This window comes from Lampetra fluviatilis, chromosome 82 (genome assembly GCF_964198595.1).
Source record: "Lampetra fluviatilis chromosome 82, kcLamFluv1.1, whole genome shotgun sequence".
Taxonomy (NCBI): Eukaryota; Metazoa; Chordata; class Hyperoartia; order Petromyzontiformes; family Petromyzontidae; genus Lampetra; species Lampetra fluviatilis.
Genome location: NC_136356.1, coordinates 751,336 through 823,424, shown reverse-complemented (window position 1 = coordinate 823,424; position 72,089 = coordinate 751,336). Strand labels below are relative to the sequence as shown.

Below are 72,089 nucleotides of genomic sequence, written 5' to 3'. Positions count from 1 at the left end.
TGACACTCTCACTCACTCTGACACACTCTCACTCACTCCGACAAACTCTCACTCATGCTCACGCACTGACTCACTCTGACTCACTCTCACTCACTCTCACACTGACACACTCTCACTTACTCTCACTCACTCTCACTCACTCACTCTGACACACTCACTCACGCACTCTCACTCACTCTCACGCACTCTGACTCACTCTCACGCACTCTCACGCACTCTCACTCACTCTCACTCACTCTCACACACTCTCACTCACTCTCACTCACTCTGACACACTCTCACTCACTCTCACGCACTCTGAAGCACTCTCACTCACTCTCACTCACTCTGACACTCTCACTCACTCTCACACACTCTGACACACTCTCACTCACTCTGACACTCTCACTCACTCTCACGCACTCTCACTCACTCTCACACACTCTCACTCACTCTCACTCACTCTCACGCACTCTGAAGCACTATCACTCACTCTCACGCACTCTCACGCACTCTCACTCACTCTGACACTCTCACTCACTCTCACACACTCTGACACACTCTCACTCACTCTGACACACTCTCACAGACTCTGACTCACTCTCACTCACTCACTCTGACACACTCACTCACGCACTCTCACTCACTCTCACGCACTCTGACTCACTCTCACGCACTCTCACTCACTCTCACTCACTCTCACTCACTCTCACGCACTCTGACGCACTCTCACTCACTCTCACGCACTCTGACGCACTCTCACACTCTGACACTCTCACTCACTCTGACACACTCTCACTCACTCGGACACACTCTCACTCACTCTGACACACTCTCACTCACTCTGACACTCTCACTCACTCTGACACACTCTCACTCACTCCGACAAACTCTCACTCATGCTCACGCACTGACACACTCTGACTCACTCTCACTCACTCTCACACTCTGACACACTCACTCACTCTCACACTGACACACTCTCACTTACTCTCACTTACTCTCACTCACTCTCACTCACTCACTCTGACACACTCACTCACGCACTCTCACTCACTCTCACGCACTCTGACTCACTCTCACGCACTCTCACTCACTCTCACTCACTCTCACACACTCTCACTCACTCTCACTCACTCTGACACACTCTCACTCACTCTCACGCACTCTGAAGCACTCTCACTCACTCTCACGCACTCTCACTCACTCTGACACTCTCACTCACTCTCACACACTCTCACTCACTCTGACACACTCTCACTCACTCTGACACTCTCACTCACTCTCACTCACTCTCACGCACTCTCACTCACTCTCACACACTCTCACTCACTCTCACTCACTCTCACGCACTCTGAAGCACTCTCACTCATTCTCACGCACTCTCACGCACTCTCACTCACTCTGACACTCTCACTCACTCTCACACACTCTGACACACTCTCACTCACTCTGACACACTCTCACTCACTCTGACACTCTCACTCACTCTGACACACTCACTCACTCTGACACACTCTCACTCACTCTGACACACTCTCACTCACTCTGACACACTCTCACTCACTCTGACACTCTCACTCACTCTGACACACTCTCACTCACTCCGACGAACTCTCACTCACGCTCACGCACTGACTCACTCTGACTCACTCTCACTCACTCTCACACTCTGACACACTCACTCACTCTCACACTCTGACACACTCTCACTTACTCTCACTCACTCTCACTCACTCACTCACTCTGACACACTTACTCACGCACTCTCACTCACTCTCACACACTCTGACTCACTCTCACGCACTCTCACTCACTCTCACATACTCTCACTCACTCTGACACTCTCACTCACTCTCACTCACTCTCACACTCTCTGACACACTCTCACTCACTCTGACACACTCTCACGCACTCTCACTCACTCTCACTCACTCTGACACACTCTCACTCACTCTGACACACTCTCACTCACTCTGACACACTCTCACTCACTCTGACACACTCTCACTCACTCTGACACACTCTCACTCACGCACTCTCACTCACTCTTTCTCACTCTCACTCACTCACTCTCACGCACTCTGACTCACTCTCACTCACTCTGACACACTCTCACTCACTCTCACTCACTCTGACACTCTCACTCACTCTCACTCACTCTGACACACTCTCACTCACTCTGACACACTCTCACTCACTCTGACACACTCTCACTCACTCTGACACACTCTCACTCACTCTGACACACTCTCACTCACTCTTTCTCACTCTCACTCACTCTCACGCACTCTCACTCACTCTGACACACTCTCACTCACTCTCACTCACTCTGACACACTCTCACTCACTCTCACACACTCTGACACACTCTCACTCACTCTGACACACTCTCACTCACTCTGACACACTCTCACTCACTCTGACACACTCTCACTCACTCTGACACACTCTCACTCACTCTGACACACTCTCACTCACGCACTCTCACTCACTCTTTCTCACTCTCACTCACTCACTCTCACGCACTCTGACTCACTCTCACTCACTCTCACTCACTCTCACTCACTCTCACGCACTCTGACGCACTCTCACTCACTCTCACGCACTCTGACGCACTCTCACTCACTCTCACGCACTCTCACACTCTGACACTCTCACTCACTCTGACACTCTCACTCACTCTGACACACTCTCACTCACTCCGACAAACTCTCACTCATGCTCACGCACTGACTCACTCTGACTCACTCTCACTCACTCTCACACTGACACACTCTCACTTACTCTCACTCACTCTCACTCACTCACTCTGACACACTCACTCACGCGCTCTCACTCACTCTCACGCACTCTGACTCACTCTCACGCACTCTCACTCACTCTCACTCACTCTCACACACTCTCACTCACTCTCACTCACTCTGACACACTCTCACTCACTCTCACGCACTCTGAAGCACTCTCACTCACTCTCACTCACTCTGACACTCTCACTCACTCTCACACACTCTGACACACTCTCACTCACTCTGACACACTCTCACTCACTCTGACACTCTCACTCACTCTCACTCACTCTCACGCACTCTCACTCACTCTCACACACTCTCACTCACTCTCACTCACTCACGCACTCTGAAGCACTCTCACTCACTCTCACGCACTCTCACTCACTCTGACACTCTCACTCACTCTCACACACTCTGACACACTCTCACTCACTCTGACACACTCTCACAGACTCTGACTCACTCTGACACACTCTCACGCACTCTCACGCACTCTCATGCACTCTGACACACTCTCACTCACTCACTGACACACTTTGACACACTCTCACGCACTCTCACTCACTCTCACTCACTCTCACTCACTCTGACACACTCTCACTCACTCTGACACACTCTCACTCACTCTGACACACTCTCACTCACTCTGACACACTCTCACTCACTCTGACACACTCTCACTCACTCTGACACACTCTCACTCACTCTGACACACTCTCACTCACTCTTTCTCACTCTCACTCACTCACTCTCACGCACTCTCACTCACTCTGACACACTCTCACTCACTCTCACTCACTCTGACACACTCTCACTCACTCTCACACACTCTGACACACTCTCACTCACTCTGACACACTCTCACTCACTCTGACACACTCTCACTCACTCTGACACACTCTCACTCACTCTGACACTCTCACTCACTCTCACTCACTCTCACACTCTCTGACACACTCTCACTCACTCTGACACACTCTCACGCACTCTCACTCACTCTCACTCACTCTGACACACTCTCACTCACTCTGACACACTCTCACTCACTCTGACACACTCTCACTCACTCTGACACACTCTCACTCACGCACTCTCACTCACTCTTTCTCACTCTCACTCACTCACTCTCACGCACTCTGACTCACTCTCACTCACTCTGACACACTCTCACTCACTCTCACTCACTCTGACACTCTCACTCACTCTCACACACTCTGACACACTCTCACTCACTCTGACACACTCTCACTCACTCTGACACACTCTCACTCACTCTGACACACTCTCACTCACGCACTCTCACTCACTCTTTCTCACTCTCACTCACTCACTCTCACGCACTCTCACTCACTCTGACACACTCTCACTCACTCTCACTCACTCTGACACACTCTCACTCACTCTCACACACTCTGACACACTCTCACTCACTCTGACACACTCTCACTCACTCTGACACACTCTCACTCACTCTGACACACTCTCACTCACGCACTCTCACTCACTCTTTCTCACTCTCACTCACTCTCACTCACTCTCACGCACTCTGACGCACTCTCACTCACTCTCACGCACTCTGACGCACTCTCACTCACTCTCACGCACTCTCACACTCTGACACTCTCACTCACTCTGACACACTCTCACTCACTCGGACACACTCTCACTCACTCTGACACACTCTCACTCACTCTGACACTCTCACTCACTCTGACACACTCTCACTCACTCCGACAAACTCTCACTCATGCTCACGCACTGACTCACTCTGACTCACTCTCACTCACTCTCACACTCTGACACACTCACTCACTCTCACACTGACACACTCTCACTTACTCTCACTCACTCTCACTCACTCACTCTGACACACTCACTCACGCACTCTCACTCACTCTCACGCACTCTGACTCACTCTCACGCACTCTCACTCACTCTCACTCACTCTCACACACTCTCACTCACTCTCACTCACTCTGACACACTCTCACTCACTCTCACGCACTCTGAAGCACTCTCACTCACTCTCACGCACTCTCACTCACTCTGACACTCTCACTCACTCTCACACACTCTGACACACTCTCACTCACTCTGACACACTCTCACTCACTCTGACACTCTCACTCACTCTCACTCACTCTCACGCACTCTCACTCACTCTCACACACTCTCACTCACTCTCACACACTCTCACTCACTCTCACTCACTCTCACGCACTCTGAAGCACTCTCACTCACTCTCACGCACTCTCACGCACTCTCACTCACTCTGACACTCTCACTCACTCTCACACACTCTGACACACTCTCACTCACTCTGACACACTCTCACTCACTCTGACACTCTCACTCACTCTGACACACTCACTCACTCTGACACACTCTCACTCACTCTGACACACTCTCACTCACTCTGACACACTCTCACTCACTCTGACACACTCTCACTCACTCTGACACTCTCACTCACTCTGACACACTCTCACTCACTCCGACGAACTCTCACTCACTCTCACACTCTGACACACTCTCACTTACTCTCACTCACTCTCACTCACTCTGACACACTTACTCACGCACTCTCACTCACTCTCACACACTCTGACTCACTCTCACGCACTCTCACTCACTCTCACATACTCTCACTCACTCTGACACACTCTCACTCACTCTCACTCACTCTGACACACTCTCACTCACTCTCACACACTCTGACACACTCTCACTCACTCTGACACACTCTCACTCACTCTGACACTCTCACTCACTCTCACTCACTCTCACACTCTCTGACACACTCTCACTCACTCTGACACACTCTCACTCACTCTGACACACTCTCACTCACTCTGACACACTCTCACTCACGCACTCTCACTCACTCTTTCTCACTCTCACTCACTCACTCTCACGCACTCTGACTCACTCTCACTCACTCTGACACACTCTCACTCACTCTCACTCACTCTGACACTCTCACTCACTCTCACTCACTCTGACACACTCTCACTCACTCTGACACACTCTCACTCACTCTGACACACTCTCACTCACTCTGACACACTCACTCACGCACTCTCACTCACTCTTTCTCACTCTCACTCACTCTCACGCACTCTCACTCACTCTGACACACTCTCACTCACTCTCACTCACTCTGACACACTCTCACTCACTCTCACACACTCTGACACACTCTCACTCACTCTGACACACTCACTCACTCTCACTCACTCTCACGCACTCTCACTCACTCTCACACACTCTCACTCACTCTCACTCACTCTCACGCACTCTGAAGCACTCTCACTCACTCTCACGCACTCTCACGCACTCTCACTCACTCTGACACTCTCACTCACTCTCACACACTCTGACACACTCTCACTCACTCTGACACACTCTCACTCACTCTGACACTCTCACTCACTCTGACACACTCACTCACTCTGACACACTCTCACTCACTCTGACACACTCTCACTCACTCTGACACACTCTCACTCACTCTGACACACTCTCACTCACTCTGACACTCTCACTCACTCTGACACACTCTCACTCACTCCGACGAACTCTCACTCACTCTCACACTCTGACACACTCTCACTTACTCTCACTCACTCTCACTCACTCTGACACACTTACTCACGCACTCTCACTCACTCTCACACACTCTGACTCACTCTCACGCACTCTCACTCACTCTCACATACTCTCACTCACTCTGACACACTCTCACTCACTCTCACTCACTCTGACACACTCTCACTCACTCTCACACACTCTGACACACTCTCACTCACTCTGACACACTCTCACTCACTCTGACACTCTCACTCACTCTCACTCACTCTCACACTCTCTGACACACTCTCACTCACTCTGACACACTCTCACGCACTCTCACTCACTCTCACTCACTCTGACACACTCTCACTCACTCTGACACACTCTCACTCACTCTGACACACTCTCACTCACGCACTCTCACTCACTCTTTCTCACTCTCACTCACTCACTCTCACGCACTCTGACTCACTCTCACTCACTCTGACACACTCTCACTCACTCTCACTCACTCTGACACTCTCACTCACTCTCACTCACTCTGACACACTCTCACTCACTCTGACACACTCTCACTCACTCTGACACACTCTCACTCACTCTGACACACTCTCACTCACGCACTCTCACTCACTCTTTCTCACTCTCACTCACTCTCACGCACTCTCACTCACTCTGACACACTCTCACTCACTCTCACTCACTCTGACACACTCTCACTCACTCTCACACACTCTGACACACTCTCACTCACTCTGACACACTCTCACTCACTCTGACACACTCTCACTCACTCTGACACACTCTCACTCACTCTGACACACTCTCACTCACGCACTCTCACTCACTCTTTCTCACTCTCACTCACTCACTCTCACGCACTCTGACTCACTCTCACTCACTCTCACTCACTCTCACTCACTCTCACGCACTCTGACGCACTCTCACTCACTCTCACGCACTCTCACACTCTGACACTCTCACTCACTCTGACACACTCTCACTCACTCGGACACACTCTCACTCACTCTGACACACTCTCACTCACTCTGACACTCTCACTCACTCTGACACACTCTCACTCACTCCGACAAACTCTCACTCATGCTCACGCACTGACTCACTCTGACTCACTCTCACTCACTCTCACACTGACACACTCTCACTTACTCTCACTCACTCTCACTCACTCACTCTGACACACTCACTCACGCACTCTCACTCACTCTCACGCACTCTGACTCACTCTCACGCACTCTCACTCACTCTCACTCACTCTCACACACTCTCACTCACTCTGACACACTCTCACTCACTCTCACGCACTCTGAAGCACTCTCACTCACTCTCACTCACTCTGACACTCTCACTCACTCTCACACACTCTGACACACTCTCACTCACTCTGACACTCTCACTCACTCTCACGCACTCTCACTCACTCTCACACACTCTCACTCACTCTCACTCACTCTCACGCACTCTGAAGCACTATCACTCACTCTCACGCACTCTCACGCACTCTCACTCACTCTGACACTCTCACTCACTCTCACACACTCTGACACACTCTCACTCACTCTGACACACTCTCACAGACTCTGACTCACTCTCACTCACTCACTCTGACACACTCACTCACGCACTCTCACTCACTCTCACGCACTCTGACTCACTCTCACGCACTCTCACTCACTCTCACTCACTCTCACTCACTCTCACGCACTCTGACGCACTCTCACTCACTCTCACGCACTCTGACGCACTCTCACTCACTCTCACGCACTCTCACACTCTGACACTCTCACTCACTCTGACACACTCTCACTCACTCGGACACACTCTCACTCACTCTGACACACTCTCACTCACTCTGACACTCTCACTCACTCTGACACACTCTCACTCACTCCGACAAACTCTCACTCATGCTCACGCACTGACTCACTCTGACTCACTCTCACTCACTCTCACACTCTGACACACTCACTCACTCTCACACTGACACACTCTCACTTACTCTCACTCACTCTCACTCACTCACTCTGACACACTCACTCACGCACTCTCACTCACTCTCACGCACTCTGACTCACTCTCACGCACTCTCACTCACTCTCACTCACTCTCACACACTCTCACTCACTCTCACTCACTCTGACACACTCTCACTCACTCTCACGCACTCTGAAGCACTCTCACTCACTCTCACGCACTCTCACTCACTCTGACACTCTCACTCACTCTCACACACTCTGACACACTCTCACTCACTCTGACACACTCTCACTCACTCTGACACTCTCACTCACTCTCACTCACTCTCACGCACTCTCACTCACTCTCACACACTCTCACTCACTCTCACTCACTCTCACGCACTCTGAAGCACTCTCACTCATTCTCACGCACTCTCACGCACTCTCACTCACTCTGACACTCTCACTCACTCTCACACACTCTGACACACTCTCACTCACTCTGACACACTCTCACTCACTCTGACACTCTCACTCACTCTGACACACTCACTCACTCTGACACACTCTCACTCACTCTGACACACTCTCACTCACTCTGACACACTCTCACTCACTCTGACACACTCTCACTCACTCTGACACTCTCACTCACTCTGACACACTCTCACTCACTCCGACGAACTCTCACTCACGCTCACGCACTGACTCACTCTGACTCACTCTCACTCACTCTCACACTCTGACACACTCACTCACTCTCACACTCTGACACACTCTCACTTACTCTCACTCACTCTCACTCACTCACTCACTCTGACACACTTACTCACGCACTCTCACTCACTCTCACACACTCTGACTCACTCTCACGCACTCTCACTCACTCTCACATACTCTCACTCACTCTGACACACTCTCACTCACTCTGACACACTCTCACTCACTCTCACTCACTCTCACACTCTCTGACACACTCTCACTCACTCTGACACACTCTCACGCACTCTCACTCACTCTCACTCACTCTGACACACTCTCACTCACTCTGACACACTCTCACTCACTCTGACACACTCTCACTCACTCTGACACACTCTCACTCACTCTGACACACTCTCACTCACGCACTCTCACTCACTCTTTCTCACTCTCACTCACTCACTCTCACGCACTCTGACTCACTCTCACTCACTCTGACACACTCTCACTCACTCTCACTCACTCTGACACTCTCACTCACTCACTCTGACACACTCTCACTCACTCTGACACACTCTCACTCACTCTGACACACTCTCACTCACTCTGACACACTCTCACTCACGCACTCTCACTCACTCTTTCTCACTCTCACTCACTCTCACGCACTCTCACTCACTCTGACACACTCTCACTCACTCTCACTCACTCTGACACACTCTCACTCACTCTCACACACTCTGACACACTCTCACTCACTCTGACACACTCTCACTCACTCTGACACACTCTCACTCACTCTGACACACTCTCACTCACTCTGACACACTCTCACTCACTCTGACACACTCTCACTCACGCACTCTCACTCACTCTTTCTCACTCTCACTCACTCACTCTCACGCACTCTGACTCACTCTCACTCACTCTCACTCACTCTCACTCACTCTCCCGCACTCTGACGCACTCTCACTCACTCTCACGCACTCTGACGCACTCTCACTCACTCTCACGCACTCTCACACTCTGACACTCTCACTCACTCTGACACTCTCACTCACTCTGACACACTCTCACTCACTCCGACAAACTCTCACTCATGCTCACGCACTGACTCACTCTGACTCACTCTCACTCACTCTCACACTGACACACTCTCACTTACTCTCACTCACTCTCACTCACTCACTCTGACACACTCACTCACGCACTCTCACTCACTCTCACGCACTCTGACTCACTCTCACGCACTCTCACTCACTCTCACTCACTCTCACACACTCTCACTCACTCTCACTCACTCTGACACACTCTCACTCACTCTCACGCACTCTGAAGCACTCTCACTCACTCTCACTCACTCTGACACTCTCACTCACTCTCACACACTCTGACACACTCTCACTCACTCTGACACACTCTCACTCACTCTGACACTCTCACTCACTCTCACTCACTCTCACTCACTCTCACACACTCTCACTCACTCTCACTCACTCTCACGCACTCTGAAGCACTCTCACTCACTCTCACGCACTCTCACTCACTCTGACACTCTCACTCACTCTCACACACTCTGACACACTCTCACTCACTCTGACACACTCTCACAGACTCTGACTCACTCTGACACACTCTCACGCACTCTCACGCACTCTCATGCACTCTGACACACTCTCACTCACTCACTGACACACTCTGACACACTCTCACGCACTCTCACTCACTCTCACTCACTCTCACTCACTCTCACTCACTCTGACACACTCTCACTCACTCTGACACACTCTCACTCACTCTGACACACTCTCACTCACTCTGACACACTCTCACTCACTCTGACACACTCTCACTCACTCTGACACACTCTCACTCACTCTGACACACTCTCACTCACTCTGACACACTCTCACTCACTCTGACACACTCTCACTCACTCTGACACACTCTCACTCACTCTGACACACTCTCACTCACTCTTTCTCACTCTCACTCACTCACTCTCACGCACTCTCACTCACTCTGACACACTCTCACTCACTCTGACACACTCTCACTCACTCACTGACACACTCTGACACACTCTCACGCACTCTCACTCACTCTGACACACTCTCACTCACTCTGACACACTCTCACTCACTCTGACACACTCTCACTCACTCTGACACTCTCACTCACTCTGACACACTCTCACTCACTCCGACGAACTCTCACTCACGCTCACGCACTGACTCACTCTGACTCACTCTCACTCACTCTCACACTCTGACACACTCTCACTTACTCTCACTCACTCTCACTCACTCACTCACTCACTCTGACACACTTACTCACGCACTCTCACTCACTCTCACGCACTCTGACTCACTCTCACATACTCTCACTCACTCTGACACACTCTCACTCACTCTCACTCACTCTGACACACTCTCACTCACTCTCACACACTCTGACACACTCTCACTCACTCTGACACACTCTCACTCACTCTCACTCACTCTCACACTCTCTGACACATTCTCACTCACTCTCACTCACTCTGACACACTCTCACGCACTCTCACGCACTCTCACTCACTCTCACTCACTCTGACACACTCTCACTCACTCTGACACACTCTCACTCACTCTGACACACTGTCACTCACTCTGACACACTCTCACTCACGCACTCTCACTCACTCTTTCTCACTCTCACTCACTCACTCTCACGCACTCTGACTCACTCTCACTCACTCTGACACTCTCACTCACTCTCACACACTCTGACACACTCTCACTCACTCTGACACTCTCACTCACTCTCACACACTCTCACTCACTCTGACACACTCTCACTCACTCTGACACACTCTCACTCACTCTGACACACTCTCACTCACTCTGACACACTCTCACTCACTCTGACACACTCTCACTCACGCACTCTCACTCACTCTTTCTCACTCTCACTCACTCTCACGCACTCTCACTCACTCTGACACACTCTCACTCACTCTCACTCACTCTGACACACTCTCACTCACTCTCACACACTCTGACACACTCTCACTCACTCTGACACACTCTCACTCACGCACTCTCACTCACTCTTTCTCACTCTCACTCACTCACTCTCACGCACTCTCACTCACTCTGACACACTCTCACTCACTCTGACACACTCTCACTCACTCTCACGCACTCTCACGCACTCTGACGCACTCTCACTCACTCTCACGCACTCTCACACTCTGACACTCTCACTCACTCTGACACTCTCACTCACTCTCACGCACTCTCACGCACTCTGACTCACTCTCACGCACTCTCACGCACTCTCACTCACTCTGACACATTCTCACTCACTCTCACTCACTCTGACACACTCTCACTCACTCTCACGCACTCTCACGCACTCTCACTCACTCTGACACTCTCACTCACTCTCACACACTCTCACTCACTCTGACACACTCTCACTCACTCTGACACACTCTCACTCACTCTGACACACTCTCACTCACTCTGACACACTCTCACTCACTCTGACACTCTCACTCACTCTGACACACTCTCACGCACTCTCACTCACTCTGACACACTCTCACTCACTCACTGACACACTCTGACACACTCTCACGCACTCTCACTCACTCTGACACACTCTCACTCCCTCTCACTCACTCTCACACACTCTCACACACTCTGACACACTCTGACACACTCTCACTCACTCTGACACACTCTCACTCACTCTGACACACTCTCACTCACTCTGACACACTCTCACTCACTCTGACACACTCTCACTCACTCTGACACTCTCACTCACTCTGACACACTCTCACTCACTCCGACAAACTCTCACTCATGCTCACGCACTGACTCACTCTGACTCACTCTCACTCACTCTCACACTCTGACACACTCACTCACTCTCACACTGACACACTCTCACTTACTCTCACTCACTCTCACTCACTCACTCTGACACACTCACTCACGCACTCTCACTCACTCTCACGCACTCTCACTCACTCTCACACACTCTCACTCACTCTCACGCACTCTAACTCACTCTCACACACTCTCACTCACTCTCACGCACTCTCACTCACTCTGACACTCTCACACACTCTCACTCACTCTGACACACTCTCACTCACTCTCATGCACTCTCATGCACTCTGACACACTCTCACTCACATTCACTCTCACTCACTCTGAACACTCACTCACTCTCACTCACTCTGACTCACTCTCACACTCTCACGCACTCTCACTCACTCTCACTCACTCTGACACACGCTCACTCACTCTCACACTCTCTTACTCTGACACACTCTCACTCACTCTCACACACTGACACACTCTCACTCACTCTCACTCACTCACTCTGACACACTGTGACTCACTCTGACTCACTCTGACTCACTCTGACACACTCACACTCACTCTCACTCACTCTGACACACTCTGACACTCTCACGCACTCTCACTCACTCTGACACTCTCACTCACTCTCACTCACTCTCACTCACTCTCACGCACTCTCACTCACTCTAATTCACTCTCACTCACTCTCACTCACTCTCACTCACTCTCACTCACTCTCACTCACTCTCACTCACTCTCACTCACTCTCACTCACTCTCACTCACTCTCACTCACTCTCACTCACTCTCACTCACTCTCACTCACTCTCACTCACTCTGACGCACTCTGACGCACTCTCACGCACTCTCACGCACTCTCACTCAATCTCTCACACTCACTCACTCTGACACTCTGACACACTCTCACTCACTCTCATGCACTCTGACACACTCTCACTCACTCTCATGCACTCTGACACACTCTCACTCACACACTTTGACACACTGTCACTCACTCTGAAACTCTCACTCACTCTCACGCACTCTGACTCACTCTCACTCACTCTGACACTCTCACTCACACACTCTCACTCACTCTGACACACTTTGACACACTCTGACACACTCTCACTCACTCACTCACTCTGACACACTCTCACTCACTCTCACGCACTCTCACTCACTCTCTCACTCACTCACTCACTCTCACTCACTCTGACACACTCTCACACTCTGACACACTCTGACACACTCTCACTCACTCACACTCACACTGACACTCTCACTCTCATGCACTGACACACTCTCACTAATCCTTAACTTAGAGTGTGTTCACATTCAGTTCAGGTTATCGCTGTGAATATTTCATCATCGTCTCCAGTGGCGAGGGAGGCTGCTCTGGACACGCGGCACGGCTTGGGGCGATTCTCCTGCCGCTTTGGGATCTCTGCGAGGTTGTCTTCGTTTGGCTTTATGCAGTGAATCCGTAAATAATCCTGAACCAGGTTCGGTGTGGCTTAGGCAACTTACCTTGACTCACGGTTATGAAACACACTGGTTGTGGTGGAGCGGTGAGAAGTTGTGGTGGAGTGGTGGTGAGGAGTGGTGGCGAATTGTAGACGTTGGTTGTGGAACTGGGACATCTGCCATTTGCCACTAAGTGGCGGTGACGTCACCACAACACTTGTGCCAAGCTAGGTGCACGTCGAGGCCACGTGAAGTGTTGTCGAACGCCCGCCAGCAGGTCACGGGACAGACACAGCAGGTGTCATGGGTTGACTGACTTGAGATGACCGGTAGATGTGTAATGTAGTAACTCGGCGGGAGACGACTTCACGGGTAACACACTCTTTATTTTATCAAACTTGGTTACAGGTGACTAACACCTACTTTGTATCTCGGGTGACAAACACCCACTTAGCTACTTGGCGACTAACGCCCACTGAGCTACTCGGATGACCAACATCCACTTAGTACTCGGGGGACAAACACCCACTTAGCTACTTGGCGACTAACGCCCACTGAGCTACTCGGATGACCAACATCCACTTAGCTACTCGGCGACTAACGCCACTGGGCTACTCGGATGACCAACATCCACTTAGTACTCGGGTGACAACCACCCACTTAGCTACTTGGCGACTAACGCCCACTGAGCTACTCGGATGACCAACATCCACTTAGCTACTCGGCGACTAACGCCACTGAGCTACTCGGATGACCAACATCCACTTAGCTACTCGGCGACTAACGCCACTGAGCTACTCGGATGACCAACATCCACTTAGCTACTCGGCGACTAACGCCACTGAGCTACTCGGATGACCAACATCCACTTAGCTACTCGGCGACTAAGTCTTCAGCTCCGTCTTCGGGTCTTCAACTGGGTAACTCTCCCCGAGTGCTCTCGCGCGTCCCCCTTTATACCCCACCTGCGGACGTCGCTGCGAGCACCCACTTATTCGACCAATCGCCGGGCGCTGGCTACGATCCTCTTTTCCCACATCTCATCGTGCCTCACCACTCACGCCGCGCCGCCCCGTCATCTGTCACTCCCGGCGCGCGCGTCCACACCACGCCCACAACGCGTGCCCAACCCCGCACCCCGCGCCGCCCCGTGATCCATCACTGTCACAGTCGGCGCACGTCAATACCACCACTACATCACCCCCTACCACATAGCTCGCAGCCGCCCCGGCTGCTATAAAAATATACAAACCCCCCGTGTGCCCCGTAACACAACACAACAACAAGAACAACAACTAAGCTAACAACACAACACGACGCGAACACTACCATCCGCAACCCTCAACCAATGCCACCGCGACAATAGAACAATATATACAAACCGGCGAGTGACAATAGCAATGTGTATGCAAAAAAAATAAATGGAATTTTTTTTTTTTTTTTTTTTTTTTCTTTCGACTCGTGCAGTGTCCCCTTTTCTTCCGAGCGTCCCTACAACGGGACATTACCCCGGCAGAGGGGAACACCGGGCGAGCTCGGTGTAGAGCAAAAAAACCATCTTCATGAAAATTGTTGAGACCTAGCCCGAGTCCGCCTTGCCGGTCCGTCGTACGGCACCAGACGCGGTTGAACGTCCGGTGGTGCCGGCGGTTCAGGAAGACATCGGCCAGGCATCGAGGACTCGTGCGTGCCCCGGGGTTCAGGCTCTCGACGGTCAGCAGCCGTCAAGCCCGAGGCACCTGGGGGTGGGTCAGGTGGAGACACGTGAGGATCAGCCTGCGACACCTCCCTCCCCGAGTCGACGGTCACATCACACGCCCGGTCGTCACGGCACAGAACGGGGTCACACGGTGCCGCATAGGGCTTCAGTCGGGAGGGGTGCACATACCAACGGCGTTTCCCCCATTTAATCTGTATACTCTGGGGTCGTGCAACCCGCACAATTTCCACCGGTCCCCTCCAAGGTCTCAACAACTTGGGGGACGTAGCCAACGGTGCATGTGGACAATGCAGCCAGGCCTTATCGCCTGGTTTCCAATCATGCGTATGCACCCTCCGCTCATGCAATTTCTCGTTTGCAATTTGCCGCGACCGCGAATTCAACCTTGCCGCCTCCCGCGCTTCAGTCAATTTGGCGATATTAAATTTGATGTGGTCTGCCAATTTAGATTTTGCACGTGGCTGGGAAATCCCCAGTTGGACGTCCATGGCCGGATCGGCCTCCCGCCCATACATAAGAAAAAATGGGGAAAACCCCGTCGCCGCATGAGGGGCCATTCGATAGGCCGCGAGTACCCCCGGCACCTGTAAGTCCCAATCAACCTGATCGTCGCAGACCTGTTGGCACAACATAGACGTAATCGTCCTGTTCAGACGCTCAACCATCCCGTCAGTCTGCGGGTGGTAGGGGGAAGTACGCACTTTCTTTGTACCCAACAGGTCGCACACCTCGCGCAACAAAACGCTCGAAAAATTCTTCCCTTGATCCGTCAGCAAGCGTTCGGGGGCGCCCTTGTCCAACACATAACCCTGGACAAAGGCGTCCGCCACCGCCGCAGCCGACTGGTTGGCGAGCGGCCATGCCATAGGCCATCGGGTGAAGTATTCCACGCCAACCAGCAGGAACCTATTTCCCCTTGGTGTAACCGGAAAGGGCCCCAAGATGTCCAACGCTACCAATTCGTTTATACGCGAAACCTGAATGGATTGCAGCGGTGGATTAGCTGCCAATGGTGGCGGTTTCCTTTTTGCGCACCCTACGCATCCCTTAAGAATATTCGCCACGTCGTTACCCATCCCCGGCCAATAATAGTCTCGCTGGATTAGGGCGAGCGTTTTGTGAAAACCCAGATGCATGAGCCGTTCATGAGCTGCCAGAACAACCCTACCCCGCATAGCAACAGGCACAACGAGCACGTGACGCCGGGACATGTTGTCCCAACTCATCAAAAGGCCCTGTCTGCACACCCAGGAACCGACCCGCGCCTCCCCTTCTTCGGGAGCGCCAACTTTCCGACGCAGCGTAAGTAGGGAGCTGTCGGACATCTGGAGGCGGCCCCACTCAATGAGGGGCAACGACAACAGCGAATCCCTCCCCGTGGGGGCGTCCTCTCCCGGGGTGTCAGTGGCGGCGAGCGCAACTCCCGGGGTGCCGGCGACCGGGGGTTTGCACCGCGCTGATCCCAACAAACATGTGCAGTCCGTGCACGGCGGCAACCGCGACAAGGCGTCCGCGTTTGAGTGCCGCAACCCCTTGCGGTAAATCGTCGTGAATTGGTAGTCTTGAAGGACCTCCAACCATCGGGACAATTGGCCCGATGGCTGTGCCACGCGCATAGCGTATTGTAGAGCCGCATGGTCCGTCCGGACCGTAAAATGACGGCCGTAAAGATACGGCCTGAATTGCTGTGTAAAAACCACAATGGCTAACAATTCACGACGAGTTACGCAATAGCGTTGTTCTGCGGGGGAAAGAACCCTACTACCGTAGGCGACCACCCGTTCAACCCCCCCTACCACCTGTGAGAGCACCCCCCCGATACCCGTATTGCTGGCGTCCGTGTCAAGCAAAAACGGTTGTGTGAAATCGGGGTAACACAAGGGGGGAGCCTGCACCAAAGCGTCACGGAGGGAGCAGAACGCAGCCTCCTCTTCCGCCCCCCAGTGAAACCTCACACCCTTAGCCGTCAAAGCGTGCAGGGGCTTGGCTATGGTGGCAAATTGCTTGACAAAACGACGGTAATAGGAGGCAAAACCAATGAAACTACGAACCTCCGTGACCGAGGTTGGCGTTGGCCATGAGCTGACGCAATGCGTCTTAGCAGGGTCCGTCGAGATCCCTGAACGACTCACGATATGGCCCAAATACCTGACCGATTCCCGAAGCAGAAAACATTTAGCCGGTTTAAATTTAAGCTTAGCGGAACGCATCCTGAGGAACACCGCTCTCAGTCGCTGGAGGTGCTCCTCGAAAGTCCGACTAAAGACGATAATATCGTCAAGATAAATCAAACAGGTATCCCATTGGAGCCCCGACAAAACCAATTCCATGAGTCTCTGGAACGTGGCGGGAGCGGAATGTAAGCCCATGGGCAAACGGTTGAATTCAAATAGGCCCCCAGGTGTTCGGAAAGCAGTTTTAGGTTTAGACTCGTTATCGAGTGGCAATTGCCAAAATCCAGAAAGCAGATCGAGTGTGGAAAAAAACTGCGCTCCCGCCAAGGCATCCAGCGACTCATCCATCCTGGGGAGCGGATACGCATCCGCCATCGAGATTTTGTTTAAGCGGCGGAAATCGACACAAAACCGCAAGGACCCGTCCTGTTTCTTTACTAGGACAATAGGAGCACCCCACGGACTAGAAGAGGGCGAAATGATATCTGCCGCCAACATATCATTAACCGCCGATTGCACATGTTCCTTCTCGGCCGGGCTGAGCCGGAAGGGATTCTGACGAATAGGGGCCGCGTCCCCTGTAGCTATGTGGTGGCGCAACAGGTCAGTGCAGCCGATATCGTACTTATGTTTGCTGAACACGTCAGCAAACTCGATGAGCAAACCCCTCAATGCTCCCAATTGCACCCCGGACAAGTTATCTGAACCCGCACACAGCGAGTCCAACCACTCAGTCCCCTCATCACTTTGAGGATGCGACTTGACAGTGAAATCTGCTTGAGCCACGAGCCGTTCCTCAACGGGTAGCGGCGCGGCGTGAGCCAGCACCGTTCCCTGCGCAATTACGGCCGGCCGCGACCCCGTATTCAGGACCATTACGAACGGCTCACTGTCCCCTCTCACCATGGTTTGAGCAACCGCTAAGTCGAGGCCCTTACTGGCTCTGTTTGACGGCCCCAACAGCACCCCCTGTGCCTCCGCACCCACCTCGAGTGGCTTCCTGAACCGAAGGGGTACTAACATTTGCGATCCCGGGGGCACCCGTACAGTGTGAGTCGCCAGCGCCTGCACCGTCGCACAAACCGTGCGCACTTTGGTAGGGCTCGACAAGAAGGCAACCCGCCGACCTGACGGAAGCTCTATGCAGGCCTGATCTATAAGAATTTTGATGGGCATTTTTGACAAAAAGTCCGTACCTAGCAAACAGGGAACGGCCAGCGATGATGATACAAAAATAGGGCCCGCTAATTTAATGTCACCAATGCAAATAGTCGCCCGAATCTGGCCGATGATCCCCAGGGATCCCCCATTCGCCGCATAAAATGGCACGTCTACCGGCAGAAGGGGTCTACTTTGGACGGGAAGAATGTTATAAATAAGGTCCGAGATGATGGTGGCCGACGCACCCGTGTCAACAAGCACCCGGACCTCAACCCCGTCAATGAACCCCGTTACCACGGACGACCCGGCCGACGCAGCCACGATCCTGTGAGCCAATTCGGACCACTCGACTGCTTGCGGGCCGCGTACGGACCCCCCTCGCCGAATTGAACCCCCGGCACCCAGCCGCGAACCCCCCACCGCGAAGCGGCGACCCGAATGTGCCGTGTTTGTGGACCGAACGTGTGAGGTGCCGCGACTTGCCGGGTTTTGTTGGGATGACTTGTGGCCCTGGTCGTCGTCCCGACGTGGTCCTGCGGCGCGCTGACGCGGGGCCCGGCACCCGGCTGCGACGTGACCCCGAAGGCCGCAGTTGTAGCAGACGACGGACGTCGTAGGTTTCGGTTGCTCCAGCTTGCGGGGCGAACGTGTGGGCGAACGACCTCCCGTTCTCCACTCCCCCGGACGCGATGCAGCGAAGGTCTGCTCCTGCACCGCAGCTGGCTGAGGTTCGGCGATCGTGGCGGCCAGTGCCGCGTTCCCCGGCCATTTGCAGACGACCCCCGGCTTGCGTTTGAGGACCTCGTACGCGTGAATGCTCGTGGCGATCGCCAGGGAGCAGATCTCCATCTCGTCTGCCACGTTGATGGGGACCCCCAACTCGTGGGCCAACACCAGCAGCTGCTCCGTCACCATGGCGTCCTTCCCCTCCTTATCCATGCGGGGAAAAGCTGCGTCCGCCAAGGCGAGTAGTGCCGTGCGGTAGGCTAGCGTCGTTTCCCCAGCCACCTTCCGCCGATCGTAGAACTGGTGGCGACACGTGGAGGGCGGCCCGAACACCTTCGCCATCAGGTGTAGTGCGGCCTGGAGCGTAGAGCGGGACGACCTTGCAGCAGATGTGAAGGCTGCAAGCGCGTCGTCGTCAAGCATCGCTGGCAACGCACGCAGGGCAGTGGTGTCGGACCACCCCGACATCTCCTGATGAGCGAGGAACCTTCGTTGGAAGGCTCCCCAGTCGCCCCCATCCGCCTTGAACGCCGACAGCGCGGGCAATCTTTGCTGGAGGACCCGATCGTCGTCGACGTCGGAGAGATTTTCCCGCGCTCCGCTGGAGTTGTGTAAAATGTCGGCTCGGTTGTCAGGCGCAAAATGGAGGGCTCCGGCGCGCGCTGATGACGTGGGCTGCGCTGCGCGGAGGTGTCCGGCCACGTGGCGTCCGTCTTTCCCGCCACTCGGTGGCGGCCCCCCAAAAACGGCGGCAACTTCCAGACTTTTGGCGCGAAGCGCCTTTTGGCGGGAATCCTCCAACGTCGCTTCCTCCACGACCCCCGCAGCCATTTTTCCGCTCGCCGGAATGGAGATGTCGGCCAAGACAGCGGCGGCGGCGAGTAGCAACTCCGCCAACCGGGAGTGCGCGTCCTGGAGGCTGGTGTCGGAGGCAAGCGGAGCGTCGGCCATCACCGCGAAGTGCTGCATCGGCGGCAACTCCTCGTCCTCTACTCCCGAGGTCGGTGTCCCCGGTACGCCGTCGTCATCCCGACCTCGCTCGTGGGTACGGGTAGTCTTCCTTGTGTCCATACTTCTTGAAGACAGGTTTACTTCTGACGCCAGTTGTAATGTAGTAACTCGGCGGGAGACGACTTCACGGGTAACACACTCTTTATTTTATCAAACTTAGCTACTCGGCGACTAACGCCACTGGGCTACTCGGATGACCAACATCCACTTAGTACTCGGGTGACAACCACCCACTTAGCTACTTGGCGACTAACGCCCACTGAGCTACTCGGATGACCAACATCCACTTAGCTACTCGGCGACTAACGCCACTGAGCTACTCGGATGACCAACATCCACTTAGCTACTCGGCGACTAACGCCACTGAGCTACTCGGATGACCAACATCCACTTAGCTACTCGGCGACTAACGCCACTGAGCTACTCGGATAACCAACATCCACTTAGCTACTCGGCGACTAAGTCTTCAGCTCCGTCTTCGGGTCTTCAACTGGGTAACTCTCCCCGAGTGCTCTCGCGCGTCCCCCTTTATACCCCACCTGCGGACGTCGCTGCGAGCACCCACTTATTCGACCAATCGCCGGGCGCTGGCTACGATCCTCTTTTCCCACATCTCATCGTGCCTCACCACTCACGCCGCGCCGCCCCGTCATCTGTCACTCCCGGCGCGCGCGTCCACACCACGCCCACAACGCGTGCCCAACCCCGCACCCCGCGCCGCCCCGTGATCCATCACTGTCACAGTCGGCGCACGTCAATACCACCACTACAGATGCACCACCTGTCCCCCCCCACTGTGCCAACTTCCTGTGTTTTATCCACTCGTTGTTGTGAGCGTCGCTCCTCCGCCCTCCGTTGTTGTTGGAGGGAGACTGGCTCCAACTGCCCAGGAACCTCACAGTGCACCTAGCCTGGCACTGCTCAGCAGCAGCAGCGTCCTTCACGAGCCTCCTCCACAGAGGCCGATCTTGACACCGCTGGTACCGGCAAGTCCACTCAGCTCCACATCATCTTGTACCACATCACTCCATGTCTTCTCTAGTCCGTGCCACCGCCTGAACAAAAACTGTTTAGGCATGCGGTGGCGGCGCATGCGGGCTACATGACCCAGTCAAAGCAGTCTTGCCTGCCGGAGGAGCTCACCAATGGGACTTTGTCCAGATCTTTCAAGGATTTGTGAGCTCCTCACACAATCCAAGCTGCAGGTTAACACCCAGGATGGATTACAGGCAAGCCAGCCTAAATGGTACTAACTGGCAAAGATGTTCCATTCGGGGGGGGTCCACATTTCGCAAGCATAAAGGGAGGGCATGGCCGTGGTTGAGAAGACCGGAAGCTTCGTGTGGAGTGACGGTCCAGGTAGCTTCTACACAGCGTTACGCAACCAATGAAAAGATGACGCTCGACTGATTCAGCGAGACCTCTGCTGTCAAACCAGAGCCAGTCATCAGCACACTGCCCAGGTATGGAAAACTTTCCACTCTCTCCCCAACTGCCCCATTACCAATTGGGAGTTGTGGGGGTGGAGTGTCCGATGGAACAAAATACCCAGGCAGGTGCTTAGATTTGGTGGGGCTGATAGTAAGGCCCCACCTCTTAATAGTGTGCTCCAGGTCCAGCAGCAGCGCCTCCAACTCTGTAACAGATGGAAATTTCCCCGTACATCCATCGAAGGCTTCACAAATTACGTGGTCGAAATAGATGTTAAATAATGTTGGAACCAGAGGACATTCTTTACGCACCCCAGGTGAACAGGGAATGGCTCAGACTCCCAGCCATGCAGTTTTACCCGGGCCTGCCCACCATCATGAAGGTGCTGAATGGTTTAGAGCAGCCAGGGACTCCGAAAGCACAAAGAACCCAGAGCCCAGGCCTGCTGATGGTATCATACGCCTCGACCAGATCAATAAAGCAGAAATGTAGGTCCTATTGGGATTCCCTACACCTCTGCTGTAGCAGACGGACAGAAAATACGGCATCCGTGCAGGACCGCCCTTTCCTGCACATTGAGCAGGGAGATGCCCCTGTAGTTGTTACAGTCGGTGCGGTTCCCCTTCTAATAGAGGAGGATCACCAGGGCATCCTTCCAATCATGCGGAACCCGTCCAGTGGTCCAGACTGTTATGTCATGTAGGACAGTCTGCACAAACGCCACCCTCTCTCAGCATTTCGCTTTGGAGATCATCTCTGCCTGGCGCTTATCCTGGTCTCAGACTCTGGATCACCTGTGAGTGTCTGGCACTTCAGCCAGACACTCACAGGAGGTGACTTCTTACAGTATTTGAGGCACCACAGCCTCAGCAGGGTCATCCCCACTTTGCCCATGTTTCCAGGTCGAGGGATTTCCCCTCCAATAAGCTCCCTCCCCCAAGACCTTCGTGGAAGTCAGAGATCGGATCACCTTTCTTTCCTCGAATGGTGATAGGTGTGGCGCTGCAAGTAATTTTTTTATGGGGTTATCGTGATTTGTGATCGCGGGCTACTGAAGCAGACTCCATCTCCTCAGCAACCCGTGACTACCACACATCCTTGCAGTGCCGCACGGCTCTCCGAACCTCCGAGTGAAGCCGCCTCATTCTCCGATGTGGGATGCTGTAGCCGATGAGTGGGCCTGTCACTTCTTCTCAGCCATCCTGAACACCTCCTCTGTCAGCCAGGGTCTCTGCGGAGGTCTGGACCGTGTACCCAAAGCAGTCATTGCAGCTGCATGAGCCACAGTCCTAAGCCTCTCCCATTTCCCCTCAACATCAGAATTGGGGGACGATGCCAACCCCAGCTGCGATTATGAAAGTCATGCTTGCAACTTTCATCAGACAGCTGAAACCAAGCCACTGTTGGTTTGAATAGGGTCCTGGATATTCACCCACCACCAGAGTAGAAAAATGGCAGGCGCATCTTACAGATGACAAGCAGATCCGCTCCACCGTAGGTCCTGGTACCAAGGACATGGGCCCGCATCTGCTGTTCCATCACTATATAGTCCAGCAGATGTTCTTGCTTGGACCCAGCGTGCATCCATGATGTTGTGTGAATGCGCTGATGCCGGAACAGCGTGTTAGTAATTACAAGCCCATGGGCTGCACAAAAGTCTTGCAGCCCCCTACCGTTGCTATTGAGCTGATCTGGCCCATGCCTTCCAATCACTCCAGACCAGGTGCCAGCATCATGACCAACTTGGGCATTAAAGTCACCCAACACAATGACTGTATCCCAAGGGGCCACTTTAGCTCACACCTGTGACTGGTGATCATAGAAGGCATCCGACTCATCGGCCTTGCTTGCATCCTTCCACTGATGTTCATCTTTGGTGGGGGTGTAAGTAACCACGACCACCACTCCTCACCTCTGGTTGATGGGAAGGCAAGCCCACAGAGTAGCCTGGGCTTACACCTTCCCACAACCCACCGCCAAGCTCCCTTCATTATTTTGTTCAGAAGAGCCACTCTCTGTTGTTTAGCAGTCTCCTGCCCTGAGTAGAAGACTGTTCACCTCTCATGGCCGCTGCGGTGGCTACAAGCGCCACAAGAGGAAAAGCCAAATGGAATTGGCCAGTTCAATGGCAATGCTCGCATCGACCACAGCCTTATCGTCCTGAACCACCGGGGAGGTCGGAGGTTGTTTTCTGGGACTCCCCCACGGCAAGGTGGCGACCCATCTGCCCTCTCACCCACCAATACCAACAACCGCCATTCCCCACTAAGTTACGGTGATGTCAACATGGTGCCTGCACCAGGCGCACTTTGAGGCCACGTGAAGTGTCGAAGGCTCGCCGACATGAGGTCTTGGGACATACTCAGCAGGTGCCATGAGTTGGCTGACTGAGATGACTGGCAGATGCACCATCACATGTACACCCCCCTACTGTGCTAACTTGCTGTATTTTAGCTACCCAGTGCTCCACTTGCTGTTGTCGCTCCTCTGCCCTCCGTTGTTGCTGCAGGGGAACTTCCTCCAGCTGCCCAGTAGCAGCAGCGTCCTTCACGAGCCTCCTCCAGAGGCCGATCTTGACACCGTTGGCGCCGGTCATCGACAAGTCCACTCAGCTCCACATCCTCCCGTACCGCATCAGCTACGTCTCTTCTCCAGCCTGTGTCGTGCCCATTCATCTCCCTCTATGCGGGCCAAACAGAAGCTGCTTGGGCATGCAGTGGCTGGGCATGTGCAGGCTACATGACCCAGCCTATGCAGCCTCGCCTGCCAGAGCAGCTTACCGATGGGAACGTGTCAGGTTAACACCCAGGAGATGGATCATAGGCAGGGCCAGCCTGAATGTTTCAAACCAGCGTCAATGTTCCACCAGAGGGGTCCATGTTTCATAAGCGTAGAGAAGGACTCACCACCACCACAGATGTCCACCAGAGTCTGGATCCTTTATTGGTCCACATCGCGACGTCCGTGAACGTTTGTAAATCTTAATTTTATTTTAAATAGCGAGCTCTCGTGGTCACAGAGTTCCGTCTAAAACCTAGCGAGGGGACTAGCGGGGGCTGCACAGAATCATCGTTAAATCTCACCACTCCGTCTACCTCACCACTCCGTCTACCTCACCACTCCGTCTACCTCACCACTCCGTCTACCTCACCACTCCGTCTACCTCACCACTATCTTACCACTCTCTACCTCACCACTACCTCACCACTCCGTCTACCTCACCACTCCGTCTACCTCACCACTCCGTCTACCTCACCACTCCGTCTACCTCACCACTCCGTCTACCTCACCACCCCGTCTACCTCACCACCCTGTCTACCTCACCACTCCGTCTACCTCACCACTATCTTACCACTCTCTACCTCACCACTCCGTCTACCTCACCACTCCGTCTACCTCACCACTCCGTCTACCTCACCACTCCGTCTACCTCACCACTCCGTCTACCTCACCACTCCGTCTACCTCACCACTATCTTACCACTCTCTACCTCACCACTACCTCACCACTCCGTCTACCTCACCACTCCGTCTACCTCACCACTATCTTACCACTCTCTACCTCACCACTACCTCACCACTCCCTACCTCACCACTCCGTCTACCTCACCACTCCGTCTACCTCACCACTCCGTCTACCTCACCACTCCGTCTACCTCACCACTATCTTACCACTCTCTACCTCACCACTACCTCACCACTCCGTCTACCTCACCACTCCGTCTACCTCACCACTCCGTCTACCTCACCACTCCGTCTACCTCACCACTCCGTCTACCTCACCACTCCGTCTACCTCACCACTCCGTCTACCTCACCACTCCGTCTACCTCACCACCCTGTCTACCTCACCACTCCGTCTACCTCACCACTATCTTACCACTCTCTACCTCACCACTCCGTCTACCTCACCACTCCGTCTACCTCACCACTCCGTCTACCTCACCACTCCGTCTACCTCACCACTCCGTCTACCTCACCACTATCTTACCACTCTCTACCTCACCACTACCTCACCACTCCGTCTACCTCACCACTCCGTCTACCTCACCACTATCTTACCACTCTCTACCTCACCACTACCTCACCACTCCCTACCTCACCACTACCTCACCACTCCGTCTACCTCACCACTCCGTCTACCTCACCATCCCGTCTACCTCACCACTATCTTACCACTCTCTAGCTCACCACTCTCTACCTCACCACTCTACCTCACCACTCCGTCTACCTCACCACCCCGTCTACCTCACCACTATCTTACCACTCTCTACCTCACCACTACCTCACCTCTCTCTACCTCACCACTCCGTCTACCTCATCACTACCTCACCACTCCGTCTACCTCACCACTCCGTCTACCTCACCACCCCGTCTACCTCACCACCCCGTCTACCTCACCACTATCTTACCACTCTCTAACTCACCACTCCGTCTACCTCACCACTCCATCTACCTCACCACTCCATCTACCTCACCACCCCATCTATCTTACCACTCCGTCTACCTCACCACTCCGTCTACCTCACCACCCCGTCTACCTCACCACCCCGTCTACCTCACCACTCCGTCTACCTCTCCACTATCTTACCACTCTCTACCTCACCACTACCTCACCACTCCGTCTACCTCATCACTACCTCACCACTCCGTCTATCTCTCCACTATCTTACCACTCTCTAACTCACCACTACCTCACCACCCCTTCGACCTCACAACTACCTCACCACCCCATCTACCTCATCACCTACAGATCCCTCTACCTCATCATCCCATACAGACCCGCCATCCCCCCCTCCTCCCCCCCCCCTTAGGTTCACTCGCGAGCGCCCAGTCTGTGTCGTGGTTGTGAAGGGGACTCGGTGAGGTTTCAACGACGAAGACTCTACTCGAACCTCCTATTCCTCCACCACCTTCTCCTATTCCTCCACCTCCTATTATTCCTCCACCTCATCCTCCAATTCCTCCTCCACCTCCAATCCTAATCTCGCAACCTCTTTTACCAACCAGTAGCGCTAATTACATGCAGTATATGCAGAATACTCACTCGAGTACTAAACTCAATACACACACACCCAGCACACACCACGCACCCGGGGGTCTACAGACCCAGGGGTCTAGAGACCCAGGGGTCGAGTCATGGTCTAGAACAGGGGTGGGGAACGTCCGGCCCGCGGGCCGTATAAGGCCTGCAAAATCATTTAATCTGACCCTGCCAAGGCAACCACAGGCGGGACTCAAAATTCAATAAATCTCGGAGCAAACCTGGAAAAGCAGTTGCGAGTAGCAACATCATCAATACCAGCTAACATCACACACCTCGCCAAAGAGAAGCAGTTCCAGCCATCACATTAGGGGCGAGTTAATTAAATCTTTGACCATACATAACAGGCTAATTTTTAAGTTGATAATTTTGTATGGCCCGCGAATGATGTTATAAATATCCAAATGGCCCTTGGCAGAAGAAAGGTTCCCCACCCCTGGTCTAAAAGACCCGGGAGTCGAGAAAGTCATGGTCTAGAGACTCGCAGTCTAGAGAGTCATGGTCTACAGACGCGGGCTCTAGAGACCATCTGACCACTCTCAGGATGCAATCTCTTCCCGTCATAACCATAATCATCATCAAAATCACCATTACGATCAGCGCAATCATCATCATCATCATGACCATCACCTAACGACAACGTCTAACATCATGGTTACAAGTTAACAGCACGTATACACAGGTGATAGCATAGGTACACACACGTACACCACATGTACACACACACTCGTACGCGTGTGCGGGTGTATGTGTACGTGTACCCGTGAACACGCGTGTGCCCGTGAACACGCGTGTGCGTATCATTCTTTTTCTCGCCTCATTTGTTTTATATATAAAAAAACCACACGGACGGCTAGAGTGAGCAGGGCGGTTAGTGACACCGACAGAGCAGTGAACAACGCAAATAAATAAAGCAGTGTCATTAACTATTAATTCACTATTCATCTAGCCAGGGGAGAGCCACCCCACTGAGATTCACTATTCATCTAGCCAGGAGAGAGCCACCCCACTGAGATTCACTATTCATCTAGCCAGGGGAAAGTGACCCCACTGAGATTCACTATTCATCTAGCCAGGGGAGAGCCACCCCACTGAGATTCACTATTCATCTAGCCAGGGGAGAGCCACCCCACTGAGATTCACTATTCATCTAGCCAGGGGAGAGTGACCCCACTGAGATTCACTATTCATCTAGCCAGGGGAGTGACCCCACTGAGACTCACTATTCATCTAGCCAGGAGAGAGTGATCCCACTGAAATTCACTATTCATCTAGCCAGGGGAGAGCCACCCCACTGAGATTCACTATTCATCTAGCCAGGGGAGAGTCACCCCACTGAGATTCACTATTCATCTAGCCAGGGGAGAGTGACCCCACTGAGATTCACTATTCATCTAGCCAGGAGAGAGCCACCCTACTGAGATTCACTATTCATCTAGCCAGGGGAGAGCCACCCCACTGAGATTCACTATTCATCTAGCCAGGGGAGAGCCACCCCACTGAGATTCACTATTCATCTAGCCAGGGGAGAGCCACCCCACTGAGAGTCACTATTCATCTAGCCAGGGGAGAGTGACCCCACTGAGATTCACTATTCATCTAGCCAGGAGAGAGCCACCCTACTGAGATTCACTATTCATCTAGCCAGGGGAGAGCCACCCCACTGAGATTCACTATTCATCTAGCCAGGGGAGAGAGACCCCACTGAGATTCACTATTCATCTAGCCAGGGGAGATTAGTGTGCAGACACCATCGTCTCGACTCTCACCACTGTGGAGAGACTCACCACCTCACCACTGTGTAGAGACTCACCACCTCACCACTGTGTGTAGACTCACCACCTCACCACTGCGTGGAGGCTCTCACCATGGACCACTAAAACCGTGGATGTGACACCCAGCGAGAGAGAGGGCGATGTGGACAGAGTTTATATTTATATAGAGTGGGGTGTGCGGGGGGCGTATCTATAGTGGGGAATGTCTAGCGCAGTGTAGTATGGAGTGTGTGGTAGTGTAGTGCGTAGTAGTGTATAGTGTAGTGTAAAGTAGTGCTGTATAGTGTCGTGTATAGTTTAGTGTCGTGTATAGTTTAGTGTAGTGTATAGTAGTGTCTAGGGTAGTGGTAGTGTATAGTTTAGTGTATGGTGCAGTGTATAGTCATGTATAGTCATGTATAGTAGTGTAGTGCAGCGTATAGTGTAGTGTATAATAGTGTAGTGTATAGTTGTGCATAGTACTGTACGGTAGAGGAGTGTATCGTAGCGTAGTGTATGGTAGCGTAGTGTATAGTGTAGTGTACAGTAGCGTAGTGTATGGTAGTGTAGGGTATACTGTAGTGTAACCTCAGCACTAGATGTGCATCTGCTCGAAGTACTTGTACGTTGGATTCTCGTATCCATTCTGCTGCATCTTGTTCAGATGGCGCTCTTCTGGGCTTAGAGCAGCATCAACCTGCAGCATCACCACCATCACCACCATGACCATCATCACCACCGTCAATACCATCCCCACCATCGTCATCATCATCACCATAATCATCATCACCATAATCATCACCGTCACCATAATCATCACCATCACCACCACTACCAACATCATCATCAACATCACCACTGTCAATACCATCACCACCATCATTACAGTCACCACCGTCACCACCACTATCATCATCACCACTACCACCACCACCAACATCACCACCATCACCAACATCACCACTTTCAATACCATCACCACCGCCACGATCACCACCATCACCATCATCACCATCGCAGTAACCACCGTCACCACCACTATCATCACCACCAACATCACCACAGTCACCATCGCCACCACCACAACCACCATCATCATCACAACCCCTCAAACAAAGTTGCCCCAGGCCACTGGGGCAAGTGCTGTTAACGAGCAGCAGTGTAACAATTAATTTATTAAGGCACCACGGTGCTAACCGCTGCCCCGCCACTCCCCATTAACAACTGCCGCTATTCGCCACTAAGTGACAATGACGTCGCCACGGCGCCCGTGCCAAGCTAGGTGCACCAGGAGGTCATGGGACAGACCTAGCAGGTGCCATGAGTTGCACTGCTGTGCCAGGCTAGGTGCACCAGGAGGAGGTCACGGGACAGACCCAGGAGGTGCCATGGGTTGCACTGCTGTGCCAGGCTAGGTGCACCAGGAGGTCACGGGGCAGACCCAGCAGGTGCCATGAGTTGCATGGCTGTGCCAGGCTAGGTGCACGAGGAGGTCACGGGACAGACCCAGCAGGTGCCATGGGCTGCATTGCTGTGCCAGGCTAGGTGCAGATTCACCACATGTGCCCCCTATGCAAACTGGCTTTTTTTTAGCTGCCCAGTGCTCTTCCTCACCACCTCCTCCTCAACACTTCCTCACTCCACTCACACTCATCCACCCACTCATCTACCCACCCAGTTACTCACCCACCAACCCACACACCCACCTACCCATTCACTCATCAACCAACCAAACCACCCACCCACTTACCCACTCAGTTAGTCATCCACTCACCCACCCACGCACCCACCCACCAACTCACCCACCCACTCACTCACCCACCCACCCACTCACTCACTCACCCACCCACCCACCCACGCACCCACCCACCAACTCACCCACCCACTCACCCACACACCCACACTCACCCACACCCACCCACCCATTCACCCACCCACACACCCACCCACACACTCACCCACTCACCTCTACGACGCCGTGGCTGATGCTGGCGTGCTGTTGCTGCTGCTGCTTGCGCCGCAGCACGGCCAGCGACAGGACGATGGCGGCCGCGACGATCGAAGCCCCGGCCAGGAGTCCCACCAGGGCCCCGCGGTTCACCAGCCCCTCCCCCTCATCCTCCTCACCATCGTCGTCATCCTCACCGCCGCCTTCGCCACCGTGCTGACGCCCACCACGCATCTACGGGGGAGGGGGAGTTGGATTCTCAGATTCCCTATCTCTTAACATGGCCCATATAATTCCTATGGGAACCGGTTCCCTATCTCTTAACACTGTCCCATGTTAAGAGATAGGGAACCGGTTCCCTATCTCTTAACATGGCCTATAGACTTCCTATGGGAACCGGTTCCCTGTCTCATAACAGCTGCCGCTATCAGCCGATGCCGATATTATCTGAGGATGATGCCAACGACGACGATGACCTCACCATCTTTTGCGGGAGTTGGTAGACAGCCGAGTCCTGTTGAGTCCCCTTGGAGCCCAGAGGGGGAGCCTTGACCAGAATCTCGTTGGTGAGGATCTCCAGGTACTCCTCCTCCTCCTGGTCATCCACCTCCTCCTCCTCCACGAGGCCTGGACTCACCATGCAGAGAGGACCCATGGATTCAACTCACCCACCGACTCACCCACCCACCCCCTCATCAGACCCACCGACTCACCACAGAGACATATAGACTCACCACACTGACACCCATAGACTCACCACACAGAGACCCACAGACTCACCATGTGTGTAGCTGGATTTATCTGGAATGGTCCTGTGGCCAGGGTTGTATTTCGATGACTTCTGGCTCCCTACACAGAGAAAGAATGACACAGCCACCGTGAACCCAGCCACACGGCCACCGTGAACCCGGCCACACGGCCACCGTGAACCCGGCCACACGGCCACCGTGACCCCGGCCACACGGCCACCGTGAACCCGGCCACACGGCCACCGTGACCCCGGCCACACAACCACCATGACCCCGGCCACACGACCACCGTGAACCCGGCCACACGGCCACCGTGACCCCGGCCACACGACCACCGTGACCCCGGCCACACGACCACCGTGACCCCGGCCACACGACCGCCGTGAACCCGGCCACACGACCGCCGTGACCCCGGCCACACGACCACCGTGAACCCGGCCACACGGCCACCGTGAACCCGGCCACACGGCCACCGTGACCCCGGCCACACGACCACCGTGACCCCGGCCACACGACCACCGTGACCCCGGCCACACGACCGCCGTGACCCCGGCCACACGACCGCCGTGACCCCGGCCACACGACCACCGTGACCCTGGCCACACGACCACCGTGAACCCGGCCACACGACCACCTTGAACCCGGTCACACGACCACCATGAACCCAGAGACACGGCCACCGTGAACCCGGCCACACGACCACCTTGAACCCTCTTCTTGGTTCTTTCGGTAAAGTCACGTAGAAGGAAAATAATAAAACAATAAAAAGAAAACATAATAAAATAATTCTCACAACGTTTCGGCCACAACGCAAGCAACAGTCTTCAGGTGGAGAACAGGTCTGTCGAGAAAGCAGAGTCTGAATCCGGCCACACGACCACCGTGACCCCGGCCACACGACCACCGTGACCCCGGCCACACGACCATCTTGAACGCGGCCACACGGCCACCGTGAACCCGGCCACACGACCACCGTAAACACGGCCACACGACCACCGTGAACCCGGCCACACGGCCACCGTGAACCCGGCCACACGGCCATCGTGACGCCGTCCACACGGCCACCGTGACCCCGGCCACACGGCCACCGTGAACACGGCCACACGGCCACCGTGAACCCGGCCACACGACCACCGTGACCCCGGCCACACGACCATCTTGAACCCGGCCACACGACCACCGTGAACACGGCCACCGTGAACCCGGCCACCGTGAACCCGGCCACACGGCCACCGTGACCCCGGCCACACGACCACCATGAACCCAGAGACACGACCACCGTGAACCCAGCCACACGACCACAGTGAACCCGGCCACACGGTCACCGTGAACCCAGCCACATGACCACCGTGACCCCGGCCACACGACCACCGTGACCCCGGCCACACGACCACCGTGACCCCGGCCACACGACCGTGACCCCGGCCACACGACCATCTTGAACCCGGCCACACGGCCATCTTGAACCCGGCCACACGGCCACCGTGAACCCGGCCACACGGCCACCGTGAACACGGCCACACGGCCACAGTGACCCCAGCCACACGACCACCGTGAACCCAGCCACACGAACCCTCCGTGATTCCGTCCCGTACCTGCGTAGCGAGTTGGAGCCACGGGTTGTCCGATCCGTGACGAGGTGGGCAGCAGAGTGGGCGCTGCTTGAGCAGGAGGTGGGGGAGGAGGTGGAGGAGGAGGAGGAGGGGGAGGAGGGGGGCCAGAGGTGGAGGCGGCCAGGGGGAGCAGGGAGAAGGAGGGGGAGGGAGAGGCGGAGGGAGGAGAGGGAGGCAGAGGCAGGGCGTCCCTCCCGTAGCCACGGCGACCGGCAGGCAGGGGTATCTCTGCCTGCTGCTGTTGTTGTTGTTGTTTGTGCTGTTTGTGTTGTTTGTGTCGCTGCTGCTGCTGTTGTTGGGTCTCGTGCAGTGGGGAGAGAGCGGCCGCTGTGGGGAGAGAGGGGGGGGGAAAGAGAGGGGGAGGTGGTGAGGTGGTGGTGAGGAGGTGGTGTGAGGGGGAGGTGGTGGTGAGGAGGTGGATGAGGAGGAGGTGGTGAGTAGGTGGTGGTGAGGATGTGGTGAGGGGGTGATGAGGTGGAGCACTGGGTAGATAAATCGAAGTGAGTTGGCACAGTAGGGGGCACATGTGGTGAATCAGCATCTCGCCTGGCACAGAAATGTAACCCATGGCACCTGCTGGGTCTGTCACGTGACCTCCTCCTCGTGCACCTAGCCTGGCACAAGCGTTGTGGTGGTCGTTGTGTCACTACTACTACTACCGTGTTACTACTGCTGTGTTGCTACTACTGCTGTGTTACTACTACTACTGTGTTACTACTACTACTGTGTTACTACTACTACTGTGTTACTACTACTACTGTGTTACTACTGCTGTGTTACTACTACTGCGTTACTACTACTACTGCTGTGTTACTACTACTGTGTTACTACTACTACTGTGTTACTACTACTACTGCTGTGTTACTACTACTACTACTGTGTTACTACTACTACTGCTGTGTTACTACTACTGCTGTGTTACTACTACTACTGTGTTACTACTACTACTGTGTTACTACTACTACTGTGTTACTACTGCTGTGTTACTACTACTGCGTTACTACTACTACTGCTGTGTTACTACTACTGTGTTACTACTACTACTGTGTTACTACTACTACTGCTGTGTTACTACTACTACTGTGTTACTACTACTACTGCTGTGTTACTACTACTGCTGTGTTACTACTACTACTGTGTTACTACTACTACTGTGTTACTACTGCTGTGTTACTACTACTGCGTTACTACTACTACTGCTGTGTTACTACTACTGCTGTGTTACTACTACTACTGCTGTGTTACTACTACTGCTGTGTTACTACTACTACTACTGTGTTACTACTACTACTGCTGTGTTACTACTACTGCTGTGTTACTACTACTACTGTGTTACTACTACTACTGTGTTACTACTACTACTGTGTTACTACTACTACTGTGTTACTACTACTACTGTCGTGTTACTACTACTACGTTACGACTACTACTGTGTTACTACTACTACTGTGTTACTACTACTACTGCTGTGTTACTACTACTACTACTGTGTTACTACTACTGTGTTACTACTACTACTACTGTGTTACTACTACTACTACTGTTACTACTACTGTGTTACTACTACTACTACTGTGTTACTACTAGTGTGTTACTACTAGTGTGTTACTACTACTACTACTGTGTTACTACTACTACTGTGTTACTACTACTACTACTGTGTTACTACTACTACTGTGTTACTACTACTGCTGTGTTACTACTACTGCTGTGTTACTACTACTACTGTGTTACTACTACGACTGCTGTGTTACTACTACTACTGCTGTGTTACTACTACTACTGTGTTACTACTACTACTGTGTTACTACTACTACTGCTGTGTTACTACTACTACTGTGTTACTACTACTACTGTGTTACTACTACTACTGTGTTACTACTACTACTACTGTGTTACTACTACTACTGTGTTACTACTACTACTGTGTTACTACTACTACTGTGTTACTACTACTACTGTGTTACTACTACTGTGTTACTACTACTACTGCTGTGTTATTACTACTACTGTGTTACTACTACTACTGTGTTACTACTACTACTACTGTGTTACTACTACTACTACTGTGTTACTACTACTACTGCCGTGTTACTACCGATCTGGCGCTGCATGTCGGAGGAGAGTGGTGGGAGGCGTCCCAGCAGCAGCGCCAGGGTCTGGTTGATTCGTTCGTCGATAGCCAACAGGTGAGCATCCACCTGGGCGGAGAGATTAGAGAGGAATTAGAGAGAGATTAGAGAGAGTTTAGAGAGAAATTGGAGAGAGATTAGGGAGAGATTAGGGAGAGAGGTTGGGGAGAGTTTAGAGAGAGATTGGGGAGAGGCATTTTTTTGTGCCTCAAAGTTTGGAGGAAGTCGCCAACCCTGCACCCTCCCCCCCCTTCCCCTCCCTCCCCTATCCCTCTCCTGCCCCTCCCCCCAGCCCCCTCCCCCCTCTCCCTTCTCCCCCCACCAATCTCCCACCTGGGCCTTCATGGCCTGTGCCCTTGCGGGGTCGACGCTGGCCGTGTGCTGGAGGTGCCTCAGGGCGTGGGTGCGGTCTTTGGACTCGGCTTTCAGGTAGTGCCGGAGAGCCTGCACCACGCGGTGTGGCTACACACACGGTGACACACACGGTGACACACACACACGGTGACACACACACACACGGTGACACACACACACACGGTGACACACACACACGATGACACACATGGTGACACACACACGATGACACACATGGTGACACACACACACACACGATGACACACACACACGGTGACACACACACACGGTGACACACACACGGTGACACACATGGTGACACACACACGGTGACACACACGGTGACACACACACACACGGTGACTGACACACGGTGACTCACACACACGGTGACACACACACACACACGGTGACACACACACTCGGTGACACACACACACACACTCGGTGACACACACACACACTCGGTAACAGACACACTCGGTGACACACACACTCGGTGACACACACACACACTCGGTGACACACACACGGTGACACACACACACGGTGACACACACACACACAGTGACACACACACACGGTGACACACACACACGGTGACACACGGTGACACACACGGGGACACACACACGGTGACACACACACACGGTGACACACACACACACGTGACACACACACACACGGTGACACACACACACGGTGACACACACACACGGTGACACAAACACACACGGTGACACAAACACACACGGTGACACACACACACACGGTGACACACACACAGTGACACACACAGTGACACACACCGTGACACATACCGTGACACACACGGTGACACACACACACGGAGACACACACACGGTGACACACACACACGGTGACACACACACACGGTGACACACACACACGGTGACACACACACACGGTGACACACACACACGGTGACACACACACACGGTGACACACGGTGACACACACACGGTGACACACACACACGGTGACACACACACACGGTGACACACACACACACGGTGACACACACACACGGTGACACACACACACACGGTGACACACACACACACGGTGACACACACAGTGACACAAACACACACGGTGACACACACACACGGTGACACACACACACACGGTGACACACACACACACGGTGACACACACACACAGTGACACATACCGTGACACACACGGTGACACACACACACACACGGAGACACACACGGTGACACACACACACACACACACGTGACACACACACACACGGTGACACACACACACACAGAGACACATGGTGAGACACACACACACAAATACACGTTGAGACACACGGACAACGTCTATGGGTCTCTGTGTGGTGAGTCCATGGATATCTGTGTGGTGAGTCTGTGGTCTCTGTGTGATGAGTCTATAGGTCTCTGTGTGATGAGTCTGTGGATATCTGTGTGGTGAGTCTATAGGTCTCTGTGTGATGAGTCTGTGGATCTCTGTGATGAGTCTGTGGGTCTCTGTGCGATGAGTCTATAGGTCTCTGTGTGATGAGTCTGTAAATCTCTGTGTGATGAGTCTGTGGATCTCTGTGTGGCGAGTCTATGGGTCTCTGTGTGGTGAGTGTATGGGTCTCTGTGTGCGAGTTTATGGGTCTCTATGTGGTGAGTCTATGGGTATCTGTGTGGCGAGTCTATGGGTCTCTGTGTAATGAGTCTATGGGTCTCTGTGTGATGAGTCTATAGGTCTCTGTGTGGTGAGTCTATGGGTCTCTGTGTGGTGAGTCGATGGGTATCTGTGTGGTGAGTCTATGGGTCTCCGTGTGGTGAGTCCATGTGTCTCTGTTTGGTGAGTCTATGGGTATCTGTGTGGAGAGTCTATGGGTCTCTGTGTGATGAGTCTATAGGTCTCTGTGTGGCGAGTCTATGGGTCTCTGTGTGGTGAGTCGATAGGTATCTGTGTGGTGAGTTTATGGGTCTCCGTGTGGTGAGTCTATGGGTCTCTGTGTGGTGAGTCTATGGGGATCTGTGTGGTAGTAATACTAGTAGTACTACTAGTAGGTGGTGGTGGCTACCCGCGTCTCGTGATCCCCCTGCACCGTGCCCAGCAGCTCCTCCAGTGCCGCCCTGCGGCGGTCGCTCAGCGCCTGCTGGGCGCGCCGCGCATGGCCCTGCAGCAGCAGCTGCCTGCGCTGGGCGTACGCACGGTCCATGCGGGACACCTCCAGCTGGAACCGCTTAACAACGGCAACAACAACAACCAGTCAACCACTCAACCAGTCAACCACTCAACCAGTCAACCACTCAACCAGTCAACCACTCAACCAGTCAACCACTCAACCAGTCACCAGGCAACGGCTTGACGGATCGACTGGATGTGACCCCACTGCCCTGTCAAGGTGCCACTGTTGACTTGACCTGTAGCAACCCGGCACAGCTGGCTAGGCGACTCAACGCGCCCACCATGCCAGTGCGGTCGACGCGGAGCCGACTCAACACCCCTGATGGGTCAGGTAGACAGGTCAATGTGTCAGTCGGGCAACGGATCAAAGATTAATGGATCAAAGGTTCAATGTGTCAATAGGTAGACGGGTCAATGGGTCAACTGGTTAATGTGTCAACACCATTCACTCCACAGCAGAGAACCCCCCCTCACACTCCCCCCCCACACTCGCCCCCCCAACATGCATCCCCCCACACTCGCCACCCCCCACACTCGCCTCCCCCACACGCTTCCCCCACACGCTCCCCCCCATGCTCGATGAGTCCCCCTCTCTCCCCCCACACTCCCCCCCCCACGCTCCCCCCACACTCCCCTCAACCTGGATGAGTCCCCCTCTCTCCCCCCACACCCCCCACTCCCCCCCCCCACGCTCCTCCCACACTCCCCCCCCCCCCACACTCCCCCCCACCTGGATGAGTCCCCCTCTCTCCCCGGGGCTGCTCCCACGCTGCTCCCACGCTCTCATCGCCAGCCCCATCTCCTCCCTGTGACTCCGCTCGAGAGCTTCCTTGGCGGCGAGGAATCTACGATGCTCCCCCCCGGCCACCTCCTCCACCTCCTCCTCCTTCACCTCCTCCTCCTTCACCTCCTCCTCCTCTTTTTCCTCGCCCTCCCCCAATATCTCTCCCTGCTCCCCCCCCTCCACGGCCGGAGGAGAGGAGGAGCGGGGGGCGGAGGAGGTGGTCGTGGGAGATGGGGAGATGGAACTGGCAGCTGCGGGGAGAGAGAGAGCGAGGGAGAAGAAAGAGGGGGTTGAGAAGGAGAGAGGGGGAGATAGAGAGGGGGAGAGGGAAGGAGGGAGAGAGGGGGAGAGGGGGAGAGAGGGAGGGGGAGAGGGGGAGGTTCATGGTTTGTGTGATAATATTTGGAAGCCGCTTGACTAATTTCTTTAAACAGTAACCTTATTCATACGACACAGGCGGGGCTCTGGCCTTGCCGAATTTTCCAATATTCCAAATGATGCACAACCGGGGCACTACTCTACACCCCCGTGCCTCCTGCCCCAATATTTATATTTTTTCTCTTCAAGTACCCACAACAACAACAACCGCCATTCGCCATTAAGTGGCGGTGGATGTCAGTAGCCTCACAGTGCACCTAGCCTGGCACTGCCCAGTAGCAGCAGCGTCCTTCACGAGCTTCCTCCTCCACGGAAGCCGATCTTGATACCGCTGGTACCGGTCATCGGCAAGTCCACTCAGCTCCACGTCCTCCTGTACCACATCACTCCATCTCTTCTCCAGCCCGTGCTGCGCCCATTTAACCCCCTCGATCCGGCCGAACAAACGCTGTTTAGGCATGCGGTGGCTGGGCATGCGGGCTACATGACCCAGCCAACGCAGCCTTGCCTGCCGGAGGAGCTCACCGATGGGACTTTGCCCAGATCTTTCAAGGATTTGTGAGCTCCTCACACAATCCAGCCTGGTTAAGCCCAGGATGGATCGTAGGCAGGCCAGCCTAAATGTTTCTAACCGGCGAAGATGCTCCATTAGGGGGGTCCACGTTTCGCAAGCGTAGAGAAGGGAGGGAATGACTGTGGCCGAGAAGACCTGAAGCTTCGTGTGGAGCGACAGACCAGGAAGCTTCCACACAGCGTTACGCAACCGATGAAAAGATATTGCCGCTCGACTGATTCGGAGTGAGACCTCTGCTGTTAAACTGGAGCCGGTCATGGGCACACTGCCCAGGTATAGGAAACTCTCCACTCTCTCCACAACTGCCCCATCGCATACACATACACACAACACAGACACACACACATATACAACAACCGCCATTCGCCACTAAGTGGCGGTAACGTTACCACGACACTTGTGCCAGGCCATAAACATGTAACACATATACACCCACAACGACACACACACACAACACAAACACACAGACACACAACACAGACACACACACAACACATACAGAGATAAAAAAGAGGCAAAGATCCCCCCCCGTGTAGCCTGTGACAAGACTGTTGGGGCAAGTGCTGTTAGCGAGCGCCTACGAAGGCCGGCACGTCACAGGAGGAATTGGGTGGCCAGCATCACGCCCGGCCGCCTTTGTCTCCCTAGTGACGATGTTAACTGCACACTGCACCAGGTACTCATTTGAAGTATTGAATCGACCTAGGGGAGGCCTGGGACCGGTTAAGATAAGCTGTTGGCCGTGAGCGGGAATCGAACTCGGATCGCCAGATTCATAGCGCAGCGTAGCGCTAAACACTACACGACGGCTACAGACGCATACACATACAGACACACAACCATATAGACACACACAGCCATACAAACACACAGCCATACAGACACACACAGACACACAGCCATACAGACACACACAGACACACAGCCATACAGACACACACAGACACACAGCCATACAGACACACACAGACAACAACAACCGCCATTCGTCACTAAGTGGCGGTGACGTCACCACGACGCTTGTGCCAGGCCACGTGCACCTTGAGGCCACGTGAAGTGTTGAACGCCCGCTGGCAGGAGGTCACGGGGCAGACCCAGGTGCCACGGGTCGACTGACCGAGATGACCGAGATGACTGGCTGATGCACCACCTGTGTCCCCTACTGTACCAACTTGCTGTGCTTTAGCCACCCGGCGCTCCGCTCGTTGTTGTGAGCGTCGCTCCTCCGCCCTCCGTTGTTGTTGGAGGGCGACTGCATCCAACTGCCCAGTAGCGTCCTTCACGAGCCTCTTCCACTGAGGCCGATCTTGACACCGCTGGTACCAGTCATCGGCAAGTCCACTCAGCTCCACGTCCTCCTGTACCACATCACTCCATCTCTTCTCTAGCCCGTGCCGCGCCCGTTTAGCCCCCTCGATCCGGCCGAACAAAAGCTGTTTAGGCATGCGGTGGCTGGGCATGCGGGCTACATGGCCCAGCCAACGCAGCCTTGCCTGCCGGAGGAGCTCACCGATGGGACTTTGCCCAGTTCTTTCAAGGATTTGTGAGCTCCTCACACAATCCAGCCTGGTTAAACCCAGGATGGATCGTAGGCAGGCCAGCCTAAATGTTTCCAACCGGCGAAGATGCTCCAATAGGGGGGTCCACGTTTCGCAAGCGTAGAGAAGGGAGGGAATGACCATGGCCGAGAAGACCTGAAGCTTCGTGCGGAGCGACAGACCAGGTATCTTCCACACAGCGTTACGCAACCGATGAAAAGATATTGCCGCTCGACTGATTCGGAGTGAGACCTCTGCTGATAAACTGGAGCCGGTCATAAGCACACTGCCCAGGTATGGGAAACTCTCCACTCTCTCCACAACTGCCCCATCACCGATTGGGAGTTGTGGGGTTGGAGTGTCCGATGGTACAAAATACCCAGGCAGGTGCTTAGTTTTGGTGGGGCTGATGGTAAGGCCCCACCTCTTAGTGGCACGCTCCAGTCTCAGCAGCAGCGTCTCCAACTCCTCTTCTGAATGAGCAGCTAATACCAAATCATCGGCATACATAACGTGGTTGACCAATAGGGAGCCATCCCTTGATCGCACCCGGGCGTCGATCAGCCTCCCATTATATCTGTACCAAATGGAAATTCCCCCGGTACAGCTATTGAAGGCTTCACGAACTACGCAGTCGAAATAGATGTTAAATAATGTGGGAGCCAGAGGACATCCCTGTCGCACCCCAAGGTGTACAGGGACAGGCTCCGACTCCCGGCCACGTAGTTTTACCCGGGCCCGCTCACCATCATGAAGGTCCTTAATGATCGTGAGCAGAGGGTCAGGGACTCCGAAAGCACGCAGAACAACCCAGAGCCCAGGCCTACTGATGGTATCATAGGCCTTGACCAGGTCAATAAAGCAGAGATGTAGGTCTTTTTGGAATTCCCTACACCTCTGCTGTAGCAGATGGACAGAAAATATGGCATCTGTGCAGGACCGCCCTTTCCTGAAACCGCAATGGGGCTCCGCAAGCCTCTCCTCAGCGTGCCTAGCAAGGCGATGTTGAATAATCCTTGCCAGGACCTTTCCCGGCACACTGAGGAGTGAGATGCCCCTGTAGTTGTTACAGTCTGTGCGGTCCCCCTTCTTAAAGAGGGGGACCACCAGGGCATCCTTCCAATCCTGCGGTACCCGTCCAGCGGTCCAGACTGTTGTTATGATGTCATATAGGGCAGTCTGTGCACAAACGCCACCCTCCCTCAGCATTTCGCTTGGGAGATCATCTCTGCCCGGTGCTTTTCCTGGTCTCAGACTCCGGATCGCCTTCAGTACTTCCTCAACAGCTGGCACCTCAGCCAGCCACTCACAGGGGGTGACCTCTTCCAATATTTGAGGCACCGCAGCCTCAGCAGGGTTATCCCCACTTTGTGCCATGATGTTTTCCTGGCTGAGAGATTTTCCCTCCCCCAGGACCTCACAGAAATGCTCAGCAAATCTGCAAACCTGTTCCTGGGGGTCGGAGATTGGATCACAGTTTTTTCCCCTAATGATGGTAATAGGTGTGGCGCTGCAGGTTACTTTTTTGATGGAGTTAAATAGTGATTTGTGATCGCGGGCCACTGAGGCAGACTCCATCTCCTCAGCAACCCGCGACCACCACCCATCCTTGCAGCGCCTTACGGCTCTCCAAACCTCCGAGCGAAGGCTGCGGTAAACCTCCTCATTCTCTGACGTGGGATGCTGTAGGCGATGAGAGTGGGCATGTCGCTTTTTCTCAATTAACCTGAACACCTCCTCTGTCAGCCAGGGTTTCTGGGGAGGTCTGGACCGCGTACCCAAAGCAGCCATTGCAGCTGAATGAGTCACAGTCTTAAACCTCGCCCATTTACCCTCGACATCAGGTGGAGTGGGGGACGATGCCAACCCCAGCTGCAAGCGATGATGAAATTCTCGCTTGCAACTTTCATCAGCTAACTGAGACCAGGCCACTTTTGGTTGGAATGGGGTCCTGGGTGTACACCCACCACCGGAGTGGAAGAATGGCAGGTGCATCTTACAGATGACTAGTCGATGGTCAGAGGGCAGATCAGCTCCACAGTAGGTCCTGGTGTCAAGGACATGGGCTCGCATCCGCTGGTCCTTCACTATGTAGTCCAGCAGATGTTCTTGCTTGGACCCGGCATCCCGGCATGCATCCATGATGTTGTATGGATGCGCCGATGCCGGAAGAGCGTGTTGGTAATTACAAGCCCATGGGTTGCACAAAAATCTAGCAGCCTCCTACCGTTGTTATTGAGCTGATCTGGCCCATGCCTTCCAATCACTCCAGACCAGATGCCAGCATCATGACCAACTCGGGCATTGAAGTCACCCAACAAGATGACTCTGTCCCGAGTGGCCACTTCAGCCAGCACCTGTGACAGGAGGTCATAGAAGGCATCTAACTCATCGGCTTAGCCTGCATCCCTCCACGGATGTTCGTCTTCGGTGGGGGCATAAGTAACCACGACCACCACTCCTCGCCTCCGGTTGATGGGAAGGCGAGCCCAAAGTATCCTGGGGCTTACAACTTCCCACACCTCACCGCCACGCTCCCACGCCCCCTTCATTCTTTTGTTCAGAAGAAGAGCCACACCCTGTTGTTTGGCAGTCTCCTGCCCCGAGTGGAGGACTGTCCACCCCTCATGGTGGCAGGAACCAGAACCGGTCCATCGGACCTCCTGAATGCCACAGAGATCCAGGCGGTACCGGTCCAGCTCCCGACAAAGGAGTGGCAGCCTCTCCTCCGCAGTGAGCGTTCGAACATTCAACCAATTGGGGTTTGGCCAGGAGACGTCATACAAGCCTGTCACCCCGGGGCCTCTGGCACAAGCTTATTTGTTACAAATTTATGTTTCATTCGTAGTTTAGTGGTAATGAATTGAGGGTGGAGGGGTTACCAGCCCCTCGCACCCGTCCAGAGCCCCCGTTTAGCCACTGTGGTGGTCGCAGATGCCATAAGGGGAGAGGCCTCTCCCCAGACACACACAGACACACAGCCATACAGACACACACAGACACACAGCCACACACACACAGCCACACAGACACACACATAGAGACACACACAGCCATACAGACACACACAGACACGCAGACACACACAGACACAGCCATAGAGACACACAGCCACAGACACACACAGCCATATAGACACACAGACACACAGCCATACAAACACACACAGTCGGAGACACACACAGACACACAGTCACACACAGACACACAGCCATACAAACACACAGTCACACAACCACACAGACACACAGACACACACATAGACACACACAGCCATACAGACACACACAGACACGCAGACACACGCAGACACACACAGACACACACAGCCACACACAGCCACACAGACACACACAGACACACACAAGACACACACAGACACACAGACACACACATACACAGCCATAGAGACACACAGCCACACAGACACACACAGCCATATAGACACACAGACACACAGCCATACAAACACACACAGTCGGAGACACACACAGACACAGTCACACACAGACACACAGCCATACAAACACACACAGTCACACAACCACACAGACACACAGCCATACACAGCCACACAGCCATATAGACACACAGCCATACAGACACACACACTGACACAGCCAGAGAGAGACACAACACACACCGAAGCTCCCCCGTGTAGCCTCTAGAATGCAGAAGGCTACACTGAGTAGAGGTGTCTCTGTTTTATTATCTGTGTCCATCCAGCAGTGGAGTGAGCACGGCTGTGGAGGTCTCCCTCCCTCCCCTCCCTCCCTCCCTCCCTCCCTCCCTCCCTCCCTCCCTCCCTCCCTCCCTCCCTCCCCTCCCTCCCTCCCTCCCCTCCCTCCCTCCCTCCCTCCCCTCCCTCCCTCCCTCCCTCCCTCCCCTCCCTCCCTCCCCTCCCTCCCTCCCTCCCTCCCTCCCTCCCCTCCCTCCCCTCCCTCCCTCCCTCCCCTCCCTCCCTCCCTCCCTCCCCTCCCTCCCTCCCTCCCTCCCTCCCCTCCCTCCCACCCTCCCTCCCCTCCCTCCCTCCTTCCCTCCCTCCCTCCCTCCCTCCCCTCCCCTCCCCTCCCTCCCTCCCTCCCCTCCCCTCCCTCCCCCCTTCCCTCTCACCCCACTCAGTGGTCGTGGTGACGGTGACTCCATCCTCCACCTCATCATCATCGTCGCCATCGTTGCCATCGTCGTCGCCATCGTTGCCGCCATCGTCGCCATCGTCGTCGCCATCGTCGTCGCCATCATTGCCATCGTCGTCACCATCGTCGCCATCGTCGCCATCGTTGCCATCGTCATTGTCGCCATCATCGCCCCCCTCCTCCTCATCATCATCACCGTCACCGGCATCTTCGTCACCATCATCGTCGCCAGCGTCGCCGTCGCTATTGGCGAGGGCAGGAGGAGGTGGAGAGTCGTCCACGGCGAGCTCCTCACTACGACGGGTGAGGAGAAGTGAGCAAGAGAGCCGGGCATACACCCACACTCACCCGCCCAGCCTGATAGTTGTTATCTATGTCACCTCACAACTCACTCACCCAGCCTGATAGTTGTTATCTGTGCCACACAACTCACACCCGCCCAGCCTGATAGTTGTTATCTGTGTGTCACAACTCGCACCCACCAAGCCTGAGAGTTGTTATCTGTGTGTCACAACTCGCACCCACCCAGCCTGATAGTTGTTATCTGTGCCACACAACTCACACCCACCCAGCCTGATAGTTGTTATCTGTGTCACACAACTCACACCCACCCAGCCTGATAGTTGTTATCCGTGTGTCACAACTCGCATCCACCAAGCCTGATAGTTGTTATTTGTGCCTCACAACTCACACCCACCCAGCCTGATAGTTGTTATCTGTGCGTCACAACTCACACCCACCTAGCCTGATAGTTGTTATCTGTGTGTCACAACTCACACCCACCTAGCCTGGTAGTTGCTGTCCGTGCCACACAACTCACACCCACCCCGCCTGGTAGTTGCTGTCTGTGCCACACAACTCACACCCACCCAGCCTGGTAGTTGCTGTCCGTGCCATGGCCGCCCTCCCACCAGTCGTACACCGGATCGATGGGCCGCAGCTCCTGAGAGGTGAATCCGACGTTGAGATTCCTATCCTCCTGCTCCTCTTCCTCCTGCTGCTGCCCTTCTGGCTGCTGCTGCTGCCCCTCATGGGCAGCTCGCTGGGGATCCAATGGGCAGCAGACGAACTCCACACCACGGAAACGGTCGATGGCGCAGGGCAGCAGCATGCCGAAGTTGAGCAGACTGGAGTGCTGAGCCTCGCACGCCTACATGGGGGTGACGCGGAGAGAGGTGGAGACATACAGAGAGAGACAGAGACAGAAAGAGCGATATACAGAGAGAGACAGAGACTTACAGAGAGAGACAGAGCGATATACAGAGAGAGACAGAAAGACAGAGACTTACAGAGAGAGACAGACAGACAGAGTGATATACAGAGAGAGACAGAGAGAGACGGAGAGACAGAGAGAGAGACAGAAACAGAGATATACAGAAAGATATGGGCAGTGCTAACGCTATTGTGCAGTGTTGAGTCTATGGGCAGTGTTGAGTCTATGGTGCAGTGTTGAGTCCAGGGGCAGTGTTGAGTCTATGGTGCAGTGTTGAGTCTATGGTGCAGTGTTGAGTCCTATGGTGCAGTGTTGAGTCTATGGGCAGTGTTGAGTCTATGGGCAGTGTTGAGTCCAGGGGCAGTGTTGAGTCTATGGTGCAGTGTTGAGTCTATGGTCTAGTGCCGAGTCTATGGTGCAGTGCTGAGTCTATGGGCAGTGTTGAGTATATGGGCAGTGTTGAGTCCAGGGGCAATGTTGAGTCCATTGGGGCAGTGTTGAGTCTTTGGTCTAGTGCTGAGTCTATGGTGCAGTGCTGAGTCTATGGGCAGTGTTGAGTATATGGGCAGTGTTGAGTCCAGGGGCAGTGTTTAGTCTATGGTGCAGTGTTGAGTCTATGGGCAGTGTTCAGCATATGGGCAGTGTTGAGTCTATGGGCAGTGTTGAGTCCAGGGGCAGTGTTGAGTCTATGGTGCAGTGTTGAGTCCATTGGGGCAGTGTTGAGTCTTTGGTCTAGTGCTGAGTCTATGGTGCAGTGTTGAGTCTATGGGCAGTGTTGAGTCTATGGTGCAGTGTTGAGTCTATGGGCAGTGTTGAGTCCAGGGGCAGTGTTGAGTCTATGGTGCAGTGTTGAGTCTATGGTGCAGTGTTGAGTCTATGGGCAGTGTTGAGTATATGGGCAGTGTTGAGTCCAGGGGCAGTGTTGAGTCCAGGGGCAGTGTTGAGTCTATGGTGCAGTGTTGAGTCTATGGTGCAGTGTTGAGTCTATGGTGCAGTGTTGAGTCTATGGGCAGTGTTGAGTCTATGGTGCAGTGTTGAGTCTATGGTGCAGTGTTGAGTCCTATGGTGCAGTGTTGAGTCTATGGGCAGTGTTGAGTATATGGGCAGTGTTGAGTCCAGGGGCAGTGTTGAGTCTATGGGCAGTGTTGAGTCTATGGTGCAGTGTTGAGTCTATGGTCCAGTGTTGAGTCCAGGGGCAGTGTTGAGTCTATGGTGCAGTGTTGAGTCCAGGGGCAGTGTTGAGTCTATGGTGCAGTGTTGAGTCTATGGTGCAGTGTTGAGTCCTATGGTGCAGTGTTGAGTCTATGGGCAGTGTTGAGTCTATGGGCAGTGTTGAGTCCAGGGGCAGTGTTGAGTCTATGGTGCAGTGTTGAGTCTATGGTCTAGTGCCGAGTCTATGGTGCAGTGCTGAGTCTATGGGCAGTGTTGAGTATATGGGCAGTGTTGAGTCCAGGGGCAATGTTGAGTCCATTGGGGCAGTGTTGAGTCTTTGGTCTAGTGCTGAGTCTATGGTGCAGTGCTGAGTCTATGGGCAGTGTTGAGTATATGGGCAGTGTTGAGTCCAGGGGCAGTGTTTAGTCTATGGTGCAGTGTTGAGTCTATGGGCAGTGTTCAGCATATGGGCAGTGTTGAGTCTATGGGCAGTGTTGAGTCCAGGGGCAGTGTTGAGTCTATGGTGCAGTGTTGAGTCCATTGGGGCAGTGTTGAGTCTTTGGTCTAGTGCTGAGTCTATGGTGCAGTGTTGAGTCTATGGGCAGTGTTGAGTCTATGGTGCAGTGTTGAGTCTATGGGCAGTGTTGAGTCCAGGGGCAGTGTTGAGTCTATGGTGCAGTGTTGAGTCTATGGTGCAGTGTTGAGTCTATGGTGCAGTGTTGAGTCTATGGGCAGTGTTGAGTATATGGGCAGTGTTGAGTCCAGGGGCAGTGTTGAGTCCAGGGGCAGTGTTGAGTCTATGGTGCAGTGTTGAGTCTATGGTGCAGTGTTGAGTCTATGGTGCAGTGTTGAGTCTATGGGCAGTGTTGAGTCTATGGTGCAGTGTTGAGTCTATGGTGCAGTGTTGAGTCCTATGGTGCAGTGTTGAGTCTATGGGCAGTGTTGAGTATATGGGCAGTGTTGAGTCCAGGGGCAGTGTTGAGTCTATGGGCAGTGTTGAGTCTATGGTGCAGTGTTGAGTCTATGGTCCAGTGTTGAGTCCAGGGGCAGTGTTGAGTCTATGGTCCAGTGTTGAGTCCAGGGGCAGTGTTGCGTCCACGGGCAGTGTTGATTCTATGGGCAGTGTTGAGTCTATGGGCAGTGTTGTGTCCAGGGGCAGTGTTGAGTCCAGGGGCAGTGTTGAGTCTATGGGCAGTGTTGAGTCTATGGGCAATGTTGAGTCTATCGGCAGTGTTGAGTCCAGGGGCAGTGTTGAGTCTATGGTGCAGTGTTGAGTCTATGGTGCAGTGTTGAGTCTATGGGCAGTGTTGAGTATATGGGCAGTGTTGAGTCCAGGGGCAGTGTTGAGTCTATGGGCAGTGTTGAGTCTATGGTGCAGTGTTGAGTCTATGGTGCAGTGTTGAGTCTATGGTGCAGTGTTGAGTCTATGGTGCAGTGTTGAGTCTATGGGCAGTGTTGAGTCTATGGGCAGTGTTGAGTCTATGGGCAGTGTTGAGTCCAGGGGCAGTGTTGAGTCCAGGGGCAGTGTTGAGTCTATGGGCAGTGTTGAGTCTATGGTCTAGTGCTGAGTCTATGCTGCAGTGCTGAGTCTATGGGCAGTGTTGAGTATATGGGCAGTGTTGAGTCCAGGGGCAGTGTTGAGCCACTCACTCCCAGTGGCACACAGAGTAACACAAGCACTGACACACACCTCCTTGGCAGTGCTGTGCCAGTGCAGATGAGTCTCACACTCCTCCATCTTCTCCTTGTGCAGGAAGTGGCACTTCTCTGGTACGAGGAGGGCGTCACTCTTGAACTCTCCGACTGTGCAGTGACACAGTCATACACGGTGACACACAGTGACACACACAGTGACACACACAGTCACACACAGTGACAGTCACACACACGATGACACACACAGTGACAAGTCACACACACGATGACACACACAGTGAGAGTCACACACGATGACACAGTCACACACACGGTGACACACACAGTGACAGTCACACACACGCTGACACACGGTGATACAGTCACACACACGGTGACACACAGTGACACAGTCACACACAGGGTGACACACAGTGACACAGTCACACACAAGGTGACACACACAGTGACAATCACACACAGGGTGACACAGTCACACACACACGGTGACACAGTCACACACACGGTGACACACGGTGATAGTCACACACACGGTGACACACACAGTGACACAGTCACACACAGGGTGACACACACAGTGACACAGTCACACACACGGTGACACGGTGACACAGTGACACGCAGTGACAAAGTTACACAGTCACACAAAGTGACACACAGTGAGTCACACAAAGTGACACAGTGGCACAGTCACACAACAACAACCGGCATTCGCCATTAATGGACGATGATGTCACTATGGCGCTTGTGCTAGGCTAGGTGCACGTTAAGGCCACGTGAAGTGTCAAACGCCCGCTGGCAGGAGGTCAACGGTGGTGATGATGGGCGAGGCACTCAAAGTTGCTTTTTTGATGGAATCAAAAAGTGATTTATGATCGTGAGCTACCGAGGCAGATTCCATCTCTTCAGCAACCCGCGACCACCACCCATCCTCGCAGAGCAGCACGGCTCTCCGAACCCCCGCGTCTCTCCCCCCGCGTCTCTCCCCCTGTATGCGTCCCTTTCTCTCTCTCTCCCCGTGTCTCTCTCCCTGTGTCTCTCTCCCTGTATGTGTCCCTTTCTCTCTCTCTCCCCGTGTCTCTCCCCGTGTCTCTCTCCCTGTATGTGTCCATTTCTCTCCGTGTCTCTCTCCGTGTCTCTCCCCGTGTCTCTCTCCCTGTATGTGTCCCTCTCTCCCTCCTCGTGTCTCTTACCTAGGCAGCGGTATGGCACCACGACGTGAGGGTGACCCCTGCACTGCCCTGTGCTGGCGGAGTCTCCCCTCTCTCCTCCCCTCTCTCCTGCTCCGCTCCTCTTCCCGTGGGCTCTGTCTCTCCGGCACCAGCCTCCGATAGTCACCGGGGAGTTCCCCTCCACCACATTTCGCACCTGGAGCTCCGGATACACCTGGGAGGAAGGGAAAGTGGGTGGATCATTGGGTGAGGGGCTAGGTGAGCGGCTAGGTGAATGGCTAGGTGAATTGGCGAGTAGGTGAGTAGGTAAGTGGCTGGGTGAGTGAGTGGCTAAGTGAGTGAGTGGCTAAGTGAGCGAGTGGCTAGGTGAGCAAATGGCTAGGTGAGCGGGTGAGTGGCTGGGTAGGTGAGTGGCTGGGTGAATGGCTGGGTGAGCGAGTGGCTGAGTGGGCGAGTAGCTAGGCGAGTGGCTAGGCGAGCGGTTAGGCGAGCGGCTAGGCGAGCGGCTAGGCGAGCGGCTAGGCGAGCGGCTAGGCGAGCGGCTAGGCGAGCGGCTAGGCGAGCGGCTAGGCGAGCGGCTAGGCGAGCGGCTAGGCGAGCGGCTAGGCGAGGGGCTAGGCGAGCGGCTAGGCGAGCGGCTAGGCGAGCGGCTAGGCGAGCGGCTAGGCGAGCGGCTAGGCGAGCGGCTAGGCGAGCGGCTAGGCGAGCGGCTAGGCGAGCGGCTAGGCGAGCGGCTAGGCGAGCGGCTAGGCGAGCGGCTAGGCGAGCGGCTAGGCGAGCGGCTAGGCGAGCGGCTAGGCGAGCGGCTAGGCGAGCGGCTAGGCGAGCGGCTAGGCGAGCGGCTAGGCGAGCGGCTAGGCGAGCGGCTAGGCGAGCGGCTAGGCGAGCGGCTAGGCGAGCGGCTAGGCGAGCGGCTAGGCGAGCGGCTAGGCGAGCGGCTAGGCGAGCGGCTAGGCGAGCGGCTAGGCGAGCGGCTAGGTGAGTGGCTAGGTGAGTGGCTAGGTGAGTGGCTAGGTGAGTGTCTAGGTGAGTGGCAAGGCGAGTGGCTCGGTGAGTGGCTAGGTGAGTGGCTAGGTGAGCGAGTGGCTAGGTGAGTGGCTAGGTGAGTGGGTGAGTGGCTAGGTGAGCTGCTAGGCGAGTGGCCAGGTGAGTGGCCGGGTGAGTGGGTGAGTGGCTAGGTGAGTGTGGTTAGATGAGTAGGTGAGTAGCTGGGTGAGTGAGCGTCTAGGCGAGTAGCTGGGTGAGTGTCTAACCTGCTGGCAGTAAGTGAGTATCTCCTGTGTGGTAGCCAAGCAGCTGGAGACCCTGCTGGGGTCAGGCTGGGTGGGTGGGTGAGTATCTAGATGAGTGGCTTGGTGAGTAGGTGAGTGGGTGAGTGTCTAAGTAAGTGGCTGGTTGAGTAGGTGATTGTCTCACCTGCTGGCAGTAAGTGAGTATCTCCTGTCTGGTAGCCAAGCAGCTGGTGACCTTTCTGGGGTCAGGCTGGGTGAGTGAGTGTCTAGTCGAGTGGCTGGGTGAAGAGGTGAGTGGATGAGTGGCTAGGTGAGTGAGTGGGCGAGTGGCTGGGTGAGTGGCTGGGTGAGTGGCTGGGTTGAGTAGGTGAGTGTCTCACCTGCTGGCAGTAAGCGAGTATGTCCTGTCTGGTAGCCAGGCAGCTGGTGACCCCGCTGGGGTCAGGCTGCCAGCGCCCAGTGTCCAGGCCCAGGTGCATGTTCAGCTTGCCGCAGAACATCGCCACCTGGGGCTCCGCCAAGCTCAGCGTGGCCGAGTGGCAGGCAGTAGCCTACACGGGGAGAGGGAGGGAGGGGGGAAGTAGGGGGTAGGGAGGGGGGGAGGGAGGGAGGGGGGAGAGAGGTGGGGAGGGAGGAGGGAGGGGGGGTGGGGAGGGAGGGAGGGGGGAGAGGGGAGGGAGGGGGAAGAGAGGAGAGGGAGGGGGGGAGAGGGGGAGGGAGGTGGGGTGGGAGGGGGGAGAGATATGCACTGAGGTATACAGTCAAATTCGTACACAGATAAAAGAGATAAATGGGGATACAGATACATAGACAGTCGAGAGCGCTGTGTTTATTGAGATATAGTAATGCAAAGATACAAAGAAAGTTGTATTTGGGTATATCGAATGCAAATATGCTTGGATATTTAGCATGGTCAGCTACGTACTGTGCGAAAGAAGTTCAACACACACACATTCGCATGGCTGGCTACATTACTGTGCAAAAGAAGTTCAATGCACACACACACATTTGCACGGTTGGCTACGTACGGTGCGAAATAAGTTCAACGTAAATACAGCACGGTTGGCTACGTATGGTGTCAAAGAAGTTAACCGTACATAGATACAAACTGCACGTAGCCAACCAAGCGAATCGGAGCCGTTAATGCAGAGAGAGAGCTATGCATGCGTACAGAGACATTAGTATAGTCATACTAACGAGACAGTGGAAGTTGTTCATAAAGAAAGTGCCTGTGCCTCTTATAAACTCTGTCTCTGAATCGTTGACGCTACATTAGCACACACTCTCTCCACAGTAGCTCACAGCCTCGGCCTGTACACACGACACTGGCTGTCCCAACACCGACGGCGCCGACTCAGACAGCCAACTGCTGCCCTTCACAGCGCATTATCGAGCGGAGACGTTTAGTGACGATGGAGCCCTGAGCTCCCCCCCACTCTCGGCTCCTTTTATGTGGAGATGCCTTACTGTTTCATTTCTGATAGAGGCGTAAATGTGGTGACCACAATTCTGCGCTCTTGAGCCAACATACATGATGCATGCACATTATGCAGGGCCATTGATCTTGTCCTTCCTGTCCATTGTGTGTATTAAAATAGCCGTACCAACGGTAATCCCTATTGAAGTATGGTGGCTTGTATAGGCATGCATTTAAACAACGTATTATTTGATGATTCGCTTCCACGCAGCAGTAAGTCGGTAGCTATCCGAACGGTTAAAACATTTTTATTCCTTTCAATTTCGATAGATTCTCTAATTAGTCTTGGCCAGTAGTAACTAGTTTTGCACAGAACTTCAACATTATCAAAATTAATTGACTGTAAAATCTTGGCTTAAAGATTTCGTGACCGCAGGAATTCACATTCTTGGATCTTTCGGTAAAGTCACGTAGATAGGATCAAAGAAAATAACAAATTGTCATTTTTTTAGTGTCCTTGTTGGCACGTTTATTCTGCTACTGATGACAGTTGTATCTGCGAGTATTCAATATTTATTTGGTGTTCTCGATAATCCGCGTGCCATTGAGCCGACTTACAGATTAACCGCGGCGCCTGAGATTTTTACATGAAATGAATAACTAGTGGGGTTTTTAACCTTAAAAGGCCACATTAGTAATCTAAAAACAGTTAGACAACATTGTTATCCCTTGTCAATGTGTTACTACAAGTCACACCCAGTGCTTAAAACGAACCAATGTATTGCTCCAGTTAATCTGATGTCCAAGCGATAGCCACTACAGTACAGGAGTTACCATAGCTTTACAAAAGTGGGTGGCGGAGTTTGATTGATGTCTGATTGGCTGTGGCTCAGCTATTATCCACTTAGAGGGCCGAGTTTGATTGATGTCTGATTGGCTCTGGCTCTGCTGTCATCCACTCAGTGGGCCAAGTCTTCTGCCGGGCGTGAGCCAGGAAGGTTTTATTTGTATTATTATCACCGAGCAGGAGCATCTTCCATCGCTCAATCGTCAAGTTATGAGTTCTGAATCGGCAGAGTAACGATCACCACAAGCGTGCGCCATCACTTCGAGCGACTTACGCGATCATTCATTCGCGAGTTTAAATTTACCGACTCTGTGCGTTCGACAGGGAAACTTAAACGTGTTTTTATACCCCGGCAATAGCGGTTTTGTGGCGTGGAGATCCGCGATTTTAACCCTGTCATTAGCCGGGATAATCGAGCATCTACTCTGAAAACCAAATGATCACCAATCATGACCAAGGCAAAGCCCACGGAGGTTGACGACTAAGAAAAATAACATTTTCAGAAGCGCACCTGGCCATCGCGCCTGTGATGGCCGCTAAACAGAAGTGGCTTATCATTATCGATGGTCATCACGCGGACACTTGTAGCACGCGCAAAATAATCTTTCAACTGCTTGTCGATTCTAAATGTGGGCGGGGGAAAAGCCGGAGGACCCAGAGTAAAAAAAATCCGTGCATCACGATTGTGGTAGACCAGAGGGCAATGCCAAAATGCAACCAATACAAGGACAATGCACACAAGCAAGGTCACTGTGGAAATGTATACACAAATACCCCGTAGACGCACTACACAGAGACCCATAGACTCATCACACAGAGACTCATAGATTCATCACACAGAGACCAATAGACCGACCACGCAGCTACCAATAGACTCATCACACATAGACCCATAGACTCACTACACAGTGACCCATAGACTCATCACAGACACCCATAGACTCAACACAAAAACCCACAGACGCGTCTTCTTGCTTCTTTCGGTAAAGTCACGTAGAAGGGAAATAATACAATAATAAAAATAAAACATAATAAAATAATTCTCACGACGTTTCGGCCACAACGCAAGCAGCCGTCCTCAGGTGAAGAACAGGTCTGTCGGGAAGACAGCATCATTCTTCACCTGAGGACGGCTGCTTGCGTTGTGGCCGAAACGTCGTGAGAATTATTTTATTATGTTTTGATTTTATTATTGTATTATTTCCCTTCTACGTGACTTTACCGAAAAAACCAAGAAGATGAATCCCTGCATTCACGAAAGCTTTAAATCGAAATCCACAGACGCGTGTCAACAGATCCACAGACGCATCACACAGACCCACAGAAGCATAACAAAGACCCACAGACGCATCACACAGGCCTACAGACGCATCACACCGAGAACCACAGACTCATCACAGAGACCCAAACACTCACCACACAGAAACCCCTATACACTCATAACAGAGACTGGACTAATCACACAGACCCGAAGATTCGCCACACAGAGACCTACAGACACCACACAGACCCACAAGATCACCACAATGAGACTTAAAAATTCACCACACACAGAGACCCAAAAACTCGCCACACAGACACCTATAGACTCACCAGAGACCCATAGATTCACCACACACAGACCCGTAGACTCACCACACAGAGACCCACAGACGCATCACAGACACACAAGCTCACCACCACAAGGAGACCTCCAGATTTACCACACAGATCCAGAGCCTCACTACAAAGACCCGTTGACTCACAACACACAGAGACCCATAGACTCAACACACAGTGACCCATAAACCCATCATGCAGAGACCCATAGACTCACAACACAGAGACCCATACTCACCATACAGACCCATACTCGCCATGCAGGCTCATCACAGAGACCCGTAGACTCATCACAGGGAGCCAGACTCACACTCTCACCCTCACACACAGACACTCACACCCTCAAACACTGTCAGACTCTCACAGCCACTCACTCACACACTTAATCCATCATTTCCGCTGTGTCCCTAATCCCTGATGCCTGGGGGGTCATGGAGCTTAGACGGTGGAATCCTAATCCTGCACCTGGCAAGAGAGATGGAGAGATCTGTGTGCACGTCTTTGTCTTGCGTGTCTGTCTGTGTGTGGGTGGCAGGATTGGAAGGATTCCCTGATGGTCCCCCTCTTCAAGAACGGGGAACCGCACAAACTGTGGCAACTACAGGGGCATCTCCGTCCTCAGTGTGAGGCCGGGAAAGATCCTGGCAAGGATTATTCAACATCGCCTTGCCAGGCACGCTGAGTAGAAGCTTGCAGAGCCCCAATGTGGTTTCGGGAAAGGGCGGTCCCCTGCACAGATGCCATTTTTTTTGTCCGTCTGCTACAGCAGAGGTGTAGGGAATCCCAACAAGACCTACATCTCTGCTTTATTGACCTAGTCAAGGCACTATGATACCATCAGTAGGCCTGGGCTCTGGGTTGTTCTTCGTGCTTTTTTGAGTCTCTGACTCTCTGCTCACAATCATTAAGGACCTTAATAATAGCAAAGCTAGGAGTCAGGAGCCATTCCCTGTTCACCTTCGGGTGCGACAAGGATATCGTCTGGCTCCCACGTTATTTAACATCTATTTTGACCACGTAGTTTATCAAGCCTTCCATGGCTGTACCAGAGGAATTTTCATCTGGTATAGATACAATGTGATGCTGATCGATGCCTGGGTGCGGTCGAGGGATGGCTCTCTATTGCTCAACCACGTTATGTATGCCGATGATCTGGTAATTGCTGCTCACTCAGAAGAGGCGTTGGAGGCGCTGCTGCTGAACCTGCAGCTTGCCACTAAGAGGTGGGGTCTTTCCATCAGCCCCACCAAAACTAAGCACCTGCCTGGGTACTTAGTATCATTAGACACTCCACAACTCCCAATCGGTGATGGGGCCGTTGTGGAGAGAGTAGAGAGTTTCCCATACCTGGGCAGTGTGCTCATGACCGGCTCGGGTTTAACAGCAGAGGTCTCACTCCGAATCAGTCGAGCAGAAATATATTTTCATCGGCTGTGTAACGCTGTGTGGAAGCTACCGGGTTTGTCGCTCCACACGAAGCTTCAGGTCTTCTCGGGCACAGTCGTGCCCTCCCTTCTCTACGCTTGTGAAACATAGACCTCTCTAATGGAACATCTTTGCCGGTTAGAAACATCCAGGCTGGCCTGCCTATGATCCATCCTGGGTTTACCCAGGCTGGATTGTGTGAGGAGCTCACAAATCCTTGAAAGATCTGGGCAAAGTCCCATCGGTGAGTTCCTCCGGCAGGCAAGGCTGCTTTGGCTGGGTCATGTAGCCCGCATGCTCAGCCACCGCATGCCTAAACAGCTATTGTTCGACCGGATCAAGGAGGCTAAACGGGCGCGGCACGGGCTAGAGAAGAGATGGAGTGATGTGGTACAGGAGGACGTGGAGCTGAGTGGACTTGCCGATGACTGGTACCAGCGGTGTCAAAATCGGCCTCTGTGGACGAGGCTCATGAAGGACGCTACTGGGCAGTTGGAGGCAGTCACCCTCCAACAACAACGGAGGGCGGAGGAGCGAGGCTCACAACAACGAGCGGAGCACCAGGTCGCTAAAGCATAGCAAGTTGGCACAGTAGGGGGCACAGGTGGTGCATCAGCCAGTCATCTCAGTCAGTCGGCCTGTGGCACCTGGGTCTGCCCAGTGACCTCCTGCCAGCGGGCGATTGACACTTCACGTGGCCTCAAGGTGCACATGGCCTGGCACAAGCGTCGTGGTGACGTCACCGCCATCTAGTGGCGAATGGCGGTTGTTGTTGAGTAGGTGGGTGTGTGTCTAGTACCTGGTGTAGCGGAAGTGGTGTAGTAAACATCGCCACTGGGGAGACAAAGGCGGCCGGGCGTGGTCCTGGCCACCCACACCCTGTGTGTGCCACAGTGCTACTAACAGCACTTGCCCCGACAGCCTGCTACAGGCTACACGGGGGATCTTTGGTCTTTGTATTCATAGACATCGATAAATATTGATATCGATGCATACGTATTGCTGATACATATTGATGCATACGACACGTATCAATAGATACCCATGTGTATGCAGTGATACATCAACAAAGGTAAGTAATGTTTATACTTAGTGCAATGTATTAATGCGTAAAAATGCACACATTATTTTAACAGCAATACATACTGACATGCATCAATAGTGATACATATATCGATTAAGTATGGTAGATTAACAATGATATATTAATATATAACGTCATGTATTTAACGGCGATATCTTGACAACGATGCATTGATACATCTCATTGGGATATATTGATAGCTTTCTGAATAATATATCAATACATAACGTCATATTTTAGTACTATATTACCAGTGATATATAGATACCTATGGCGACATATTTATAGATTAATACGTATATTGTGATATATTCATATATAGCGTGATATGAAACAATGAGGTATTAAGTGATACATTGTTAAATATATTGCATGCATTCATATATTATTGATTCGCTTATCGAATGTAAAGCTATATTAACATGTAACGTTAAACAGAACGCGTGATATATTATTAACATGTTATTATATTTAATATAGTAATGGGTTATTTTAAATCAATGATAAATACAAATATTAATTCGCATCTTGCGATAAGATTTAAATCGCGACACATTAACACAACGCATTTCATATGCAACGTGATCTTTAACGGTGATGTTATTCGATTTTGTTCGATTTTGCAGATATATTTATCTTGATATCGATACGCGTATCAAGTGACTTTAATGCGCATTTATAATAGCAATTAAATTCTGTCTTTGCGGATTTCATTATTAACACCGCAACAAAGGTGGCATTTGCCCCTGTCGAGCCGAATGCACGGCCAACCAACCATTCGCAATAATTACAGATTACTACAATGGCAATAGCAATGTTAATATTTTGCTCACACATTTTCATTTTATTGTTCATTGCAACGTAGGCGGCGGGGGAAGCGACCAAAAAAATATTCAAAAGGAAGGGGAAAAAAGACGGCTTCGAATGCACGCACCGCATCGCGAAGCTATCCCGAGATAAGCAAATTAACAGTCGCAACCCCCCCTCCCGCGGACGATTACATGACAAGGAGCCCCAATACAGAACGGGGCGGCCATCATGGATCTAACGGAGCCTCCCCTCAGCCTCCTCGTACCGTGAGGAGGATGCTCAGCACGGCGCTCGCCAGCCGCCCCATCTGCGCCGCCATCGGATGCGCCGTGACAACGCGTCGACGGTGTCTGCCGGGTGGGTGGGTGCCGGGTGGCGATGCGAGCGCTCCTGCAAGGAGGATGGCGGCGGATTGTGGAAAATTCTCGCTGCCTCCTCACAGCGTCCTCCTGCTGCTGCTGCGCTGTGCGGCAATGGAGGGAGCCGCCGCCTCTCCCCCCCCCCCCGGGGGGCAGCTCTGTCGCAGCGTGACGTCACCGACGGCCCAGGGACGCCTTCCTCATTGGTTGACGGCTTCTTTCCGGAAGATTTTGGTGTTTTTTTATTTGTCGGGGGGCCGGGGCACCCCCCCCTCCCGCCATGTAAACACAATGGGTGACGTCATTCTTCCGGAAGATAGAAGAGTCTTCCCATCTTCCTAAATCTTCCGGAAGACTCTTCCTATATTCCGTAAGATGGAAAGGTCTTCCGGAAGAAAGGAAGATAGGAAAACTCTTCCTATCTTTCGATTTAAAGCTTTCGTGACTGCAGGGATTCATATTCTTGGTTCTTTCGGTAAAGTCACGTAGAAGGGAAATAATAAAATAATTAAAGTAAAACAATAAAATTATTACTATCTTCTTATCTTCCGTAAGATGGGGAGATCTTCCAGAAGATGGGGAGAGATGAAGAGTCTCCCCATCTCACCCGCCACTCCACCACCCCGATATTAAAACAATGGGTGACATCATTCTTCCGGACGATGTGAAGATAAGAATAATCTCCCTCTCCTGGTGTACAGGAGGTCCTGGGTTCGATTCCTGCTACATAGAGTCTATGGGCAGTGTGGATATCAGATGTTAACTACCTCTCCTGGTGTACAGGAGGTCCTGGGTTCGATCCCTGCTACGTGGAGTCTATGGGCAGTGTGGCTATGAGATGTTAACTACCTCTCCTGGTATACAGGAGGTCCTGGTTTGGTCCCTACTACGTGGAGTCTATGGGCAGTGTGGCTATGAGATGTTAACTACCTCTCCTGGTATACAGGAGGTCCTGGATTCGATCCCTGCTACGTGGAGTCTATGGGCAGTGTGGCTATGAGATGTTAACTACCTATCCTGGTGTACAGGAGGTCCTGGGTTCGATTCCTGCTACATAGCGTCTATGGGCAGTGTGGATATCAGATGTTAACTACATCGCCTGGTGTACAGGAGGTCCTGGGTTCGATCCCTGCTACGTGGAGTCTATGGGCAGTGTGTCTATGAGATGTTAACTACCTATCCTGGTGTACAGGAGGTCGTGGGTCCAATCCCTGCTACGTGGAGTCTATGGGCAGTGTGGCAATGAGATGTTAACTACCTCTCCTGGTATACAGGAGGTCGTGGGTCCAATCCCTGCTACATAGAGTCTATGGGCAGTGTGGATATCAGATGTTAACTCCCTCTCCTGGTGTACAGGAGGTCCTGGGTTCGATTCCTGCTACATAGAGTCTATGGGCAGTGTCGATATCAGATGTTAACTACCTCGCCTGGTGTACAGGAGGTCGTGGGTTCGATCCCTGCTACGTGGAGTCTATGGGCAGTGTGGCTATGAGATGTTAACTACCTCTCCTAGTATACAGGAGGCCGTGGGTTCGATCCCTGCTACGTGGAGTCTATGGGCAGTGTGGCAATGAGATGTTAACTACCTCTCCTGGTGTACAGGAGGTCGTGGGTTCCATCCCTGCTACGTGGAGACTATGGGCAATGTGGCTATGAGATGTTAACTCCCTCTGCTGGTGTACAGGAGGTCGTGGGTCCAATCCCTGCTACGTGGAGTCTATGGGCAGTGTGGCTATGAGATGTTAACTCCCTCTGCTGGTGTACAGGAGGTCCTGGGTTCGATCCCTGCTACATGGAGTCTATGGGCAGTGTAGCTATGAGATGTTACCTCCCTCTCCTGGTGTACAGGAGACTCTATAGTAGTAACGACTGACTCTGCACTACTGACTCTACAGTAATATCTACCGACTCTATAGTAGTATCTACCGACTCGACAGTAGTGTCTACCAACTCTGCAGTATTATCTATTGACTATAAAGTAGTATAGTGGCATCGGGGGATGCCACTACACTACTTTAGAGTAGGGGTGACAGGGGGCCATGGCACTCCAGATGAACCCAGAGGGCTAGTGGCCGGAGGTAACGGGGGAGGAGCCCCAAAAGAGGGGGCTGGGGGACCCCGGGACTGGTTCCAGGTGCTTCTCGAAAGATCGAGAAGGGAGGCGTGGCTCGGGTTGGAGGAAGCCCCGGGACTGACTATATAAGCCGGACTTCTGAAGGGGTCCTGTTGTGTCTATACCCCTTTTTTTATTAATATTAAGAATAATTCTGCCAACATATATAATATTTTTTTAATAGACACGGGGCAACTTGGGAGAGAACAAAGACGAGCAAAAACCCGTTCCCCCACTTCCACAGATGCGTGCACACCTCGCTTCCAAGGCCAGAAGGCAGGAGAGAGATAGCCATCAAATGTCATAAATTCCACACAAAAGAAAGGGGAGGGGGGGTCGCAAAAGGTGTTAAAGTAACACCCACGCTTCAGAAAGCCCCCTCACGACACAGGGACAGGCGCCACGAAGAATAGATATATAATTATATTCTTAACAAAAAAATAGCATTGACAACAAGAAAGCACAGACGGGTTTTGAACCATGTTAGTTAAACAAAAGTTACCAAATTAGCCATGAAGATTAAGCAAACATTATCTATCCTCGCTCCAAATGGAAACCAGACTACAGTCTGCACCAGGGTCGCGATTCATCATTTGTTATTTAAATACTGACATTATTTACCTTTAATAATTTCTACGCGGCATGACCGAAGCATCAAATAATAATTATGGCAGTCAGGGTCGCTCCTAAGCCAAACACAAACAAATTCCCTAGCCGGGATATCAGATAAAATAATAACAAGCTAAGTCAAATAATAAGTACGAAATTAGAGTGGATCGCCTAGGAGAATTAAGGGCGGAGAAATCTATCATAATTAACCAACAGGCAACACTCCAGGGAAAGCGAGCAGCTCACAGCCGTCTTTGTCTTCCCGAGAGGAGCGGCCACGGAGCACACACACAAAGCCAGGAAATGACCCTCATAAAAGTTCGTGGCGAGCGGGCAACGGCTCGAGAAAGGAAATGAACACATGCCTCCAAAAATAAATAAATAAACACACGCGCAGGGTGCTCCAATGACGGAGCACAGCCGTCTTTGTCTCCCCGCAGCACGGACAGCAAGATTTTCGCACGCGAGCAAATAACATTTCTCCATAGGGAGATCAAACCACGATGAAATACCGTGAACACGGCTACGACATGCATTGAGTCACTTACCATCAAATCACAATACTACTAAGCAGCAAAAGTTAGTCATTTTAACTTCCAAACCAAACGAAGCATTGAGAAACAAAGGATAAACGCCCAGAGCGAGGGAAGGGATTATAAGACTGGCTTAACGCGTAGGCTTTCGCGACCAATATTATTCATAATCAAAAAACGTGGATTATGATTTTTGTAACCTCGGTACGAACGCGAAGCGTCGGTCTGGTTTAGTTTGATGATTCATGTGGCACCATTCGCGAGAAAACCCCACCCCTCCTTCCAGAATTATTACGGACAGCTGTGTCTTTAAAGATCCAATAAACACACACGCGACACATACGGACGGACACGCACACGACACACACGGACGCAGATGCGTCCACCCCCACAACGGAAATAGTTATATTGTCCCGGCTTTTGAACAACTCGGAAAACCGAGTGGATTTTCTCAATATAAACCGAGGCAAAATCCATTCATCAGAGATCTCCAGGGCTCCGGCCCCCACCTCTCACCAGGGCTCCGGCCCCATCTCAGCTCAACGCCGACAACGAAGAAGCTCTTCCGTCATCCAGAATGATGATGTTCGCGGGGTAGCGACGTGCATCGACAAGCTGAGGTCTGCACCACCTAAGAAGAATCGCTACCCTGAGTCGCCGAGCTGCGAGTGAAGCTGACGGAGATTCCAGCTATAATTCTCGTGAGAGAACTTAAACAACGAAGCCCTGAAGTGAGGGCGGGAGAGGCATCAACTAGTGCCCGTATGAAGCTGGCAGCTGCACGAACAAAGGAAAGCACGGAGAAGAGAGAGTGACGAGGACCACAAGCAATCAACCTGTAGAAAGGGCGGAGATCGCCAAACGACCAAGCGAGCAAAGCAGAGAGCACAAAGCAGTGGAGAAAGCCTGATCGAACGGCCGTGAGGAAGAGGACAGCGCCAACGCATGCGCCGTGTATTTGATACACACACCGACCAACACCCAGTGAGAACAGACAAGACGTCCAGCAGCGACGACGATATCATCGCACACCGCCGAAGGCGAGCATCGTGCCGACTCAACAATCATCCAGCAGTGGAGAAGCCTGGAGCTGCCACCAAGAGAGAGAGAGCGCCATCGAATGCGCCGTGTGTTCAATACGCACACACAGATCAACCAGCACCAACGAGAACCGACTCGTAATCCCGCAGTGGAGAAAGAGAGTCAAAGCCTTCCGAACGAGCGCCGCCGTCAGAGCTGCAGAGAACGCGCCACCGCGCCGTCAGCTACCGAGGGCAGCCAAGCGCCACCAAGCGCCGCTGCTCACCTCCCTGCGGAGAAAGTCGCGGCTGCAACCCGCACGGGCGAGAGGAAATCTGAGAACCAGGGTCGTATCACCTCCCCCACTTACAGACTCAAGGAAGCACATAGTGAATATCGTGTCAAACCTGTTTCTTTGCCATAGAGTCTCGCCGAAGAATTAATTAAAACAGAGCCAGATTCGCTCTCCCACCAACACACACGCCCTCACCCACCATTGTCTCAAACATTCCGTTAACAGATATAATCTTGCCAACGAATCGATTGACGTATGCTTCGCCTTCGGGGTACAATAAGTGCTTTTATTGCCGTCATATGAATATCGTCGCATGCTTGTTTTAAAACTCGGCCAGTCGCCGATTGTGCTCGATACATGGGGGAACTAATGAGATGTCTGGTGGAAAAGTAGAGGTTACGGTTGTTAGAAGAATGTTAGCCTTCAGTTTAGTTAATGGCATAATCTCGCCAATGAATCTATGGACGTATGCTTTTGCCTTTGCATGTTAAGAGTATCACATGTTTGTTTAGAATAAAATTGTTAACCCAGAATTATCTCGAGTGTTTATTTCCAAATCCATGCAAAACTGTCTTATTCATAAGAACTGTATCCTGCGATGAGATATGAAATTGGAGACCTAACATAACATAAAAACACTAAGATAATCAGTAAATGTTTAATCAATGATAATCGTGTTATCCTGATTGATACAACTCTGGATAAACGAAACTAAGCTTAATTATCATAACTGCACACATTAACATAATCGCAAGCATTCGCATAAATTACTATGATTATCTCCGTGATTATCATAATTTATGCATATAATTACATACATTAACATAATTTATGCGATTTGCGTATTTTTTGAAATTTCGTTAATTTTTATAATTTTTTTATCAAAATTTCATAATACAACATATACAACAGTCCGGCTGCTGTTGTTAACTTGAAGACCTGAAGCCGTCACCCTGAAGAGAAGCCCCAAAGACAAGACCCGGACCCAAGTCGGGGTCCAGTCTTGACAGCCTCTTCCAGTTGTGTTAGGGCTAGTTAGCCCGGAGGGACTACCTCCTTAGGGTACCTGCTGGAAGGGGCAAGCTACCCCTTTGTGTTAGGGTGTTGATGTTCTTATAATAAACGTGTTGCCTTTTTCGATTTAAAGCTTTCGTGACTGCAGGGATTCATCTTCTTGGTTCTTTCGGTAAAGTCACGTAGAAGGGAAGTAATAAAATAATAAAAATAAAATATAATAAAATAATTCTCACGACGTTTCGGCCACAACGCAAGCAGCCGTCCTCAGGTGAAACCAGGTCTGATGAGGCGACAGCGTCTGAATGAAACAGCACACGTGCTTTGAGCATATATATAAGCTGGGTTGGAAGGGGGTGGGGAAAGGGCGCCTTGACAAAATAATTTGCATATCAAGGGGAATTTAGCATATTTATGGGAAATGCAGGTATGTGATTAGTACTACTTATGTCCGTGCATTATGCAGGATTAGCAGCATCCAAGGGAGGAGATATGGGAAATGCAGGTATGTGATTAGTACTACTTATGCCCGTGCATTATACAGGATTAGCAGCATCCAAGGGAGGGGATATGGGAAATGCAGGTATGTGATTAGTACTACTTATGCCCGTGCATTATACAGGATTAGCAGCATCCAAGGGAGGGGGTATGGGAAATGCAGGTATGTGATTAGTACTACTTATGTCCGTGCATTATGCAGGATTAGCAGCATCCAAGGGAGGGGATATGGGAAATGCAGGTACTGTATGTGATTAGTGCTACTTTGCCCGTGCATTATGCAGGATTAGCAGCATCACAGGGAGGGGATAGGGGTAGCATTAATGAAGGGAAGAAGTGTTAATAGTATGTCGCTGCAGTAACTAAAACCACCACGTAAACAACTAAAGTATAAACTACATAGTATCATCATTATACTAGATATACTCTACAATAAGCTGAGTTACTAACAGTAAGTAATACATTACAATTGTACGTCGTAAAAATATAATATGCTTTCATCTAAACTTTATTCTCTTACATCACACGAGTCTACACCGTACTATATACTGCCATAGACAACAAAAAAACGTGTTGCCTCCAGAGAAGCCTCTCTCTCTCCATTTGTACCCACTACAGTAGTATCACTGAGTCTACAGTAGTATGTACTGACTGTAGTTGTATCTACCGACTCTACAGTAGCATCTATCGATTTTACAGTAGCATCTACCGACTCTACAGTAGTATCTACTGACTCTTTAGTAGTATCTACCGACTATAATAGTATCAACTTTATAGTAGTGTAGAGGGGAATTGTGAGTAACCAATGAGGGGGGAACAGAAGGAGGTGCGAGCGGGTTGACAGTCAAGGATGACGTAACGTCACGGGTTGCGTAAGGGTCTTTGGAGAGCACCGTCGGGAACATGGGCGGAGCCGAGCTGGGGGGAGGAGCCGCCCAAGGGGTTCTTAAGGGAGACCCCGTGACGAAGGCGGGGACGTCGTGAGGGGCCAGGGTAAGGATTGGCTGAAGAGGGTCTCTCTCCTCGTCGCGGAGCGGTGTTGGCTGAACCCCTGCTCCGGGTAGCCGAGGGTAGGACCCAAATAGTATTCAGTGTCCAGGGTAAAGGACCGAGAGAGTGCAACTACACTCTCTCACTCACTCATGTCGAGTATGACAGTGTTTTAATAAACGGCAAAAGCCCTTATAGTATTTATCATCTCCGCGTGGGTCTAATGCACAACAGTAATATCTACTGACTACATTAGTATATTTTGACGCTATAGTAGTATCTACTGACTCTACAGTAGAATCTACTGACTCTATAATAGGATCTACCGACTCTATAGTAGTATCTATTGACTCTACAGTAGAATCTACAGACTCTATAATAGTAACTGCACACATTGAGGTGGGGGGAGACGAGGACATCAACTCTGTTCAGGATTCACCTCGGTGTAGTGCCTCTGTGTGGGCTTCCTCTTCGCCTTTTTAACGCGAATGAGAACCTCTCTCCCGTTGCCGCTGAGCTCGCGCGCGTGTGTTGCTAGGGGCAACCGCGAGTCGGCGTTACCGCGCATGCGTAAATGCGTGCTTTGGGGCCACAATCAGCGTAATAGTTATAAAGTGAGATTTTAGTAGTTTACATTTGACGGAGGAGAAAAACAAATAGTGCTTTTTCGTCTGGGGGCTTATTGTGTTGTATCTGTGTACTTGGTTGAAACGTAAACACAACAGTTTGCCAGCTCAAAGCAGTGCAAGGCGTGTGCAGACAGACACACAGAGAGAGAGACAGCGAGACAGACACACAGACAGAGAACATTTTATTTTATAGGTAAGATATACATATATATTATATACATACATCGAATGTATTACATGTGTTACGGGTTCCGGAGACACTTGTAGAGGTAACTTCTTTATTACAATCCAACAGCACTCCAACAGTCCTGATACTCTGTTACAGCCTAGGTACACAGCCTAGGTACACAGCCTAGATACGCTACTCTGGCTACGCTCTGGAACTCGCCCTCACAAGGACGTAGAGCCAGGAGTTCCAGAGTCCCACCACTGGCTCTCATAGCATCCCAGGGTCCTCAGATGGCTGGTCTTGGGTCTTGGGTCTTGAGCTACAACTGGCCCCGATCGTCCAGGGAGCTCCCCTTTTATGCCTAGTCCCCAACGAGGGGTGGGGCCGTGTGCACCCCCAGATATCCCACAGAGCACACACAGCCCCCCCCCCCCATTGGTGGCGCCAAGGGGCTTAAGCGTCTGGGCCGCCTGGGAACCCAGCGCCCGGCACCAAGGGGCCCAAGCGCCTGGGCTGCCCAGGGTCCCAGAGCCCCCCAGCAGCCCCTCCCATGTCACTACATTACCCTCCTCTATGTAGCCTCCAGCCATCCCGGCTGTCAATAATTAGAAAGTTTAAATTAACGAAAGGGAGAGAAAAAAAATATGCGAGCCTCAACAGGAAAAGAAAAGAGAACAAGAACGCTACCATTAATACCCTAACCAACCTGTACACTTTACACTATATACAAGCGTCAATCAACAAAAAGGTGAAGCAATGACACGTGAACAAACGACCCGCGGCACACCTAGCCCTCCTCAGGATCCGCATAGTAAACGGGGAATTAACAACAACAAATATACAGATTCCGACGCGTTGGATGCACAACCACTTCATGGATGGCAGGGTTCCACACCATCCTGCCAGCCTCCCATCCGTCAGGTGGAGAGAAGGCGAAGACCAACATGTCTAGCATCCCTCTATACACACTAATCCGGACGTCTGTCTACGTCCCGGGTCGAGAAGTCGTACTTCAGGGCCGACCCATGTACTGGGCAAAGAAGTCGCACTTCAGGGCTGCTCCAGTATCTACATTTTGAAATATATATATAAATTTGACATGACACAAACAAAATAAATCTGCCTGCTCCTGCCCAGAAATGGCGGACGCACGCGCGAACCGCATCTCCAAGGCATCCCATGCTTGGGTCCCAGCAGTCCTCACTGAGGACCACCACCGACATTACATGTCACTCGTTAGCACCCCCCGCCTTTCCGACGTGGCGTCTCCATCCTAAAACCGCGCACGTCGGCCATATCGGGGGAGAATTTCCATGTTACCACCCCACCGCCTTTCCGACGCGGCGTCACAACCAGTAGCACGCGTCGGCCATATCAGGCGGGACTTCAACCCAGTCTCTCTCCAAGACTCGCATCGCAGCATATAGCTGTACCGAACGAGCTGAGACCCAGTCTCTCTCCAAGACTCGCATCGCAGCATATAACTGTACCGACCGAGCTGAGACGACCCATCGTTCACTCACTGCACAACATGCACCCTAACAACTGAGGGATACAGTCCCAACGTAACGGGACAACTACACCCGAACACTACGAATCTCCAGCCCACTGTTTCAACGCGCCTCGGAGTGTTTCAATCTCCGGGCCGTCAGGGCGAGCCTACAGCTCCAGACGCACCACGGAAGGTCTCAACCTCCGGGCCGTCAGGTCAAGCCGTCAGCCATTGCATGACGGGACCACACTCTCCGAGCCATGTGAGCGCACAGCCCACTAGGCTAGACATGCCACGGAGTGTTTCAATCTCTGGGCTGTCAGGTCAAGCCGTCAGCCATAGCATGACGGGACAACACTTTCCGAGCCATGTGAGCAGACAGCCCACTAGGCTAGACATGCCATGGAGTGTCTCTATCTCCGGGCTGTCAGGTCAAGCCATCAGCCATAGCATGACGGGACCACAACTTTCGTGTTAGACACGCAACACCCACTGGGCCATCCTGGTTAGGATCTGCACCCCAAGATATTTGCGAGCCAGCACGACAATTCCAAATCCTTGGCAGCATGTCACCATCTCAAGATAAATGCCCCATACAGTCTATACATCGTTAACAATGACAGCACAAGCTATACATTAACTATCACAAACAAAGCTCAATACAAACCATACATTGTTAACAATCACAAGCAAAGTTTCGCACACACATTGACAACACTCACGAGCGAAGCTCCACACAGTTTACCCAACAACAATCACGACTCCCCGACGACAATGAAGAAAATGTCAACAAAAATCATTAATCCGGAGCGCGTAAATTGACGAAGTGTCAGGGGCCTGGTCTCCCGACCTCCAACCTTTGGCCAGAGCAAAGGCGACGACCAGCGTGTAAGAATGGCGCCCTCACTGTCCGGTCGCAGCGCTGATGACGCGGTATGCTAGGTTGAAGCCAGCTGTCGTCCGGCGGTGAAGGTCGCAACGCTGATGATGCGGCGTTGTTTGGTTGGACCACGCTGGGCCCGGAAGTGACGTTGCTCCCAGCGGTCATTGCTCCCCCGGCGGAAGTGACGACACACCCGGAAGCATCCCCCACATTTGTGGCGGGAATGCCGGTGGCGAAGCAGCGCCTCCTCTATCCCTGCTCCCGACGCTGGAGAGGGGACGGTCGGCAGAGCAGACAGCTGCTCAGCCGGCGGTGCGGCGTCGTCGTCGGCCGGCGGTGCAGCGTCGCAGTCGGCCGGCGGTGCGGCGTCGTTGTCGGCCGGCGTTGGCCGCCCCATCGCTGCTTGCTCCTCGACATCGCCGTCAGGACTGAAGGTACGTGGCTTACAACTTGTCTCCATGGCCACTTCTGACTCCAAATGTAACGGGTTCTGGAGACACTTGTAGAGGTTTATTACAATCCAACAGCACTCCAACAGTCCTGATAATCTGTTACAGCCTAGGTACATAGCCTAGGTGCAGAGCCTAGATACGCTACTCTGGCTACGCTCTGGAACTCACCCTCACAAGGACGTAGAGCCGGGAGTTCCAGAGTCCCACCAATGGCTCTCACAGCATCCCAGGGTCCTGAGATGGCTGGTCTTGGGTTTTGGGTCTTGAGTTACAACTGGCCCCGATCGTCCAGGGAGCTCCCCTTTTATGCCTAGTCCCCAACGAGGGGTGGGGCCGTGTGCACCCCCAGATATCCCACAGAGCACACACAGCCCCCCCCCCGCCCCGTTGGTGGCGCCAAGGGGCTTAAGTGCCTGGGCCGCCTGGGAACCTAGCGCCTGGCGCCAAGGGGCTTAAGCGTCTGGGCCACCTGGGAACCCAGCGCCCGGCGCCAAGGGGCCCAAGCGCCTGGGCTGCCCAGGGTCCCAGAGCCCCCCAGCAGCCCCTCCCCTCCCATATCACTACACATGTACATAGGAACCTTATGGCTGGACCACGGGGTCCCGAATAAACGGAAGTCAAAAATCGTAATTAATTCATGTATTGTTGGCAACTCCATCCGACCACGCACATAAACGCTGCGACTGACCTGGCGCGGATCATTCTGTTGTCATGTCGTGTCCAAGCGCAGCAGCGAGGACGAATGCGCAGAAGAGCTGAACAAGCGAATGCACTCCATGCTTGGGTGTGTGTAATAAAGGACTCGTTCACTGGGTCTGTCTCCGTTGTCCTTTATTTGGGTTCTTTACACTTGTCCCACACGGCCCTCGCTCAGAGCCTTCCCCCCGCTTGGCAGCTCGACCTCTGCCTTCGCTCCCGTAGCCTTTCTCGCTCTGGTGCAGCTCCGCTGCAGGTTCCCCTTGTGCAGTCCTCCGGCTGCTCTCACAGCAGCTCCACCACTGCTCCCCATTCCTCCGTGCTCGGTCACCGCTGGCCGACGGTGCCGAGTCTTACTGTGTGTGGCGATCTCGCCACACTCCAACCTCCGTCCTGCGTGGCCTTTCCTTGTCTCTATCCCCAACTCTCTCCCGTCTCTTCCAGTTCTTGATGAACTCCGACTTGGCGGGGTGGACGGAGGCAGGAGACACTGAGAGCACTGCCCGCCGCCCTTGATGACGATGCCCTGGCGGCGTTTCTTATCATCTCGTCGTCGGAGAGGGCAACACTGACTCAAGCCTTTGACCAAATGGCGGCAATTCACGAGCCGCCGTCGAACGTGCACCGCAAGTTTGCTACGTGAAAGAGAGGGGAAACCGAGATACTCCTCGCCTTCCGTAGCGCACTTTTGGCGCTAGCAAAGGCTGCCTTTCCAAGGATGGACCACGACGGACTCGACTTGTTGGTCCTCGAGAAAATTCTGGCTTTGGCTAAGGACCTTAACATTGTCCTGCCAGCTGTAGACGACGATCTTTCATCCATCAAGGTTGCAAGATGCATTCAGGCTCAACAGCTCTTGCAACGGCACAAGGGGTTGGCGGCGTGTACTGCGCCCCGTGAGGATTTGATTCGGGTCGTTTGACCACAGTGTGTACAGATACGCTTAGGGCGGAGTTGGTTTGTACATCC

General features: G+C 52.9%; 1 protein-coding gene across 42 annotated transcripts; it reads right to left on the bottom strand.

Moving 5' to 3' along the window:
* Nucleotides 1-25,495: 25,495 nt before the first annotated feature.
* LOC144953764 (amyloid-beta A4 protein-like) lies at nucleotides 25,496-59,882 on the bottom strand. Of its 42 annotated transcripts, XM_078884399.1 has the most exons (20): nucleotides 59,634-59,882; nucleotides 52,567-52,737; nucleotides 50,976-51,168; nucleotides 49,817-49,929; nucleotides 46,631-46,911; nucleotides 45,739-46,055; nucleotides 39,082-39,386; nucleotides 38,245-38,406; nucleotides 36,147-36,275; nucleotides 35,780-35,882; nucleotides 33,664-34,008; nucleotides 32,100-32,168; nucleotides 31,801-31,946; nucleotides 31,338-31,553; nucleotides 27,149-30,068; nucleotides 26,970-27,012; nucleotides 26,438-26,918; nucleotides 26,040-26,301; nucleotides 25,912-26,005; nucleotides 25,496-25,809 (listed from the first exon to the last, which is right to left on the bottom strand). In XM_078884399.1, exons 1-15 carry the CDS (start codon nucleotides 59,685-59,687, stop codon nucleotides 29,967-29,969), a joined length of 2,706 nt encoding a protein of 901 aa, XP_078740525.1. In that variant the 5' UTR covers nucleotides 59,688-59,882; the 3' UTR covers nucleotides 25,496-25,809; nucleotides 25,912-26,005; nucleotides 26,040-26,301; nucleotides 26,438-26,918; nucleotides 26,970-27,012; nucleotides 27,149-29,966. The 42 variants fall into 42 exon arrangements, with proteins under 42 accessions (XP_078740525.1, XP_078740509.1, XP_078740499.1 ...); XM_078884383.1 differs by having other exon boundaries at nucleotides 26,040-26,162; nucleotides 26,257-26,335; nucleotides 26,438-30,068; XM_078884373.1 differs by adding an exon at nucleotides 25,810-25,877 and having other exon boundaries at nucleotides 25,496-25,764; nucleotides 26,438-30,068.
* Nucleotides 59,883-72,089: the final 12,207 nt, after the last annotated feature.

Excerpts from the sequence above, each read along its gene's own strand:
- LOC144953764 (XM_078884372.1), bottom strand. The coding sequence starts at position 59,687 with ATGGCGGCGCAGATGGGGCGGCTGGCGAGCGCCGTGCTGAGCATCCTC. Across the intron at positions 52,738-59,633 it reads TGCTGAGCATCCTCCTCACG|GCTACTGCCTGCCACTCGGC; the intron begins GTACGAGGAGGC and ends CTCCCCGTGTAG. Across the intron at positions 36,276-38,244 it reads AGGGGGATCACGAGACGCGG|CCACACCGCGTGGTGCAGGC; the intron begins GTAGCCACCACC and ends CCGTGTGTGTAG.